Raw genomic sequence first — 70720 nt, 5'->3', positions numbered from 1 at the left:
ACGTGTTTGTGTCCCAAACAGAAGGCACAGAAACTGCTAAGAAATTACATGAGGGCTCAGAAACAGACATTTTGGGGCTCTGCAAGAGGCATTTGGACAAGTCTATTTCTGGAACCAGTTTTCTCATCTGTAATGTCAAAGTTGGGGTGGGGGGACCAGGCTATTTCTCAGTCCCTCTCCAGCCCTTACAGTGTGCAAGCCTGTGAGCGTGTTCAATTGTGTATTACCAGGGTGTTTTTAATCCGCATGCCGCCTCTCCCAAGGTGGCTGCTTCCTGGAGGTCAGGGGCCATGTCTGGGTGTACATGGCTATTTCTCTACCTCTTCTTGCCCCTGTGGGTTCAATACTCTTGAACTAAAGAGGTTAAGTGAGAGGCAGAGACGTTATTTAGAAGAATTTGAAATAAACCGCACGCCCCACACCGTGTCACAGGCACGCACCATGGAAAACGAAGGTGAAATGGGCAGTAACAGGCCATCCTACCTGGCAGGTAGAGGGCTTGCCTTTATGTATCCAAAGACGTCCAGGTCGATGGGTGACAAATAACGGCCATTATTCCCAAAAGGGAGCTCTTTTCAACCCTCTGCACACGAAAGAAGAATCACTGTCAGTGGGTGCCTTTTGAACACAACCAACAATAGCTCAGACTAAGATAAACGTGCCCCAAATCTACGCTCTTTTTGGCAAGTTGCGATTTAGCAAAACTGTGCTCATGTAGAGAAAGATGCGTGGGACAAAGTGGTACCGTGGGTGAGGATACACGTGATTTATATTTTCTTCTGCTTGTTCATTTGTATTTTCTATATTTTTAACCACAAACACAGATAAAGTATTTCAAGAAAAAAATCTCAATCCCATTTAATCAGTAATTTAAGAATGATGGGGAGGTCCTGCCCCCCCACCCCCAGAGCAATGGGCTTCCTGCCGCCCCCAGGGACAGAACCACTTCACTCTTCCTCTTTCTTGGTTGGGGTTTGGGCAAGTCTACACACTCCCCTTATATCAGCAACTCACATAGGGTCACAGGACTCCATCCTCTGTAACAGCCAGTCTTGTGGGACACCCACGGCCTGGGTGGATTCTCTCTCCTTTCATAGCATTTCACTTCTGAATCAGTCTGTGGGCCCTGAACTCTTCTTTCTCATGCCGTCCTTGCAGCATTTCAGGTCCATTTGTGAGCTCACCTCTCCAAATCTTCGAGCAGGTCCCTTGAGAGTGGTAATTGTGTCACCTCCCTCTTAAGTTTTCTTTCATCTTCCCTCCCTCCCTCTGTCCCTCCCTCCCTCCCTTCCTTCCTCTTTTTTCTCTTTCCTTCCTTCCTTTCTCTTTATTTCCTCCCTCTCTCCCTTCCTTCCTTCCTTCCTTCCTTTTCTTTCTTTCTTGTTTACTTGCTTGCTTTCTTTTGTTTTCTGGCTTTGTTGAGCTAAAATGGACGTATAACATTTTGTAAGTTTATGGTGTACAAAGTAGTGATTTTTATGCATATATAACAAAATCACTACCACAATAAGGTCAGTTACATCCAAAAACATGGAATGCCTCACAAATCTGTGTGTCATCTTTGCTCAGGGGCCATGTTAATTGCCTCTGGATTGTTCCAATTTTAACACTTACATTATTTCTAGTGACCTAGCTTGGTGCTTCATATCTATTAAGCATCGAGAAATAAATGCAAAATGCAATTGTGTTTGAACCACACTGACAGCATCCTGTCTGAATTCTGAGAATCTGTAAGTCAAGGACTTCAAGGCATCCCGATGAAGTTTGCCGAATGCAACAGAGAAAGAGGATGAGTTCTGAACATCAGGGCTTGACACCGTGAGCAGGCGAAACATGCAAGGAAAGGCCGTGAAACCTCCGTGGTCACGGGTCATTGCATTTGCCTTCTGGGTGGCTGAGGAGCAGTTGTGGCAGGTGTGGCCTGGAGGGGCTCCCAGAGCAGACCCTGATGGAAAGCACAGCCATGGTCCTGCTGCCTCTGCCGTGTGTCTTTCCCGAGGTTCACCCAGCGGAAACTTGGCCCAAAATCCTGTGACAAGCTCAGCTTCGGGCCGTGGTGACATCGGGCCTTGGAGGCTGTGAGTCCTGCACTGAGAGGATGCAGTCTGAGTCTCGGGCTCATTCCAGAGGCTACGTTTGCAGTGCTCTGTGCGTGTACAGGGCGCACAGGGGCCGAACGGCCTCCCCATCGCCACTGGCCCATCTCCGGCTCATTCATCTCCTGCAGCTGTCGGCTGAGAACAACAGGTGAAAGCAGGCCCGGCCTATTGTCCTGGGAAGACTTTAGCTACGCCTGTCACCCCCTCGCCTGGTGCAGACCTCCAGCTTAGAGTGGCTCAAGCTGGGAGGCCAGCTCTCTGCACGATTGTGACCCGGAAAGACCTCGTTCCAGACCCAGCCTCGAAAGTTCCCCACGTCTGGGCCTGGGAAGTTGTCCCGGGGCCTCTTGAGGGGTGGGGTGAAAGGCAGGGACAGGTGCAGGCCCTGATGGCTGCAGGTCCGAGAGTGCATTCCGCCTCCAGGCTGGGCCCCTGTCACCAGTGGGGTGGCCCAGGGCGCCTGGTGTTTCAGGTCCCCTCTGTCTGCCCATCTCCCCAAATCTTCAAGCGGGCCACTTGCGGGTGGTCATCGTGTGTCTTCCTTTTAAGTTCTTCCTAATGGTTTAGTTGGGTACTTTATTGTATATATTAAACCTCAAGACAGAAAAGCAAAATGCAATTGTATTTGAACCACACCGCTAGCATCCTGTCTGAATTCTGAGAGACTATAAGATGAAGACTTCAGGGCATCAGGATAACTTTGCCAAATATGACAGAGGACCAACAAGGAAGACTGAAGGTCAGGACCCTAATGAGGGAGGTGGAGGGGCGGTGACAGATGGGAGGGGCCCTCAAGCCTGGGGGCGGGGTGGGCTGGGAGGAGTTGGATCTAATCCCAGCCCCAGTTACAGTTCTGTCCTCCTGCAGCCATGGCTCCCACCCGCCTCCTTGAGAGGGAAGGCCTCCTTGCCCTGCTCTGATGGCTCAGACACGCGTCACCTCTTTGTTACCTCATTACTGTTTTTCCTTCTCTTTTTTTGTGGCGGGGAGCTGTGAGTATGAGGAGAAACAGAGTCACAGTAGGTGGGAGACTTGGGAACAACTTCTGGGGAAGGGGGGGCCCCCAGATCATGAGCACAATGATGGAAAGCACAGAAGGGTGGTAAATCTCCATATAGCGCCAGTCAAACTTGAAGTGAAACGTGTGCTTCCCAGCAAACCGGGGTTGTCTGCCTCAGAGGGTCAGCAGGCCCCTTCCATGGACGCACACGGCAGGGGGGCCCAAAAGCTGGGCATGGGAGGGTGGATTCGGGGCTGGGTTCTGCCCGCTGGGTGGGGGGCTTTCTCCTTCCATCCGGAGGGCTCCTTCTGGCTTCATCCTTGGTCTCTGCAGCCCAGCAGGCAGCGCCCCAGTCAGTCACAAATGAGGGTGGCGAGCTGGACAATTTCCCCGCAAACGCTACTCCTCCTGTGTTTGGAATTCTGGGCACCAGCCTCACTCCTCATGGAACCGCTTACAAAGATGCCACTTAATTAGGCTGCTAAGTCATGGAGAGGGCAGTTAGCAAGCGTCCCTTTATTGGATTTTCTAGTCTGGAGACTGTGGAGTCATCATTTTCCCCTCCTGCCTCTCTCTCCCACCTCCCCTGGTCCCTGCCTCTCTGCCTCATGGCCTACACCCTGCTCAGGACCCTCGAGGCTGTTTCTTCCCTGCAGTCCAGCCAGACCACACCCAGACTGATCACCTGAGAACCCCACTTGGGCCCCCACCTTTTAGACCTTTGACGGTCGCCCACCGGCCATGGGACTAGGACTAAGCCCCTTACCCTCAGCTTTCAGACAGGTTCCTTCATCTGCCCGATCCTCCAAAGACCCCTGGGAGGAGACCTCGACCCCCCACAAGGTGTGTTCCTCCTTTCCCGCCTGGCCTGCTGCCCACACCCCCGTGCCGAGACGGGGGTCTGAGTTCAGTTCAACCTCAAATCCCCCTCAAGCCTGGCCAACCTTGGGCACTGTGGTGTCCCTGTCTGGAACTCTTATTGTAGAGAGGCTTTTTTGGTTCTTACCACTGGTTGTGTTGTAATGTCATTCACCTTTTTACTCACATATTCTATCCAACTAGATGATAACCCCATTTGGTCAAGGACTGTGTCTCATACGATTGAACTTCGGGACATCTGTGTAATCGTTTCTCAATCGAGTCAGTAGACTCTGGATTATTAGCACAAAGCATCTCAGGGTGGGGGGCTGGGTGCTGGGGCAGCAGGAGTTGTCGCGGGTAGGGGGCTGCAGCACAAGACCCTCTATACCTGGACTGTTCTCTGTGGCTACTGTGTCTAGGGACCTCCATGAACCCAGAGCAGGGCTGGCGTGTGTGGTCGGCCACAGGCTTCAGCCAGTGGATGGGAACCACCCGCAGCTCTGGTGACGACCCTCCAGGACAGACTTGCGGTGGCCACTCACTTGGGACATCTGGGACTTGCCTGCAGTCTGGAGTCTCATGGATGCCCCCTTCCCTCCCAGTGCCCCTCCCCCTTCCTTCTGCTCCCATGCCAGCTGACCCAGCTTCCCTGAGCCATCATCCCCATCACTTCCCAGCACCAGTGCCGCCGGGTCAGCACGCCATCTTGGGGGAGCCCTCTCAGCAGCCCAATAAACCGGCTTCAAAATAGCTTCACTAAGCCCGCTGGGGACACCCAGTCTCCCTGGCTCCCAGTCCCCCAGTCCTCCATCACCTGGTCCCAGTTGTGCTCGTGGAGGGGCTGTCACTCAACATCCTGGAGTGCAGGTCTATTATTAGGCAGCTCCCAGTGCATGCCAGCACCCACACTCCCAGGTCCCTCAGGTCCACCATCTGGCTGCCAGTGGCTGCATGTCCCTGGGTTTTGTTTGTTTGTTTGTTTGCGGTACGCGGGCCTCTCACCGTTGTGGCCTCTCCCGTTGCGGAGCACAGGCTCCGGATGCGCAGGCTCAGCGGCCATGGCTCACGGGCCCAGCCACTCCGCGGCATGTGGGATCTTCCCGGACCGGGGCACAAATCCGTGTCGCCTGCATCGGCAGGCGGACTCCCAACCACTGCACCACCAGGGAAGCCCATCCCTGGGTTTTCTTAAGGAAAGGCGGCTCTGGCCAGGGGCGTCCTGGGGGTGACCAGGTGATGGTGTCCGGAAAGAGGAAATGCTTGCTAAGTCTGGGTGGGCTCTCCTTGGAGAGGGTAAGGGGAAAATGGGGGCTGGTGATCACTGGGTCCTGGCCGCAATGCCTGCCTTTACTTCCAGGACACAGGGTTCTTTCTGCAGGGCTGGGACTCGGGGGAGGCAGGCAGGGCATCCTGCCCCTAATTCAAGGAGGAGTTCAGTCTCAAGTCTGTGCAATCCCTCACCTCATTTCCCTCCCCCCTGCCTGGTACCATGCTCCACAGCAGAGGGGTAAAGGGAAGAGTACGAGCTGGGGGTGCCATTCCACTGATCACTTCTCTGGCCCTGAGTTTTCTCATGTGTAGAATGGATGTAATAAAGCCCCAGCCCATCTGCTTTGCGGGGTTGCTGGGATCACATATCCTCACGTGTGATGGGGTGATACTCGGAACGCCCTGCAGCCTGCTAGCCGATCGACTGGCTTGCAAATGTCCCTTCCTGCCTTGCCCTTGGGTCACACATCTGTCCTCACCTGCCACCTTGCTGGCACATGGGAAGAGACCTCGCACCCACAGTAGGAGTGGGCTCCGATCTGTGTGCTCTTCAGTGCAGACCTCGTGCTGTAAACCCCAGGCTTCCCAGAGCAAAACTCCCCATGTGCTCAGAGACTCCCAGCAGTGGGGAGGGGAGTAAACCTCACCAGGGCTGGGGAGAGGCATGCCGCCTGCCCCATGTGACACGGGTGAGAGCCATCATTCTTCTACAGACCTGCGGGCAGGTACGGGTGTGGCCTCTGCTCACACCAGGTGGGTGCCACTCGTGAGAGTTCTCCCCCAGCATGGCAGCGGCAGCCGCCCAGCCCCAGGGCTCAGGCCATGCGAGCTGCTGGGGTTGTGACTGGGAGCCAGCCTTGTCCCTCCCAGCTCAGCCTCCATCTCCAAAGAGAGAGACCGGGCCCTCCCTGAGCTGCAGCTCCGGCGGGGACTCCAGGGGCATCTGGGGGCTCTTGCCCGGTGAGGCTCCAACAAGCCTGCCCGGGGGCCTGGAAGGAAGGCTGTCTGTGCCCGCTGCAAGACTTCCTCCAAGAACAATGGAAGAGAAGATGCCGTCTTCCGCTGGGGAAGCTGGACGGAGTGTGGTGGCTACAGGTCTCCGAGGGGTCAAGTGAGTGCTGCTGGGAAGCCGCCTCCCTTGGAGGAGCGGGCATCACGAGACTGCCCTCCCCTAGCCGGACCCTCGCCCCTTAGGGCATTTGGGCAGCGGCTCCCGCAGGGAGGAGCTGCTTCTCCTGCTTCCTGGGGCCGTGGTTGCTCAACGGTGGATGGGTGGCAGGGCGGGTAAATGGCACTTCTGGGTCAACAGCTTTCAGCATTATCACAAGTCATCTCTGACCACCTTCACTATAAGATCTTTTTATGAAGACACTGTCTCCGCCTTCTAGAAGATCCCAGGCTACTTACGGACAACGCAGAAAGCATGGCAGGACGGGAGGCAGCACAAGACCAGGGACCCTGGAGCTCGCTGCCCCAGTTTGAATCCTAACTCAGCTACTCACTGTCTGTACACCTGAGGCACGTATGGAACTGCTCCAGGCCAAGGTTCCCCCCAGCCCTGCCCCCAGCACATGGGGATGAAGACAAAGCATCTACTTTACGGAGCTGTTATGAGGGTTAAAGGAGTCACTGTTTGCAAAGCCCTTAAAAGAGCACCCGCATCACACACTCACAGTGTTGGCAAAATAAATAACCTACAACTATGTAAAGGGCCATAGGTGGCCACGACGAACGGGTTTGTAGAACGGGTTTGTAGTGGGGGAGACGGTATTCCAGTTTTAAGACACAGCTTAGTTTCAGTTGCTTCGCATCTGGTTTGGGTTTGGGGAAAGGCACATAGGCAGGAAGGCGGTTCCCAAACAGAGAATTTGACAAGCAGTTAAAGACACGGCCTCCTTGCCGGGGAGCCAGTCTCCGGGCCAGAGGCCTGCACTGTTGAAAGGCACTGTGTAAATAAATCACTTACTTCTCTCACCAGTGCGGGTGACAGCTCCCGAAATCAACATCGATGAGACAGGAGGGAAGAGGGCAGGGCACGACCTTCAAAAGAATGACACAGCCGGTGAGGTTATGACATAAACTGGTCAGAACCCATTAGGCCCAAGACGGCAGAAGATTTGACTTCCAGTGGACCTTGAACCTCGATATATGATTATTGTAATGGTATCAGGGCGACCAGGAGTTTGGAAGTTGAGTTGTCCAAACACGTTGAGGCTGGCCAGCCATTCAGAGTCTAGGGCCCTCCAGGCAAAAGCAACTCATCAACCTTTTAAAAGCACACAGCTGAGTCACTAACACCAGTAGCAAACCACTTAGAAACATTTACTAGGTGCTTTATCTGGAGTGATGGGCTCAAACCACCATGAAATCCTAGGAACGTCATCTCCGTCCTATAGATGAGGCAACTGACACACAGAGAGATTGAATAACTTTTTCAAGGACACACAGCTTATAAATACTAGAGTTAAGGTCCAAACCCAGTGAGTTTAACCACACCATTTAACAGCTCCTGGGTTACACAATTACTTACATTCTAAATGCAATACTGGAACCTGCATTCAAACGGCATCGGTCACCTTAACTTGCAAGATCCACACACCTTCCCTGAGGGATTCCCAGCTTCTAGGCAGTGGAGGGGAGCAGGCGATGGGCCAGCACACAGGTGTGTTCCGGTCACATCTGCTTTCCAAGATGTCTTGTTGCTACCTGTTCACACGGGGTTTGTGAGTGACTAGAACCCTCCAGGCAATTTCTGGGCAGTCAAACTTCCCCCGTAAGGTATTGCTTAAAATGATTGGTTTGGGCCCATGATTCTAATGTAATGAAGTGTCCTTTACCAGTTCAGTCCTCTGAAGCCCATTAGCTCTGTCTTGGAGCTTGGTGTCCTCTGTGGATCTGAACAGCATTATTTCATTCTGGTCTCTGATTAAACAGCAAAGGAACGGGCTAAGGACAAGACACTTTCTTCAGCTGCTATTACTTCATCAACTACAGACCGGCCCCTGTGGACCCTCCAGCTCACTGATCCAAAGGGTGCTCTCAGAAAGGTCCTCACCCCGCCACCCCACCCCGCGGTCTTCTCCCCCAGCTGCACTGCTTTGTGGCCCTCTCTTTACCTTTCCTCCCAGATCCTGTTCCTGCACTTGGGGGGGTGTCCTCGGGGACAGGTTCTGAAACCAGAGCTGCTGCATTCCCTCCCGTATTGTCTTCAAAGCCAGGGGAGCAAACAAGCCCGCCTGAGATTCACATTACAGCTGGGGCTTTGGAAGGCCAGGGGCCAGCGGCAGCCGTTGCCAAAGCAACCAGGGGTGCAGAAAAGAGCAGAGGCTCTGGCCTGGCCTCCAGGGGTCAAGGAGGGGAGGGGAGGGCCAAGGCTCGGGCCCAGGTTCACTGTTTAGGAGCAAGTGTCCCAAATGTCAACCGAGGGTCCCTCTGCCTGCTAAGGACGGCCAGCGCCCCCCACAGCGAGCGCCCTGCTGCATCCCACCGACAGGTGTTCCTGAGTGTCTGCCACATCAGGGGTCCACCTGGCCCTGCGGAGCCCTTCCTTTTGTACACATCCTCCCTCCCACCCGCCCGTCTTCAGTCCCATCCTCTCCTTCTCTCTTCCTCTGTTGGGACTCCTTTTTCCCTCCTTTCCCAGGTATGAGAACATGAGCATCGGAAGACTGAAACAGTAAGACATAAATTTAAATTCAGATGAAAACAAGGCCTGGGGAGGGATGGATGGTGGCCACCTGGGCAGGTTCACTCTGTAGCCTTAGCACCTCGACCTCCGAAGGACCAGTCCCACCAACGTTGGAACCAGCGATCGGTGGGATCACCCCCATGAGGACCCCTCGATAGTGTCCTCCCTGGGGAATCAGAGGGGCTTTGCCCTTTGAAGACCTTGAGAGACGTGGCCGTTCCTTTGCTCCCTGGGCCCCTCCGGCCCATCCCGAGCAGCCGTATCTCGGGAGGCAGCCTTCATGCGTGTCCAGCTCCAGCTCTTTTACCTTCTGGAAGAGGAAAACCCTGTAGGTCCAGGTCTTATGGAGCCCCTTCGCCTGAGCCCTGGTTTAAACCAGGGCTCACTTCTTTAGGTGCTCTCTGCTTCATTCCCACCGCCCTGCAGGCTCGTTTCTAATCCCTCGATTTTGTAATAGTTCTTTGGGTTAACTTTGTCTTTCTCAAAATATCCTGATCAGAGGAATCACGCAGAAGTGGAAATGGAGGGTCAGAGAAGGCTTTTCAAGAGGCAGAGTCATCCCAGTGAGGCCGCCGTGGCAGGTGTCGTGCAGAAGGCAGGCGTGGGAAGGGGATGCCCGTGGTGTCTGTCTTGATGGCGGGCCGGCCTCCTGCCGCCAGGGGAGTGTGGAGGGACGCCTGGCATCAGGAGGAAGTGTCTGAGCGTCCACCTGGTTGGCTGTGTGTCTGGACGTGCCTTGAGAGTCTACAAACCATTGTTTTTATGGTCACAGGACGTTTACGACCATCCACAGAACAGCAGGTGCTGGTGAGCTAGTGGCTGGGCACACTGCCCGCACACTTTGGACCTGAGACCATGTCGGTCATTAACCAGGCGGCCCTCCTAGTGGGAGGCACAGGGGATGTGACAGCAAGAGCCTAACCAGGCCGGTGTGACCTGGGGCCAGCCTCCCGTCCCTTGCCTCCGTTTCCTCGTGTGTGACGCGGACGGCAGCAGGCCTGGCCTTGCAGGGCCACTGAGGGGAGTGGGTGAGTGAACAGCTGGGCCCGCCGGCCCCTGGTTGTTCTTAGTTCCCTGGAACATTCTAAGTGCTGGGCACTCTGATCATTACAAAGGTCAGAATCCTGGACTCCAGCTGGTTTCTGACTCTCGCCCGGCTGGATGGCACCCCCGACAACCTCTGAGCACCCCAGTCTTCTCCAAAGTCCCCGTGGTCCTTTATGCTGAGCTGGGACCGCTCCAGAGCAGCCTTCCCTGGCGGCCTCAACCGGGCATCCGCTCAAGCGGGCAGGCCCAGCCTCCTGCCCGCTGCTCCCTCCTCTGCAGCAGGCGTAGGCAGCCAGGGGTTTTGCGCGTTAGTGTCAGATCATGAAGTCCCAGTACACTTGTCAGGCCCAGGAATGCTGTGTGCGGCCTGCTCCAGGAGGAGCAGCTGCGTTTTGTCCCCAGCCTCCTGCGGGCTGGCCTCGGCCCTGGGAGTAGGAGCCGCCTGGGCTGAGTGGGGCAGGTTGGGCGTTGCAGTAAGTCTGCAGGCAGGATGTTGTTCTGGAAGAGATGGGCACGGTGTTGGGGGCCTCTGAGGCCTGGCGGAGGCTGGATGTGCTGCTGGGAGCGATGGAATGGCCCAGATGTACCACCCAAAGCCGGTCACCAGGAGCCCGTAGTCCTCAACCACCCCCGTCTCCCAGGGCTCTTGTGAGCATTTTCTGCACAGAAAACCCTTAGCACAGGTCCTGACAGGTCGAATGAACACTCATTAATTTCCCATCTTTCCAACGGAAGACCCAACCACGCTGACTTAAACATATACCAACGTAGTCCACCGGCCTCCAAGCCCTTTCCCTCCCCGGCTGGCCTCTGTAAAGTACCCATCACGTGTTGAACCGTCTCAGATGGAGTGCGTTCCTCATCAGGGAGGGGCCCAGGGCAGTGCTGTGCATCTCAGCTTATTCTTTGGCTTTTAACCTAGCCACTTGCCCGGCGCAGGGTTTCTCTCTCCCTGCGTCTCATTTCTGTTGGGGGGCGCCTGGCCTCAGGCTCTGTGCTTGTTGAAACCATGTTTGTAAGGCCTCAGACGCCAGTCATCCGCTTGCCCTCGGCGATGTGTTTAATCTCCCTGAATTTTGGGTTTCTCATGCTGTAATGCAGGCAGTGTGGTCAAGGTGACGAGGTCCGGGGTTTGTGGGTGTGAAAGCCACGTGAATAAGGGCTCCAAGAGCATGTACCCAGGGGGAGGCCCGGGGAACCTGTGAGTGCCCTGAGGAGAAGGAACCAACCCCGCAGGGAGGCCCAGAGCCACCCTCTTCAGTGTCAGGGCTGCAAAGAGCTTGTGGCTTTGGGATCCTGGTCCTTCTGAGGCCCAGCTCACCCAGGGAGGTGTGATTATTGGTTCAGAGGCCTGCAAAGTGCAAAGGTGGCCGTGACAGGGCGGGGAGAGGGCTAATAAGGCCCCTCAAGCCTGGGAGCCCCGGAGGCAACGCACACACTCGGAGCTCCCGCCAGCTCAAGGCCAAGGCCACCGGGCAGCAATTCAGCAGGTGTGAGTCCTGCATCCAGGGAGGCCACCTCGAAGCTCTGTCCTTACTAAGTCCACGGCCCGAGGCAGGAGAAAGAGGACACACAGATGGGACTGCTTTCAGCTCTGTGGTCACTCCCCTGTCCCTGTCCGCCACCCAGAATCTACTGTCCAGGCTACGTTTCTCCAACTGCAGAGTTTCCAAACCCCACTCCTGGGCCCCAGGTGTGGAAGAGGTATGAGCAGGTGTGCCCACCTCCACGGGTGTGCAGGCAGGAGCAGCCCTTCTCCTTTGCTCCTGGATCCCACAGGGCTGGTGGAAACTTGACCCCAATCATGGTCACGGCTAGATTTCCTCTTCCTCTGCTTTCAAAATCCCAGACACAGTAAGCATTCCATATGTTGTGTGAATAGATATCAAATTTATAAAAAAATAATCTTGTGTCAATAACTTTGGCTCCCTGACATTGTCCCCATCCACCTAAAGAGGATTCTAACCCCCGCGCATGGTACACATTAGGTGCTTACTAGATACTTGCTGAACAACTCCTGCTGCGAGAATTCTCCCCTCCAGCCCTGCCACTTGAGGAGTGGCAGCTACACGACCCACGTCCCCCGAGGTCCTGAGAACAGAGGCTGTGACTCAGGAGCACAGAGCCCTCACGACAAGGCCCTGGGCCACTGTACTGGAGGGACCTGGGCCTGTCAGTGTCCACGTGGGAGGGTGCACGTTCCCACCTGGCACGCACCCCACCCACAAGCACAAACACGCGTTTGCCTAAACGCGTGAGGTGTGAGCCACTTCCTTATTGGTCAACAGAACTTTATCTACAGAGTGACGGGCTCCGTGCAAGCCCTTCACTTGCTGAGCCTCTGCCCTACTGTCCAGACCACTGGTAGAACTGCGATGCCCCATGGCCCCTCCCCAGGTCAGACAGAGGCAAGAATGTCCAGGCTCTGCTCCCCTGTTCACATGGAGAGGAGGGGCTGCAGAACAGGGTTGTCCCCTAGTGATAATGGCAAATAATTCCACAGACACACGGAACCGATCTAACCCCGGACTAAAGGGGAGGGGGCTTGCAGATGCTCATTTCCACCCCAGAAGTCCAGCTCACACTGAGGACTTCCCGTCTTTTGGGAAGATTTGTGATCGTGGTAACACGTTAAAGATTGGATGTCCCTTTACAGCAGATAACCATCCTTTAAAGATGAATAAGCAAGCTCATTTGAGGGGCAGATGGCCTCACAACAGTTTTTCTAGAGCTAATTCGGAGGCTCTGCTCCAGACCTTTTCTGACTTCTTCCCTCTTTTCCATCAAAGCACACCCACCATGTGCCTGTGCTTGGTATGGGTGCCATGGATGAAAGGGAAGATGGACTGGAGAAATGAGTGCTGGGTAACCATTAGCTTAACAGGTTCTATCTTCCCTGGCAAAATTATTTGTGATCCCATTAAAATACTTATTTTGCCATCAAGCTTCTGAACTGGTGATCTTCACGTTGGAAATGTCAGGTCTTAAGGCTGCTGGAGAAGGGACTTTGGGAAGGAGGGCTTCTGAGATTACAATATTCGTTATTTCATTCAACCAACCAACTGATCAACAGCAACCCAACATTGATTGAGTACCCACTGTGTGCACAGACATCTGCAAGGCAAAGCTCAACATCACACCTGGGCAGGTGAGACCCCAGGTGGGACTGGATAGGAATCAGGGCTATTGTTAGGGTGTGGAGCTCAGGATGGGGTGTCTGTGCTCAAGCACTACTTGAAGTCGGTTCAGATTGGTTGAGATTCTTTGAAGATTCCATTTTAAGGCACCTTAAGTGGGCCCTTTCTAAAGGGGCCCCTGACGATGTAATTGTCACAGACTTGGAGTCCCACTGTCACGCCTGACTCTGGGGTCCACGTTTAGGTGCACAAGATGGCTGTTCACTTTCTGTGCCTCAGTTTCCTCACCTGTCAGTAGGATTGTTCTGTGGATTGAATGAGATAGTGAATACAAAATGCTTAGAAAAAGACCTGGTATATGATAACTGTTAGCTCTTATTACCACCAGATTGTTGCCAACTGAATGTAGAACTTACAAGGAGGTGGGCACCGTCCGTGCCAGTGGTCAGGCTACAAAGCACATCTCTGGACGACAGGGCTCCGCAGAGAAAAGCACAGCTGCTCTTGGGGTCACATGCTGGGACTTGAGGACAGTTGCCAGCTGTGTGACCTTGAGCAAATCACCTCCCCCCTTGGGGTTTTCATTTCTCGGCAGAAGGCAGAGTCAAAGGCCTTCCTTGCTTACCTCACGCTCAGTAGCAAAATGAAACGAGGGGCTACACAGCTGTGAATCGTCCTCAACACCCTGCTTTTTTTTCTTATTTATTTTTGGCTGCGTTGGGTCTTCTTTGCTGCTCACGGGCTTTCTCTAGTTGCGGTGAGCGGGGGCTACTCTTCATTGTGGTGCACAGGCGTCTCATTGCGGTGGCTTCTCTTGTCGCGGAGCACGGGCTCGAGGTGTGCGGGCTTCAGTAGTTGCGGCTCACGGGCTCTAGAGCACAGGCTCCGTAGCTGCGGTGCACGGGCTTAGTTGCTCTGCGGTACGTGAGATCTTCCCGGACCAGGGCTTGAATCCGTGTCCCCTGCACTGGTAGGCGGATTCTTAACCACTGCGCCACCAGGGAAGTCCCGCTCATCACCCTGCTTCTAGGAGCCTGGAGCGACTCACCCAGGCAGGTGGGGGCCACGTTCTCTCCTGCTCAGGCCCCGAAACTTCCGCAGTGGGTGTCCTTCCTGGGCAAGCCGAGCTCTAAGCTGCTAGCTGGCAGGTGTTGATCTGACTCAGCCAGAGAAAAGGGAAAGAGAGGAGAGAAAGGCGGGAACAGTGCAGGCAGGTGTCTCTCTCTCCCTCCTTCTCCCTCCTTTCTTCCTGGCGTTCTCTCTTCATCTCTCTTTCTTTCTTCTTTCTTTCTCACTTTTCCTCTTTCCTTTTTAATCACTTCCTTTCTGATTAAAGGAATTGTATCAGACACCACCTGGGCACATCTTCTCACTCTGGGTAACAAACACCTGACCTTCTGTTTTGGAGCTGAAAGGCGTTCTGAGCTGTTCAGAAAGGGACACAGGCAGGACTTTCGATGGGTTCCTGGGAAAGCAAGGCAGCGGCTGTGTCCCTTCTGGGGGAAACCCACGGGGCGGTGCAGCGTGCGGCACAGGGACAATGCGTGTCCCTCTCGGTGGGGATCAAGCAGGCTCGCCAGCATGAACAGACTGGGACACGTGGGCATCAGCCTGGTGCCCTGATGAGGCTTCCTGGCCTCTGACCGTCGCCTGGCGGAAACCGATGTGATTCTCCAGATATGATGCCTTATCTCAGGTCCCTCGGATGTGCCCACCCCGCTCCCCATCCTTCAGACCATGACTGTCATCCAGTCCTCCCGGGAGGTGAGTGGCCCTGGCTTTCCTCTAGAGTCTCCCCAGCCTGTCGTGAGGGGTGAGCTCTACCCACTTCCTCGTGTGCCACCCCCTCCGATCATCAAAGAGCCTCTTCTGGAGGCAAGCCTCCTCTTGGAATCCAAAGTTCTGGCTCTCCTAGCTGAAGATTCCGGGATGGGCACTGGTGGCTTATCAGGAAGTGAGAAATGGATCCGGGGCCCTTCTTCCTTTTTGCTTTCTTGTATGAAACTTGAACACGCTTTGAGGCAAAGTGGGCAACTCTGACTCGGTGGAGAATCTTGTGCAAAGGGACTCAGGGGAAACAGAAGAAAGACAGACATTTCAGGACAGTATCTCATGATGGGGAGCAAAGTCGCCATCCTGGTGATGTCATCACACACCCCCATAATCTTACTACAGCAGGAGAGAGGCGTGTATGTGTTCCCCGTCATCTACATAGGAAACGTGCTCACTTGGGCACCTGAGGGCTTTCAGGATTTGGTGGCCATGCCCCACTCTTTTGTGACTTCGTCTCGGCATTTCCCTGTGGACCCTTGGAAATTCTCAGCAGTGGAGGGGTGGGGTGGGTGGCATTTCTCACAGGCTGAGGGCCTGCCTGAGCAGACAGAGGCAGAGTAAATACATTTGGTTCTTAGTTAGGATCCTACCTGAACCCAAAGACCCATGAGGAAGGTCAAAGTTAACATGAAAAGCCAAGCTCCTGGGCACCGCCTGCAGTCCTGACCCTCCCTCACAACGGCGTTTCCCATCCCAGTAACCGACAGCTCCAACTTTCAGTTGTTCTGGTCAGAAAACTTAGAGACCCTGATCCCTTGCTCTTCCTCTCCCTACGTTCAGTCCTCCAGCACATTCGGCCAGCTCTCCCTTCCAAATATGTCATGAATATGACCACCTATTGCAATCTCCACTGTCAATCATTAGTAGCCTCCCAGAGGGCCTCTCTGCTTCCAGAACAGAAGGTCAAGTCCTTGTTACCCAGAGTGAGATGTGCCCAGGTGTTTGATACAATTACTTTAATCAGGAAAGACGTAATTAGAAAGGAAAGAGGAAGGGACTTCCCTGGTGGTCCAGTGGCTAAGACTCCTTGCTCCCAATGCAGGGGATGCAATCCCGGGTTCGATCCCTGGTCAGGGAACTAGATCCCACATGCCACAACAAGAGCTCGCATGCCGTAACTAAAGATCCTGCACGTTGCAACTGAGACCCGGCGCAGCCAAACAAATAAATAAACGGAAAGAGGAAGAGTGAGAAAGAAAAACAAAAGGGAGAGAGGAAGAGAGAATGCCAGGAAGAAAGGAGGGAGGAGGAAGGAGGGAGAAAGATACCTGCCCGCACTGTTGCCGCCTTTCTGCCCTAACGATACCCACTAAGTAAGGTGTCTTTACACAGAAACGCACAAAACAAGGTTGCGTGTTAACCAGCAGCTGTAGGAGCCTAATTCTGTCTCTCCCCAATGCCCAGGAGCGATGGTTTAGTGTCTGCTAATTCAGTGTTCGTGGCTATTTTAACGAACATCACTACTGTGAATAACAATAAGCAACCGTACTTTGTCTAATACTAAGTGAGAAATAAAGGAAATAAATGGAGAGAATCCAAAACACATAAAACAAATTAGCTAACAAAGTCCGAGAGAAGAGAAACTAGCATATCATACTGCTTCCTTAGATATGCCTCTCCCAGCCCTCACAGGTTGCAACACTTTACAGGTGTGTTGCCTGGGCCCCATTCTCCTCCCTTCCAGCCTCTCTCTTCAGTTTGGGGGGTATTTTGACGCCTCTATAGTCAAAGCCAAGAGAACTGAGATGCTCTCTGAAGTTCGCCTTCGGCACGCCCTCTGATCACTTATTCTATTTTTCTACGGGATGTGAGGTGACACAGTTCCATGTACACAGCTGCACAGGTTGATGAATTTTTACACGTGGATACACTTGTGAAATCAGCACTGGATCAAGGTTTAATGATCTCTGATCCTTCTATCATTTTCGATCTGAGCCACCTACCTCCTCTTACCTGGTGAGTGATATTATGAATGACCTCACCTGTCAGGAAGACCGCACCTACTACACCCACATCCAGGTGTGGCTTTTCTATTTAGGTTCAGTAACATGGCCGTAAATTAATAAAATACATTTGATATCATTCCTATCACAAAACAAAACAAAATGCACACAGGTATCGGAAAAGGAGAGTTATTCCCTTCAACCGCAATGAAAAATACTGGTATTATTTAATTAGCTGATTCTCTTAAAATGATTCCTTAAGGAATACAAGTTTTGAGCAAGGGAGTATTCCCCCTTCGCACTGGGCAAATATTTATAGATGGTTACTTTAACAAAATTTATTTAAATCTACACCTGAGTATTTTTGTCCCACAAATATCTTCATAATATCTTGAGAAGTCAAATGTGTGCAGTATGTTTGCTTCCCACAAGACACAGCAAGGTTTGTGAGATGACTTCCATTCATGCCCATCTTTTGTGCATTTACGGCTAGATTAATTTTTGAGCCAAATCACCTGTCAGAGTAGTTTCTGATCATGTGTGTGAGAAAAATCTTCAAGTTATTGTTATATATATAGTGTGTATGTATATGTGTATATATATATATTTATATTTAAATATATTTAAAATATATATCTATTTATGTTTAGACATATATTTAAAATATGTATTTGTTTTAAATATATATATTTTAAGATGCTTTATGATCTTGCATTGTGGGATTTGTGCGGCGCAGGGACCCAGAGCAGCCCCATTTTATCACTGGATGAGCCAACGCCAAAGGAAAATAACCTATTTCCTGCTCCCAGGGAAGGATTTTCTTGCCCTACCCAAAGCTCATCAGTGCTGGAGTCATCCTAGCTACGAGGAAACAAATGGGAGGTGCACTCAGCGCGGATCCTGGTGGAAGCTGAGCTGTGACTCACTTTGACTAACACAGGACAAGGACAAGCCCCTGCCTGTGGGCCCATTCCTAAGAGGAGGCTGGAAGGGTGGGAGGGTTGTCATGGTGATGGCCAGTCATCATGATTATGGAGAAAAGAGAAATCTGGCTTAAGATGAAATACGAGTCTTAAAAGGAGGGAGCGAGCGGATCTGGGAGACAGTGGGAAAGGAAGGCTGGGGGAGCATCTGAAGGCCTAGAGGAGGACCTATCACACGGTTATGGAAGGGACACGTAACAGCTGCTGTTGGATGCTGCTGCAACCAACAGCAACGGGATGTCCCAAACCAAGATGAGAAAGTACTGGGGCTCCTCCCGGAAGCCGGTAACCTGTGAATCTCACAGAAAGCTCCCTCAGCCTGGCAGGAAGACTCTCAGAGACAACGAACCATGGGCCACGGTGGGGATGGGCTCCCCCACAAGCTGTGTTGAGTTGCTTCTCTTCCTTTTCTGTGCAGCCGATTGTCTGCCGATACTGAGCTCCGTTTGCTCCCTGGAGGTGGTCTGAAGCCCCGTAGGCCACCCATCCTCACCAGCACCTTGTGTCTGCCCCCAAGACACCAGGTCCTTGGCCAACAGCCCCCTCCATCCCCTCCCCTACTACATCAACAAGCCTCAGGTGAGGGCAGGAAGGGATAAAGGGGAGGTGAGGGAAGAGTCTGAGCCTCTGCCTCTCGCCTCCCCTGTGTCTCGTCCCACCAGCCTCCCAGCGTCGGCAGGGAACAGCTGACTCTACCCTGAGTCACACCTTCTCAGCCAGAGACAGCTCATTCCCTGGCCCCATCCGCACAGACAGACTCCTCGAGCCTCTTTAATCTGCACTGAGGAAATTCGGAATCCAGTCACCTGAGCCTCCGTCTCCTTCCGGAGCAGGACAGATGTGTGTTTGTGGCCGACGGGGTGGATGGAGGTGTGGGAGCACATGTCATCGTGGTCCGCAGCGCACAGCTTTCCAAATGTTCCGGAAAATCAGGGTGACCCCCCCGCCCCGGACACCCCTGGGCCTCTGATGAGTGGCTAGTGCAACAAAAAGCCTCATTAGCAGGTCCTTAGAAAAAGAAAAAAGACCTAGGGCTCATCTACGCACAGGCATCATTCTAGAAACCGTCCAGCCCCAATCAACCACCAAAGGCAAAGAAAGAAGGAAATGTATTATTTTGGCATCTACCACGGGCCAGGACCCTGTTCATCGCCTCTTTGTGTTGTTCTGATAAACACAGTTCTGTCGGGTAGACGAGACAGAAGCAGTCAGTGCAGGCGTTCTCCAAATCATTTCGTTTTCCACGTTTCCTGCCCCTCCTCCCTCTACTTCCAGATGGGGGACGTGGCTGAAGCGAGGTACGCCTCTTCCAGGCTGGCCCCAGGCCCCCTCCTCTCTAGCTTGCCCTCTCCCCCAGTCAGCTGGTTAAGGCAGCAGGTCTGGTGGAGGAGCAGGTGCCGCAGGGCAGAGCAGAGCCACCTGGAGAACCGCACGATCGCTCTGCTTTGCCTGAGACAGAAGTTAGTCGCCACGGCTTGCGGATGCTTGTTACAGCAGCTGGTACTTCCTTGGACGAATACAGCAGGAATTATACACGCTTTATGTGTGACACAAATGGCACCAAAAAATACGTAGTAAAAACACAGATCTCCCCAGCTTCAAAGCTCCTTCCCTTTGGGGAACTCTGGGCTATCGCCTTTGGTGTTCATTTCATTGAGATTTCAGTTGTGTTATTTGAAATGTCCATGTCCTCTCTCCCCAGGGGTCAGCCTTGGTCTGTGGGGTCATGAAGCCTCAGTGGCTGGGGTCACGAAGGTGGCGATGACAGGCCTTTCTGCTGCTGGGGGGCTGTCCCTTCAGGGCCTCCTCATTCCTTTATGGAGACATACCAGGTGGGGAGGAAGTGTGAGGACACGACTCTGGGGACGGAGGTACAGGAAGAGCAGAGGAATCTGGCTGCTGTCACTCGAGGGTTTCAAAGAAGAAAATGTCCACATCCCTGAGAAAGGGAAACCATTTTGGGGCTGGCACACTGCACTGGCACGGGCTCTATACTAGGACTCATCAGGGCCTGTGCTGAGCCCCGCTATGTCCAGGCTACACAATATGAAGTAAACACAGCCCAGGGCCTCCGAGTTTACTCTGGGGGACCAAGGAGGTGGCAGGCGCTGCCGCTGATGGGAGCAGATGAATAGTTAAAGAGCATACAAGATGCCTCTAAGGGTTGTTCCACCTTTTGTGACAGGGGTGGGGCTGTCAGACTGCTTTCCAGCCCTGAGAGCAGCTATGGGGAAGACGGGCTGGGTGTAGAGATAAACCTGGGTGGAGGGTTAGGACCAGAGCACGGGGCAGTGGTCGCGATCGGGAGCAAGGAGGGGGCCGAGGAGGTGATGTGAACTTGGGAGGGGACTGTTAGGAGAGGCAGAGTCGGGAGCCTCGCTCTGCCACTCGGAGCTTTTGCCTCTGGGAAGCGTCATTAACCTTCCTGCACCTCGGTTTCCTCATCTGTAAAATGGAAGACTCTCCCCATAGAGTGTACTGAAGACTGAAGGATTAATTCATGCAAAATCTTCAAACAACTCCTCACGCTAAGCTTGCAGGCAGTGCTAGGTATTGCTGTTGTTATTTGCATTACTATTATCACTGATGGGATGCTGACGGTGGTAAGAAGCCAGAAGGGACATTGTCCACCGAGTAAAGTCCAGCATCCTGGGCACCTGTTCGAGCCCCCATGTGCTCTGACTCACCTTTCCCATCATCTCCTAACAGAACTGGATGACCTGTCAGCAGATGCTCAACCAGCAGGTTGCACAAAGAAGGGAATGAACCCAACGCAGACTCTCCCAGACCCTCCCCAAATGGCTGTGCACCACGACCCTCAGCCAGCCCTTCATCCAGGATTCATACGACATGCAGGGTCCACTTGGGTCCTTTCCCAGGCTGGTCAAAGGGTGGGGATGCATGGGTCAAATGGATTCTAACTGCAGGTGTGGAAGGATCTCCCCACTCTGCCCGCCCATCCTTCTGGGTCCTCCTCACGGGCGGGAAAGGAAGCTGGTGGTCATCTCACAGTAAGGCCACTGAAGACATTCTGCAGCGCCGCTCTGGGGGCAGCCTGAGGACCGCCCCCCTTCCATCTCGAGTCGCTCGCTGGGATGTGGTGTCCAGGGTGGGAGGGGAGGCCAGCAGAACAGAAGCAGACGGCCCCAAATCCCACCCTTTACAAGACAGCCATCCCGTCTGGCCAAGAGTAGAATAAACCAAGCCTAAGGAGGAGCGAGGGTCATGGTTGGGATGTTTAGTGACCAGATCTCTGAAATTGTAGTCACGGCTCAACGTTTTCTCTGTGGACACCTTCCTTCCTCTCTGTGCCACCCCGATCTCTCCACCACTGAGCTTCCATGAATTTAATGACGGTGCCACTTACTTGCTATGTCACCTGGTACCTCGGAGCATTATTTATGGGTGATAGTAATAACCCACCTTTATAGGGAACTGGTACGTGCCAGGCCCCTGGGTACCTCTGCACTTAACCTTCCCAACAAAGCTCATCCCCATTTTACAGATGAGGAACCTGACCTTCAATAACTTGTCCAGCAAGGCACAAACTCTAGTACATGGCAGGGCTGGACCTTGACCTCTCCCCAGCCTCGGACCAGTAAACTCAGCTCTTCACCTCCGGAAACTATATCACCGGCTCTTTGAGAGGCACTGTTGGGTGGTCATGTTCCTGCTAATCTCAACAACCAGCCACGGATGGATTGCTTGACTCGCAAGACTGTTTTAAATAAAATAGAACGTGTTTCTCTTAAGGTGTCCAAATCCTTAAGAAGATCATTTCCAACTTGTTTCCAAAGAATCTTTGGATGGGATCAGTCCATTACCCCCAGCCTTATGGTCAAGACCCGTCCCCCTGCACCCACGCCGCCCTTTTGCCATCAGTGCAAGCTGTCTGGAGACAAAGCCAAGAGCGAGAGGCAAAGACTCAAATCTATTTCGGGGAAGAATCTGAAGGGACTTGAATAAAGATTCTGCAAACAACACTACATTTAATTTTAGATGAGAACCCGATTGGCCCTTGCCCGTTAGTTTTGGTGATGTGACATTGTTTAAAGTTTAAATATTCTTTGCATTTTCCTCCCAACGCTGCAGTTACATTAGAGGCTGGCTCGAAGGACCCGATATTTATGGATGTGCATGTCTACTGATTAGCCCTGGCTGCCTGTGAGTTTTCCGAGCCACCGGGGAAGGTGTGCTTTGTACAGAGCGAGAGAGTTATGTGTGAAATATTCTTTGAATAATGAACGCGAGGTGCTCTGAGAAGACTTGACTTTATTTAGACATTCCGTTTCTTCGCAGTTTCCTCCCCGGAGGTCCCTTGGCTCTCTCTCCAGACAGTGTGTGTGTGGTAAGAAAAAGGCAGTGTGCGAGGGGTGGGGGCGGGTCTGCAGGGGTGGTGGGTTGTGACTGCAAATCAGGGGAACATAGATTTTTCTTACGAGGGAGATTGCACCATTCATACTTGAAAATCCCACGTGGAACAACTTGGTTAAATATTTATATGGTCCGGGTTACCCAGAGGTATTGTGGATCTTGGGGAAGAGTTTAAAAAAAAAAAAGCCCACTTGATCAAAGATCAAAGGTTCACCCGTGGCTATGGTCAGTGCAAAACTGCACCAAAGGTCTACACTCTAAAATATGTGCTGACACGGTTCTCTCAATTTATTAAGCACTTCGCTGAGGCACCCTCTGTGGAGGGGAAGACCCATAAAAAAGTTCGTGCACTTACCAAAAAAAGTGCATCTATGTAAAACTGAGTTACGGCTGTAGAATGAACCTCTCCTATAAGGACGCTTGGGAGAGAATTTCAGATTGTATCAACTGTGATTTATCTGGGCCCCAGTACACTGACGTATGTAACGATCTTGACTTGGAACTACACTTCCTTCCTCCAAAGTCTCTCCCGCCTCCAAGACAGTGATTTCAGGCAGGATGCCCTTGTCACTTGTAAAGGGTGATAGAACCAGACAGCTGGCTGATTCTGTGATGCTGAAAACACCAGAGCTGTCCCCAGACACTGGGCTCCTTGTTAAACTCAATCCAGTAAATATCTTGGAAGCACTTTCTTTGTGCCAGACATTCCAGGGCATTTGGGAATCAAAGGTGAGATCAATACCACACACAGTGAGTTTCAAGTCCCCTGGGAGGAGCCCAGGGGAAACCTTCCCTAACAGGTGGTGTCCTTGATGGATGGTTAGGATGGTGCCTCCTTCCTGCGTCCAGATGGAGACCATCACCTTGCCCCTTGTTTCTGCCCAGGACCCCGCTTCTGAAGCAGGCAGCTGGAGGGCACAGTGTCCTTCCCCACGCCAGGAGGGGGCCCGGGGCTCCTGTCAGCGTCGGGGCATGTGTGCCCAGAAGTGTAGGAGCGAGGTCCAGCCCTGTCCAGCGTTGGCCACTGCCCTCCCAGGTTCGGGCTGGAGCCTCCTGCCTCGGTTCCGGGCTCCTCGGGGTCGGGATGAAGAGGAGAGATGCAGGGGGCAGTGGTGCTGTGGTCCAGAGTGGTCTCGTCATGCCAGGCACCATTGCTGGCCTTCTCCAGGGGTGAGTCCCTAGCACAACAGCTTTCCCCGATGTGGGGGACACCCTCGCTAGCTGGGCTCCTGTCTCCTTTCCTTAGCTCTGCTCCGGCTGTGCACCCCTGCACCCCAGGAACTGCCTGCCTTCCGGGTTAGCCTGTCCCTTCTGCCGCGTCCGCTCAGCTAATGGGAAGGCTCGTGCCACCCTCCCACGCCACGATGCAGAAGTGCCATCCGAACGTGCTAGCTGGCTCCCCTTGTCCTGCGGGGAGACCCCCCCACCCCAGGCAGGCGCTGAGTTCAGTCTTCTTCCAGGCCACACCCCCCAGCGCTGTGGTGCAGCAGTGGCACCACGAGGGTCTCTGGGGTGTGATTCCTCAGCCAGAAAACTCAGTGAGTTCTCTGCGGCCCCACACTTTGCTTGTGATCAGAATGTGGGGCTGGGGAAGGAGAAATGCTCTGTCTACTCAGACTCTCTCCAGGACAAAAGACGCCTGGAAAGAGCACGTGATGAACTGTCTGATGGACGGTGCGGGCAGTAAGTTAAGCTCCGGAGGATCTTGAGGAGGGAGAGGTCAGCTGGGATTTCCTCCTGGAATGCCAGGTGGAATTTGTCGCTGGATTGTAACAGGGCAGTCGCTACTTTCAAAAGGAGCTGCCTTTGATGTATTGTTTGTTCCCAGCTCTAAGATCAGATGTACCCACGACTTCCCCTGGTGCTCAAACAGGACACGCATGGAGATGAAACATTTGGCCTGGCTGAGCTCAAGGAAGGTCTGGTTATTAGGGGAGAAAATGTCCAGCCTGAAAGATGCCGGGTGACTCATAATGCAGAGAAGTTTCTTTGATGTGAGATGGGCATTTTTTATCTTGTGAGGTGTCAGCGTACTGCGCGGGGAGCTCCTATTCGTGCGGGGCCCAGCAGATGCCCCAGGGGGTGTGCACAACCTGGGAAGAGGGTCTGGGCTCCCTGTGAGGGAGGGCTTCCTGATTATCAGGACCTTCTCCCAACGCAAGGTAGAGAGCTCCCCGTCACCAGAAGTGTTCAAGTAGAGTCTGCACAAGACAACGTGTCGTGCTGGACTCGATGCTTCTTGCCAGTCCTGATAAATTCAAAGCTCCTGGAAGCGTAGGTCTGTAGAGACCTCAGACCCCTGGTGGTTTGGAAGCGCTGATGATTATTCAGCCCCGATTGTCTGGTCTTCATGAGACTGATGCTTTTATGGTTTGGTTTTCTCCCTGCGGGGTCAGATAAAGGTTAACCCTTTATCTCAGGAAGGCAGCAGGAGCAAGTGACAGGCTCAGAGTTGCACTTGTTTAGGGAGTGAGGGCTGAAATTCATACAACCCTATGTTTTATGAGCCTCCAGGAAAGGCTGTCACGGCAGCACCTGTAAGACAGGCTGGGGTCTGGGACCCTTTCCTGCAGTGCTGCAGTGCTTGCCTCTGGACACACCTCTCCTCGTCTCCTCAAGCAACAAAATACAAAGACACTATAAGGGACTAAAAATAACTGCGTGCCTGCCTGCTCGCGAATTTGGGCAAATTCTGGACAAGATACAAAGAGACCAAAAAAACCCAACTGCCACCCCTGAAGAGCCAGGGAGCAAAACAGGGTGTCGGGAGCAAAAGCAGGGTCCTGTGCGTGCCCCCTGCACCCAACACCACCAAAGGGGTGGGCAGAACACCTAAGTCCCCCCTCCAGCCGGACCCATGGACACACCCCTACCCTCACCTATATAAGGAACAGGTTCGCGCCCCACCTTGGGAAGCAAGCAAGGGAACTTGTTTGTTCTCACTCCTCCCTGCTGCAGCAGGGGCCCCAATAAAGCCTTGCCTGAATGTCTTGTGTGGCCTCTGATCAATTTCTATTGATTAAGGGGACCAAGAACCCTGGTCAGCAGCACGTGCACAGGCCAGAGCCCCAGGAGGGTGGAGGTACCCAGCTCTCCTGGCATGAATCGCCAGGCCTGCCAAGTGCTCATCACTTAAGTACTACTTGGATTTGGAGGGAGAGGAGAGGGGGAGTTTTCACCTCTCTTGCAATGTATTTCTATGGTATAGCAGTTGCTTATAACATTAAAAAAAAATGCAAAAAATATATTTTAACATTTCTCACTTAGAGCAAAGTGATTCCCATTACTATGCAGCTCCCTTAGGGGCTGGACTGGGTCATTAACCTAATAACACCCTCTGAACCCTGAAGCATGGCTAGTTCATCAGTTCACTACAATGGAATGATCTGGAAAGAAGGAATGCATAACTAGTCAAGCGAGTGTTGGTTTTATGGGTGACTGGTCGTGGGATGGTAGGGAGGGGGGTGTTTTAGATCCAGGGTCTCTGATCATAACATTCCTGGGCTGCAGGGCACTTAGGAATCTGCTAGTCCAGCATTTTCTAACTGTGCTTCCCAGAGACCTAGGAGTCAGTGGGGGGTCTTCTCCCACCCCCCTCTTCAACCGGAGCACCTCTGCTTTACAGACCTGGTTCAAGAGGGGAAAAAGTTCACGGGCATCACTCCTTCCGTGCAGCCAGGCCTGGCAGGTCTTCATGGGGATGGGGCAGTGAGAAGCTCTGCTTTTTCTGAGAAAAGCCAGGGGTCCCAAGTGTAAAGGGTGGCTCAGGTTTGTGGGGACATGGCAATGGGAGGCTCCGGAGAGCTGAGCGCTTCCAGTCAGGGTCCTGGGGGGGCAGAAAGAGGACAAACCATTTCCCATTCAGGGACCAACCGCTCCGGCACTGGGATTCTGGACCTGCTATCAGTGGTTTGCTCTTGGCCGGCCTCAGGGTCCTGCACTTCCTGACCTTGTGCGGAAACGTGATGTGTGTGGACATTTCTCCGGGATGCAGGGGCTGTCAGGTGAGGGGAAGTGGGAGGTGACTGTGATAATTACACTCCCAGAGGGGTTCAAAACCCCTACTGATGTTGGTTACATGGAGACCTTGAACCTCATCTCTTAGTTCCTTTCTCCAAGTAACTTCTTGAGCTGCCCTCGTGCTTCCTTCAGGGGGGAAACAAAATGCCCTCAAGCCTCAGAATTTGGAATCATTATTGTGCCCTAGATTGCTTATTCATGTGTGTGTGTGTGTGTGTGTGTGTGTGTGTGTGTGTGTGTGTGTGTGTGTGAATGAGCTGGGATTTGTAAGCTGGTTGTGGCTCAGGGCTGGAGCATCCGTGCTTCCTCCCTCGCCCTTCTTTCTGCTTGGACTCAGACTCCTCTGCTCTGAAGACACGTCTTTTCTGTTGCCCCCAGAGCTCTGGCTGTCCCCTGATCTGTGCTGTTCCTCAGGGCACAGGTCCAATGGCGTGCCAGCAACTGGGGCCAACGGCGGTAGCGGAAACCGAGACTGGTCTGGAAAAATATTTGTTTCACTAGCAGAAATGATCTGTGTGAGCCTCTGAGGGACCAGCATCCACTTTTAACTGGCTGGCCTGGAGCCGAGCCTGATGAGTTTTCCTGCAGGACTGTTTTTGGTTTTGAGCTGAGCGATGGGTGTTGGGCTCCAGCCTGAATGCCGGCCCGGAGAAGGCGGAAACGTGGCCCTGTGCTTGCCCTCGACTGGTAGTGCCGAGTGCACTTGAGGAGCCTCGAGGGACATGCAAAGGGGTGCTGGGTAATGTCGGCCCCGGGGGGCAGTGCCACACAGACTCGTCCCTCCTGGGTGAGGGGTGCTGCTCTCTGGGTGTGGACTGCTAGCTGGAGAGGAAGGTGACTCCAGGAGAATGACCTGCGGGGAGCTGACCCCCATCAATTACGGGACCCGTGTTCCCTACGGCAGCTCTTGATGTGGGGGAGGGCAGGAGCCTCAGGTCCTCAGAGGGAAATCCATGGGGGTCACCGAGCCACACAGAGCGAGGTAGGTGGATGGTCCCACCGGGTCATCTCAGATTTGGCTTTAAATCAAAGCAGCCTATGGAAATCCCAACGTTCCACAGAGAATGTGCTGGAAAGAGAGGGGATAACGCCAGGGAAACCCACTCGTTCTCAAGCTCAAGGTCTGGATCGCTAGGGACCCACAGAATGGTCCACATCATTCTCAGACCCTAAAACCACCCTTGTCTCCCTAGGACTCCACTTGGGACTCTGGGCTGTCCTGTGTCCATCAGGACTTTTTGGGTGAGAGCCCTTGGGGTCACCTTGGAGCAGCAATGCCATTTTCCAAGAGGTATAGTTTACAGAAAGGTAGATTTTCTCCAGGGACCTACCCTCTAACCCTTCATAACCAGTCCCTTTATCATGCCCTCCTCAAATTATCCTAATAGGAAAACCATCCTTTCTGGACTTTCCTATAAGTGAGGTTTGACAGTGTCTTGCTCTAAGAACAAAGCTCCTCAAACACATGTGCTAGAGAGCAAACAAGTGACGAAAAGTTTAAAAAAATCCTGGGGCTCAGGGCCACAGTATTATATGGAATTATGGCCCACACTCTGGACTGGTGCTGGGTAGGACATGTGGGCACATGACTGGGTTCACAGGGGCGTGGATGAGAACAGGATTGCCAGCCTATCTCCTGGGATCCCTCACCGAGTGCAGGCGACTAACTGGAAATCATTTGTCCCAGGGACCCAGCCTGGATAATTACACTGAAAACCTCCCATGGTCCTATGTGTACCCAGCCCCCCAGCCACAGGTAGGGGGATGCCAGACCAGAGAGACCCTGCTGCATGACACAATACTATATATAGAAAACCCTAAAGTCTCCAAAAAACCCTATTAGAACTAGTAAATGAATTCAGTAAAGTTGTAGGACACAAGATTAATATACAGAAATCTGTTGCTTTTCTATACACTAATAATGAACTATAAGAAAGAAAAGCAAGAAAATAATCCCATTTACAATCGCATTAAAAGAATACCTAGGAATAAACTTAACCAAGGAGGTGAAAGACCCACACTCTGAAAACTGTAAAACAATAATGAAGGAAATTGAAGATGATGCAAAGAAATAGAAAGATATCCTGTGTTTATGGGTTGGAAGAATTTAATATTGTTAAAATGCCCGTATTACCCAAAGAAATCTACAGACTTAATGCAATCCCTATCAAAATACCCATGACATTTTTCACAGAACTAGAACCAATCATCCTAAAATTTATATGGAACCAGAAAGACCCTAAATTGCCAAAACAACCTTGATAAGAAAAACAGAGGTGGAGGCGTCACAGGCCCTGAATTCAGATTATACTACAAAGCTACAGTAAGCAAAACAGCATGGTACTGGCACAAAAACAGACACATAGATCAATGGAACAGAATAGAGAGCCCAGAAATAAACCCACACTTATATGGTCAATTAATCTATGACAAAGGAGGCAAGAATAATCAATGGAGGAAACACAGTCTCTTCAATAAGTGGTGCTGGCAAAACTGGACAGCTACATGTAAAAGAATGAAATTAGAACATTTCCTCACATCATATACAAAAATAAACTCAAAATGGATTAAAGACCTAACTGTAAGACCTGAAACCATAAACTCCTAGAAGAAAACATAGGCAGAACACTCTTTGACATAAATCAAAGCAACATTTAAAAAAAACATCCGTCATCTAAGGCAAAAGAAATGAAAGCAAAAATAAACAAAATGGGACCTAATTAAAATTAAAAGCTTTTGTACAGCAAAGGAAACCAAGCAAAACAAAAAAGACAATCTACTGAATGGGAGAAAATATTTGCAAATGATATGACCGATAAGAGGTTAATACTCAAAGTACATAGACAGTTCATACAACTCAACACACACACACACACACACACACAACCAAACAATCTGATTAAAAATGGGCAGAAGACCTGAATAGACATTTTCCCAAACAAGACATACAGATGGCCAACAGGCACATAAAAAAATGCTCAACATCATTAGTCATCAGAGAAATGCAAATCAAAACCACAATGATATACCACCTCACACCTTTCAAAATGGCTATCATCAAAAAGTCTACAAACAACAAATATTGGTGAGTATGTGGAGAAAAGGGAACCCTCTTACACTGTTGGTGGGAATGTAAATTGGTGCAGCCACTATGGAGAACAGTATGGAGGTTCCTCAAAAACCTAAAAATAGAACTACCATATGACCCAGCAATTCCACTCCTGGGCATATATCCAAAAATAAAAACCAAACCGAAACCACTAATTTGAAAAGAGACATGCACCCCAATGTTCATAGCAGCATTATTTACAATAGCCAAGAAATGGAAGCAACCCAAGTGTCCAACAGCAGATGAATGGATAAAGAAAGTGTGCTATATATACACAATGGAATACTACTCAGCCATAAAAAAGAATGAAGTGTTGCCATTTGCAACAACATGGATGGACCTAGAGGGTATTATGCTTAGTGAAATAAGTCAGAAAGACAAATACTCTGTTACCACTTATATGTGGAATGTAAAAAACAACGAATGTACATAACAAAACAGAAATAGACTCACTGATATAGAGAACACACTAGTGGTTACCATTGGGGAGAAGAAAGCAGGGAGGGGTGAGATGGGGTAGGTGGTTAAGAGATACAAACTATTAATGTCTAAAATAAATAAGCTACAAGGATATATTGCATAGCACAGGGAATATAGCCATTATTTTATGACTATAAGTGGAGTATAATCTATAAACATATTGACTCACTGTGTTGTATACCTGAAACTAATATAATATTGTAAATCAACTCTACTTCAATAAAAAATAAAATGAACGTCTTCAAGGCAAAGAGAGACACTGCTGGCGTATTAGCCAGGGTTCTCCAACAGGGTATATAGAGATATAGGAGATTCACGCTAGGAATTAACTCACGTGATTATGGAGGCTGAGAAGTCAGAAGTCCCACCATCTGAGAGGCCCAGGAGAGCTGGGGTGTGATTCAATCCAAGTCCAAAGGCCTGAAAACCACAAGCACCGACGTCTGAGGGCAGGAGAAGCTGGACGTCCCAGCTCAACAGAGAGAGTGAATCCCCCTTCCTCCACCTTTGGTTCCACGAGGGCCCTCAAAGAATTAAACGTGGTCCATCACCTTGGGGAGGGGGGTCAGCTTTCCTCACCCACCGATTCAAATGTGAATCTCTTCTAGAAACGCCCTCGTAGCCACAGGCAGAAATCATATTTTACCAGCTACCTGGGCATCATTCAGCCCCATGAGGTTGACACCTAAAATCAACCATCACACAAGCTGAAGTAGCAAGAGAGAAAAAGGGTCAGGGTTGGGTTCAACGGTCACCCTATTAGATTCCAAGACTTTTCACCCTTGGCTGAGACAGGCCGGTGGTGATGCAGGAGGAAAGAGTTCGGTAAGGATGTGATTCTCTCCGCGTGGATGTGAGTTGTGTTTTTATGAAGAAGCTGTAGAAACACTCAGCGTCTCAGAGGCAGAGGGTCGTGGTGGGGAGCTGAATCCCTTTGTGGCTTTTCCAACACTTGTAAAAACAACTTCATGGCACCTCAGACACGCCAGCATCCGCCAGACCCCCTCCCTCCGAGGTTGGGGTCCCAGGCCCATGTTTCCGCGTTTTAATAATCCCAGCTGTTCCCTTTGCTGGCTCAGCCTCGGGGGTGATACTGTCAAGTTCTCTTTACCTTTTGAGTCACCAGCATAGCAATTTTATACCTTATGTAACTATATGTATCGAATCTTCTCCATTCGCGTACCTGGCGTGGGCTGTCTTCTGTCTGAAACGCGCCCTGCACCTTTGCAGTTTGTGGGTGTGAGCGAGTCCATCCCGGCCTGGAGGAGGTGGGAGGGCAGCCCAGTGGAGGCTGGAGGATACAGGTCAGCGAGGAGGAAGTCTGGAAGGCAGTCTGCGTCACTCCTGCTGCCTGAGGCTCTGGGGCCACGTGTGGTCAGGGGCCTGGGTGGTGTCGGGAGAGGGAGGAATCAGGAGACCTCTCCTCTCTCAGTCCTGGGCTGCATTGGGGGCTGCGTGTTGCATGCTTCGCTGCCTCTTCTGGCCCTTCCGTGTCAATGTCCCTGCAAAGAGCCAAGTCACCAGAGCAGGTCTAACTCCCGACCCCGCTGCCTGCCACCCGCCACTGCCGCTTGTTCCCCGGTGCCTTCAGCGGCCCTTGTTAGGACTGGGAGAGTGGCTCTGGGGTCAGGCCTGGGAGAGACTGAGTTCCTCCATGCCCGGTGCCTGGGTCCTGTCCTGACCACCAGTCCTCAGGGAACTCCAGGTCCCTTCTGCAAACCCACCCCCCCCTGGACTGCCCCGACCTGTTCTCTTGGCAGCTCTAACTGGTTCTACAGGCTGAGGCTGCCTGGGCTCAAGCTGGGCCCTAGGGAGGTCTGGAAGCTGCCAGAAAAGTGAGGGCCTTGTGGGAATGAGGCAGGCTTGGAGGCTCCCTGTTACGTGCCCCCGAATTCCCATGTTGAAGCCCTCCCTCAGCACCTCAGAACGTGACTATTTGGAAACAGGGTCTTTACAGAGGTGATTTGTTAAAATGAGGCCCAAAATCTGGCTGGTGTCCCTATAAGAAAAGATTAGGACACAGGGAGAAGCCAGGAGTGCGTGTGCCCAGAGGGATGGCCACGTGAAGAGGGTGGCTGCCTACACAGCAAGGAGAGAGGCCTCCGAGGAGACCAGCTGTGCTGACACCTTGATCTCGGACTCCCAGACTCCAGACTGAGACAGTGACTGTCTGTTGTTTAAGCCCCCCGTGTGGTGCTCTGGTATGGCAGCCGGAGTGGACTAAACCGGTCCCCAGCATCTTCTCCAGCTGATTTGAATCCTCCTTGCGCTGGTTTCCCTCTGTATTAGTTTCCTGCGTGTGACAAATTACCACACACTCAGTGGCTTCAAACAACATAGATGCATTCTCCGACGGTCCGGGAGGTCAGAAGTCTAGAACCAAGGTTTTGAGGGGCTGGTTCTTTCTGGAGGTGTCGAGGAGAATCCGTTTCCTTGGCTTTTTCTAGAGGCTGTGCAGTCCCTGGCTCGTGGCCCCTTCCTCACCTACTCCACCATCCGTGAGCTCCTGCTGCTGACCTGACCCTCCTGCCTGCCCCTTGGAAGGAAAAGCTGGTGGTGTAGTTTCAGTCCAAACCCGAAGCAGGGGAGCTGCTGTCCAAGGGCAGGGAGGACGGAGGCCCATGTGCGATGACCCTGTGGTCACACTGGCTATAATCCAACCGCATAACCCAGGGATTCTCCCAGCTCAAGACTTTTAGTTTCGTCATATCTGCAAAGTCCCTTTTGCCTTGTGAGTCCCAGGGCCTGGGGATTAGCATGACATCTTTGGGGAGGTATGGTGTGGTTCAGCCCCACTCCCCTCTCCATTCCGGCTCCCTAACTCATGCCTCCTTACAAATCATCAGAGGCTGCTGGGGAAGCAAAAGATAGGAGGTGTCCCGGCCTCCCACCCAGCCACTGCTTCAACATCGTCTCCACCAGGCCTCCACAGTGGGGGGCCAGTGAGAAGAAAGGCCTCGTCCTGCTCTGCAAGTCCATCCACTGTGGCACAGAAATGCTGAACGGCTAAAAGCAGCGACTTAAAGTCAGGCTCTGGGCGCTGGGCATTGCCCTCTGAGTGCAGGTGCTCAGCCGGCAGGGGCTTTCACGGTGCCCGAGAGGCCCCGTAGGGGAGGGACGAGTGAGCTGGTTACCAAGTGGCTCTCTGGCCCCTTATCAGCGGTGGGAGCTTGGAGAAGTCACCAGAGCCCTAAGCCTCAGTGGCCTCATCTGGAAAATGGGGACAACGGTGCCTACCTTACTGGGTTGTCATGCGAATTAATTGGAAATTTCTTTTTTGCATGGAAAGAGCGGCAGAAAGCCAAGCACTTACTGAGGGTTCAGTGAATGCTGGTCATAATGAGGATATTCAGAAACGCTGCTCTTTCATCTGTTCAGCCCTGCAGCATTCGGGGAGCTGACCAGGCCGTGCAGCTGCTGTGTGAGTGTGCATGTGTGTGTGAGCATGTGTGTGTGTGTACAGGGATGGGCGCTATGAGGCCGCTGAATCTCCCAGTGCGGTCCTGATTTCCCGCAAGGGCCCCTCACAGACCTCTGCCCCAAATGTGGGCTCCTGACAGACCTTCCTTCCCTCCCCCTTAGTTCAGGCACTCCACTCCGATGAGAGGATACTGCGTGAAACTGACTTCATCCCTCCACCCCGAGGCCCCCGTGTATCCTCCGGGTTGACCCAGCAGTAGTCACCCTGCGTGACTGCTGAGCTGTGCACCGACCGCGACGCACCCCACGCGCAGACAGAGGCTCCGCGCTCCTGGAAGGTGCCTGGGTGTTAGCGCCCCGTGGTGCGCTGGGAGGGGTGTGTGTGTGTGTGACTGTGGGTGAGCGGCTGAGTGCGAGTGCACATAAGTGTGAATATATGAGTGTGAGTGAGCGTAAGAGTGTGAGCGTGCAATGGGCAGGCCGCGCAGGGCCGACCCCCCTCCGGCACCGAGTGGAAGCAGCCCCGGGGCGGGGGCGTGAGCAGAGTGCACCGGGCTCACAGCACCTGGAGTCTGAGCGTGAACCTGCTCTCCTCCCCGATGCTGGGGAACTGACCCCAGTCTCAAGTCACTGATACGTGATTTCAGGCTCCGCTATCCCGCTGCCTCCGTGGAGGCCACGGTTCTGGGTTTGCGAAGGATGAAGGAGGCCGGGACTTTCTGGGGAGCGGACGGCGGCCATGAAGGAGCAAAGGCCACGGGGTGAGACTCACCTGGTCCGTGTGGCCTCTGGCAAAGGCAGGCCGCCCTGCGAGCTTCGGTTCCTGATGTGGAACCAGGCCGTGGTTCCCGCCTCCCTGGGCGCAGGAGAGCATTCAGTGAGGGGATGTCGGTGGGTTCCCATCACACAAGAAAGGGCCCAGCGCCCTGCTTGCTCAGCACTCAGGTCCCTCGCCTGGCACAGCACCTACAGCCCTGCTCTCCCCCCACGCCCATCCCGTGCTCCCCTTCCCCTCCCCCTCTGCAATCTCTGCACGAGGAGGCCGGGAGAAAGTCCTGCCAAAAAGCTCCCTCACCAGGGCGGAGGCGGCCCGGCCAGGTTCCTGTTTGCCTGAACCAAAGCCGCAAGCCCTTCAAAGGAACCTAGCAAACCCGAATGGAATGGCTTGTTTTTTCCCACACAGAAGGAGAAGGAGACAGAAAAGTGTGCGAAGTCAGGCTCCACTAAGCTCACAAAAGGCTTTTTGTTCCAGCTGAGACGGGTGAAAAAAATCACAGAATTGGGAGAGGGTGTGTGCTTGTTTCTCTGCTTTTAGTGTTTAGGTAAAACCACCTGGCTTCCCTCCCCATGTCCCACCCCGAGTCCTCTACCAATTAACCCTCTTCGTCTGCCGTAGAGAACTCCAGAGCCACCCAGCCAGCAGGGATTTCTGAGGCCTTTAGTCCCGCTGAATTTTAATTTTGCAAACAACGATAAGTGATACTTATTAAATTATATAGCTCTGCAGTACTTGTGCATGTTTTGTATTGTTGAAGGCTCCTGCCTAAGGTTAACCAGCCGGTCCCTGGCTGAGCTGGGGCTGGAAGCAGGTCACTTGGGACTCAGCTCGGGCTTAGCCTGGGATCCTCCACTGTCATTTCTGAACTGATGTGGACAGTCTGCTTGTTCCCGACCCTTTTGTCTACAGTAAAGAGAGATCTATATTAAGGTTTGTTTGTTCCCATGAAATCATAAACCCCTCGAGGCGGGTCACTGTATGCCCGGCACCCCTGAAGCTGTGCAGTGCACAACCTGTGAGAGGGAACAGGGCGGGCCTGCTTCCAGGGTTAATCCAATAGTGTCAATTCATCCCTCTGGCGTGCGTGGAACAATGCCCTTGGGGGGAAATTATGCCTTTGCTCCTGAGACTGGGGCTCCTAACGCACATGATCTAGTATAACTGGGCCCAGCCGTGTGGAAAGAAACGAGGAAGTAAGGGCTTCTCAGTCCCAGACACCCTGACTGGGGAGGCCCTTGTGCTCTTAGCCAGGCTGGGCTTAGGGGGAGGTGGGTGTGTGGACAGGGGAACCAGCCTTAGGGGGCAGACAGGAGAGTGTTTCTGGGGGGCTCTGATGGGGCAGAGCTCTCAGGCCCAAGGCAGCTAGAGAAGGAAGAATTCAGTAGTTTCTGTCTTGACTCAGAGGCAACGCTGTGAGTTTATGAGCTCTCCTCCCTCTCCATTATACGCTCCATTTCTTCATCTGTTAAAATGAACAGAGCTCTCCTCGGGCTCGTGTGCAGGCCCACTGTCTACTGGGCCACGGAGGAAGGCCCTGGCCTTGTGGGAAGAGTCTCAGAAAGGCAACCTTGCCATGGCCACAGGACCGAGGGCAGAGTAAGGACTAACGGTGAGAATTTCTGGAGGGCACATTTTATCCCAATGGTGGGAAGAAGTTTCTATCAATAATAAGAAAACCCTACAATCGAGGTACGGACTCCCTGGCATCTCGGCCCTCTCTGTCCCTCCCTAACTGAGCTACTGCTGGGATGTGTGTGTGTGTGTGTGTGTATAGCTTAATGACACATCAAAAGTGTGCTGTGCAATCACATTCATGGTAAAAAAAAAGAAGCTTTTTTTGTCCTCAGGTTCTGTTAAAGTAGATATATCTTGAGCCAACCAAACACTGACCCCTGACTACCAAGTTCCACCCCAAAATCAAGGCTCAGTGGACAACCCAGTTAAGCAGCGCTTCTCAAAAAGTGATCCCTTGGCCAGACTCACTCGTGTCTGGGTATGTCCACATTGGAAAAGCATTCCTACACCGAGTTGCTATGTTGATCTGCCAACATTGAGTGGGGTAGGCAGACGAGCGTTAACTTCCTTTTGCAAAAGAGGAAATAAATACCTTGCTGGAGGTTGCATGGCCAGCAAGCAGCAGGCCTGGGAGAGGAAGGCGGGTCTTCTGGTTCCTTCTACTAAGCCTTGTCCCGGAAAGGAGTGGGCTGCCTCGGCAGTTGTTGCAGCTCCAAGCAGATAACTGTGGGACCAATCCTGGAAGAACCTCTGGAGCCCGGATTTGTACTGTCAGTGTCCGCCTGCTGTGGTCAGGGCAGAATTTTTAGGAGCATAATTTGGCACTGTGCATCGGAAACTTTAAAGATGCGCTATGATTTGACCAGTTATTTTCATGGCTAAGAATGTACCTTAAAGCAATAATCAGAAATGGATACTAGGTTAAAAAGTTAGACATAGGATTACCATATGACACAGCAATTCCCCTCCTAGGAAATAAAAACATACATCCATAAAAAAAATGTTATATGGGAATGTTTATGGCAGCACTGTTTATATTTGCCACTCAAATGAAAACAAGCCAGTGTTCGTCAGCTGTTGAGTGGATAAAATGTGACATATTCATACAAGGGAATATTATTCAGCAATAAAGGGAATGAAGCCCTGACACTTCCCACAACACGGATGACCCTTGAAAACATTAAATGAAAGAAGCCTCTCACAAAAGACCATATACTGTATGATTCCATCTATATGAAATGTCCAGAACTTGTCTCTATAGGGAAATTGATAGAGACAGAAAGTAGATTAGTGGTTGATTAGGGCTGGGGCAGGTGAGCGGGGAGGAACAGAGATTGGCTGCTATGGGTATAGGGCTTATTTTAGGGGGAACAAAAACATTCTAAAATTAGATTGTGGTGATGGTTGTACAACACTGAAAATACTAAAAAACATTAAACTGTACACTCTAAACAGGTGACTCGTATGGTATGTTATTTGTATCTCATTAGAGCTGTTTTTAAAAAAATGGACACCAGGATGCTGTTCTCAGCATTTTAAAATAATAGCAAAATATTTAAAAATAATCCAGATCCCTAGGAAAAACAAATAATTAAAAAATTATAGTATATCCATAGATGAAATATAAGCAGTCAGCAAATATAAGACTACTTTAGACCAAGAGAAAATGCTCATGATATATTATAAAAAATAAAATATAAAACATATGTAAAGCATGATCCCAGTTTTTTCTAATTTAAAAAAATTAAATGTTTTATTTTGAGATAATTGTAGGTTCACACTCAGCTTTAAGAAATAATACAGAGAGGTCCTGTGTACCCTTCACCAATTTTCCCCAATGGTAATGTTTTGCAAAACTATAAATAGTACAACACCACAACGGATACTGATATTAATACATAAGGCACAGAACGTTCCCATCACTGCTAGGATCCCTCAGGATGCCCTCTAAGGGCTATGCCCACTTTCTGTCCCCATTCCCATCTTAACTCCTGGCAATCACTAATCTGTTCTCCATATCCATAATTTTGTCATTTCAAAAATGTTATATAAATGGAATTGTACAGTATACAACCTTTAGGGATTCAATTTTTTTCACTCAGCGTAATTCTCTGGAGATTCATCTAGGTTGTTACATGTATCAATCATTCATTCCTTTTTAGTGCCACATAATAGTCCATGGTGTGGATGGACCACATTCACCCACTGAAGGACATCAGGCTGTTTACAGTTTTAGAGCATAACAAAGCTACTATAAACATTTGTGTACTTAAAATTTAAATACAAGTTTTTATTTCTCTGGGATAATGCCCAAGTGTGCAACTACTTGGGTTGTATGGTAGTTGCATGTTTAGGTTTTCAGTTTTTTTTTATTTTTTGCGGTACGTGGGCCTCTCACTGTTGTGGCTTCTCCCATTGCGGAGCACAGGCTCCGGACGCGCAGGCTCAGCGGCCATGGCTCACGGGACCAGCCGCTCCGCAGCATCCGGGATCTTCCCGGACCGGGGCACGAACCCGTGTCCCCTGCATCGGCAGGCGGACTCTCAACCACTGCGCCACCAGGGAAGCCCGGTTTTTAGTTTTTTTCTTAAGAAACTGCCAACCTGTTCTCCAGAGTGGCTGTACCATTTTACATCCCTGCCTACAATGCATATATGATCTAGTTTCTCTGCATCATTGCCAATGTGGTGTTGTCACTCTTTTTTATTTCAATCATGAAGATACATAATGATGTCTCATTGTGGTTTTAATTTGCATTTCCCTAATAAATAATATGAAGCATCTTTTCATGTGCTTATTTGCCACCTGTGCATCCTCTTTGATGAAATGTCTCCTCATGTTTTTTGCCCGTTATTTGCTGATTGGATTTTATTTACTGTTGACCTTTGAGGGTTCTTTACAGATTCTAGATACTGGTCCTTTGTCAAATATGTGGTTTGCAAATATTTTCTCCCAGTCTGGAGTGGACATTCCTGACCTTAGGGAAAAGCACTCAGTCTTTCACTGTTAGGTATAATGTTAGCTGTAGGCTTTTGCAGATGCTGTTTATCAAGTTGAAGAAGTTCTTCTCTACTCCTTTTTTTCTGATAGTTTTAAAGTTATAAATGAGTGTTGAATTTTGTCAATTTTCTTTCTGTATCAATTAATATGATCATGTGAATTTTCTTCTTTTGCCTATTAATATGGTGAATTACACCAATGAATTTTTTTAAAAAATTAATTTAATTAATTAATTTTTTTATATGCACCAATGGATTTTGAACATTGAACCAGTCTTGTATTTCTGGAATAAACCCCACTTGGTAACAGTGTATAATTCTTTTTATATATTGTTGAATTCTATTTGCTACTATTTTAAAATGGATTTTGCACATTGAACCAGTCTTGTATTTCTGGAATAAACCCCACTTGGTAACAGTGTATAATTCTTTTTATATATTGTTGAATTCTATTTGCTACTATTTTAAAATGGATTTTGCATCTGTAGTCATTGAGGATATTGGTCTATAGTTTCCTCATTTTTTGTGCACTGCTTTTGGTGTTAGGGTAATGTTGGTTCCATAAAATGAATTGGGAAATGTTCCTTCTCTTCTCTGTAAGAGATTGTATAGATCTTCTGGATCTGGAGATTTATTTTGGGGGAAGTTTCAAAATTACAAATTCAATTTCTTTGATAGTTATAGGGCTATTCAAATTATCTATTTCATTTTGGGTAAGTTGTTGTAGTTTGTGTTTTTCAAGGAATTGGTCCATTTCGTCCAGTTGTCAAATTTATGTGGGAGAATTGTTTGTAGCATTCCATCAATATCTTGTTGATGTCTCTAGGGTCTGTGGTGGTATTTTATTTTATTTTGTTCCTATTTGTAATTTGTGTCTTCTCTTTTTATCTTTGTCAGTCTTGCTAGAGGTTTGTCAATTTTATTGATCTTACCAAAAAACTAGCCCTTTGTTTTGTTGATTTTCTCTATTTTTCTGTTTTTAATTTAATTGATTTTGGCTTTTCTCTTTGTTACTTCCTTATTTCTGCTTTCCTTGGATTTATGTTGCTCTTCTCTTTCTAGGTTCTTGAGGTGGGAGCTTAGGTTATTAATTTGAGGTTTTTCCTCTTTTCTAATATATTCATTTAGTCCTATAAATTTTCCTTGCATTGCTGCTTTAGCAGTGTCCCACAAGTTTCAAAGTATTGTGTTTTCATTTTCATCCAGTTCAATGCGTTGCTTTAAAATTGACTTTGAGACTTCCTCTTTGACCCATGGATTGTTTAGATGTGTATTTAGTGATTTGAGGTTTTCCTATTATCTTTTTGTTATTGATTTCTTTTTGTTATTTGATTCCATATGGTTGGATAACATATTCTGTTAAGATTTTTCTGAATATGTTGAGATTTGTCTTCTGGCACAGAATATGATCTATCTTGGTATCTATATCTTGAAAGAAAATGCTCATGGATGTACTGTTACATAAAAAATATAAATTAGAAAATGTATGCACAGTGTGATCCCAGTTTTATTTTTTAAATATACACATATCTACATGAGAAAAATCCTGGAAAGCTATACACCAAATGTTGACTGCTCTTTATTTTCTTCCTTATCTTTTTCTGAATTAAAGTTTAAAAAAATCTCGCTTTTATGATCAGAAACTTATTATTATTTTTTTTAATAAAAAGAGCAGTGGCTTGTGTGTAGGATATAGGTTCAAAAAACTGGGCTATCATTTACTTAACACAGCAATCCAGCCATCTCAGTTATTCTTCCTGAGCTTCATTTTCAGCATCTATAAAATGGGAATAATAATATCCAAGTTGTATTAAATAAGCCAGAGCCAGCATTTGTTAAAGCCCTTGGCAAATGCTAAGAACTGTGTACATGTTACAGTGATGTTCTCCTCATGAGGGAGCTGGGCTTTTTAATCTCTTGGGTCACTACAATGATTTGCTTTTAAGCGTCCGTGATTCTCTCACTGAAGAGCAAATAGAAGGACAATGGCATTAAAAGGCGTTTGAAGTGTGCTGTGCCCGTGGGTAAGGTTCTGCAAAAACTGCTCTTCTTCAGGTATTTCTGGAAGCCTTTGCATATAATTGGGATTATTAGGTAACTAATTTGGATTTTTTTGGAAAGTTCCAATTTGTTCTTTTAGTGTAAGAGTACTTACCGCACCATGTAATTTCATTTCCGGTGAGGAAAACATGGATATTAAATCCAAAGATTCACCCGAAAGGGGAAGACAAATCCCCGGATGTCTGCCATACACCTTCTTCCGGGCTCTTCCCCTCCCTTCTGGGTCCGTAATCCCCAAAGCAGGTGGTTGTAATCAAGAAGTTCCCAAGAATCAGGATATCAGTTGGATTTTATAACCCAATTTCCTAGTGGCTGGAAGGGAGTGGAACCTGCAGGTGTGTCAGGGAGGGACCGAGAGCTCTGGGGGTGAATGGGTTCCCTCCACTATCACTTAATTTAAAGGTCCTCCTCCTCGCCTCTCTGTGACTCCCAATCCCCCCCCCAACACTAAGCTGGCTCCCAGGGGACCTGCTGCCCTGTCTCTCACTGTCTCCTTGGGAACCTCCAGTCCTGAGGCTCAGGCTGGGTTCTCCCCTCCCTGACCTGCACCCATATGGTCAACATTGTACATTTTATTACTTAGATGACTATTTATAGGTGATAGTTTCGTGTCCATAGACCCTGGACTGTACATTTCTTGAGGACAGGGACTTTGTTTTGCTCTTTATGGCTCATAGAGGGTGTTCTAGTAGAACCTGTTAGTGGAGTGATGAACATGTAGGTATAGGTTTCCGTAGAAAGTCAGACAAAAACAGAATTAGAGGGAATTAGAGAAAAAATAGAGTTAAGAGGGATTTCCAACTAACCGACATGTTCTTCTCCATTATGTCTGAGACAGAGGACATCCCAAGAAACCCCTCCCTCTAGGGCAGTGCCTGCAAACACAGGGGCGAGGGGCCCCAGACCAGCTCCTGCTGTTCCTGGCCTTGCTCCCCTCCTGCAGCCTGAAGGGAAAGGCTGCTCAGGGCTTTCAGTCCACAGGAAGGAAAAACAGACTGCAATAAGGCTGTGTCCCAAGAGCAAGTTCTTAAACAACTACTGAATAGAGGGGGAAAAATATGTCAGGATGAAGTGGAGGTTGGTTGTATTTGGAAAGAAGTGGAAGCTCCAGGGAAAGATGGGGGCGGGCGGGAGAGTCCAGAGTGGGATGTGAAGACCAGAGACATAAGTAATTGAGGGAAAGCTTAGAGTAAAAGGAAGGAGGGATGGAGGGGGCAGATCTTAAAGTAGAGAGATGCTGGTGACAGCAGGGGGGAGGAGGAGAGAGAAAGAGACGGAGGAGAGAAGACGGGGCAATACAGGTCTAAACGAGGGAAGAATGGAAAGAAAACGATGAGAAGGCTTCGAAAGAGAGTTAAACACATCGAGAATCAGAAACAGAAAACCGACAGCACGAGAGGTCTGGCAGAGAGAAGCCCACGCATCAGGGGATGGGGTGGCATGGAGGGAGAGAGGAAGTTAGATCTAAAAACAGGGCACAGGATTGGCATCACCACATCTTTTCTTGGCATTTAGGAAGAGCCTGATTTAAATGTTTGCGACTCTTGGACGCAGACCCGAGGTGACCTGCGGGGCCGAGAATCTCGACCACCGAGATGACTTCTCGGAACATGTAGACCTTCCCCCAGACCTGCACTGACCTTGGGGGAAAGTAGACTCAAGCTTCTGCTTCCGGACCCTCGTAGGGCGACTCCCTCCACAGCCCAGGAGTGTCCCCGCAAGGTGCTCCCGTGGCGTGTTTGCAGACAATTTGTAGGTGCGGTCGGTCACGGCTGCCCTCAATTTCCTCCCTGATTTAGGCAGGCTGCAGTGACTCCGTGTACAGTCACGTTATCCACACACATTCTGGTAGAGAAACGGCCTCCGGGATGCTTCTCCCACCACCGCTCTGTGGTCTCTGCCACATGAAGACATCCGATGATTCCAGGGCACAGGAGGACGGGGTGGCGAAGAGAAATGAGACTCGACATTTATGGAGCTTGAGGCTGGGCTGGGGAAAAATCTTGCAATCATCAGATGTAACACAGTAAGGGATGGACTTGGTTCCTCTCAAAGCCTAATCAACACTGAGGTTTTCATGTGTTGGGAATACACACGATGATGTAGCTTGGGCAGTTGTGATGCACCCCACATCTCTTGGGTGACTCGGGATCTCCGGTCCTGGAGATGTTTCAGTTCTGCAGCCCACCTGTTGGTGCTTTCACTGAACAGTAGCTACCTGAAGGCAGGTGTTTCTCATCTCCAGTAAACAGCCTAGTGCCTGGCAGGAAGCAGACAGTCAACAAATAATTGTAAGATTTATAAATGAATGAATGAAACTCACGTTGGAATCAGTATCTGATAGTTCCTTCTCCAAGCACCATGAATGGAGCTTTGTCTGCAAAACAGCAGAGACCAGTCCTGATGAAGATGCCATCCCAGATGAAGGAAATGTCCTTTTCCTCACCTACCACCTCCCTTCCAGCAGGTCGACGAAGGTTAGAATTGAGAATGTTGGTGGGGCCGGATTCCAGCATCCAATTTCCCATGCCTTGTTGAAGTCCCCATGTTCTAGGTTAAAGAAATCTTGTTTTAGCCAGTTCTTTGGAGTTTCCTGACGTCCCTGCATTTTTTTTAAACAGAGCGCTTGCCTATTGCAAAACCTCTTTGCCTGTTTTTGTTCCCTTTCAGTGGAAACCTCTCTTTGGCGCCAGAACTAAGTTTCCTCACAGGTTTTGGGTTACAAAGAGTCCTCCTCCAGTCCCGGAGCGTCTCCGCTGGGAACACTGTATTATTTTTTGAAATTGTGACTGTGCAGAATCTGAGACTTAGATGAGGCCACAAAGCCTCCGGATCCAAGAACTGAAAACTTACTTTCAAAATTACGTAGAGGACTTTGGACCCAGATTTTTGTTTGGAGAGCCTGGTTCTTGGAAATGCAGCTGGTATCTCTTGGGATATCTTAGAAAAGCTTTCACGCATAACTTCAGGCGTTTACTTACCAACCACCTATGCAAAGCCTGCGAGAGGGGCTTCGTGGAATACACAGACTCCCCCCTGTGCTCCTGCACAGGTCCATTTTCTCATTTGGTGCTCTCTGTAGGCCTCTCAAGATCTGTGCTGTTGTGAAACTCTTTTTCACCCCTGATCAAAATCTTCCCTGTGGATGTTTAAGACCATTTCCTGTGGCTCAGTTCTTCTTGGAAAGGAAGACTATCTCTTTTTTGGCCATGCTGCATGGCTTGTGGGATATTACTTCCCCTACCAGAGATCAAACCCAGGCCTGCAGTGGAAGTGCAGAGTCCTAACCACTGGACCGCCAGGGAATTCCCAGAAGACCATCTCTTTACCAGCTTCTGCCTAATCCCCCTCTTTCTGAGCTGAAAGACCTTAATCCAGTCCCTCTGGAGTATTTTCTTTCCCTCCTTTGGTGGTGCCGATGGTGATGGGGGAGGGGTCCGTGGGGAGAAGTTACAATCTCAGCCCGGGCTGATGACACATTCTGGGCTGTTAGCACCTGTTTTCCAACCAGGTCTGTCGCCTTGGCTGCGATGGCTCAGGGAGAAGTTCTGGGGCTTCCAGCCCGCTACGGAAGGGGTACTCAGGATGGGGCCTGAGCTGGCCCGGCTGGAGACCTCCCCTGCAGGGGCGAGGAAGTCCACGGGGATTGATATCTTTCGGGTGGTCATTTCCCCCAGTCAGGGTGTAATCAGTACCAGCAGCGCTTTCTGGAGAAAGAAGCTCCCCAAAGAAAAATCCGAAGTTGTGTCAACGGGCTGGGTGGAAACAAACATCAGCCCCTCATCAGAGACCCTGCTTTGTCTTCAGTGTGGGAGGATGGAGGGGTCTGAGTGGAAAAAGAGTGTGAGAATAGCAGCCACTCCACTCGCTGGTGGGCATCGGCCTCAACTGGCAGGACCACACGCTTGGGGGCAAATGCTCTGCCATCCTCACTGTGGTCCAGGGCAAAGAACCCAGAGACGCACCTCCCCTCTGAAACCCTCTCCTCCGCTTCCGCCACTCTGCTGGCTCCTGGCACCTCTTTCATCCGACCACATGCTTCCGTCTCCGTGGGCACCTGGTGCCCACCATGTTGCAGCCCTGCCCTAGGAGTGAAGGACAGCGTGGGGGGCAGGACTGGGCACGTGGTTCAGGGGGCCCAGTGCAAAACGAAAATGTGGCCCCTGATTCTTAATAATTGAAAAATCGGTAGGAATTTCTGAGAAGGGTGGCGACAGCATAGCATCGAACTAAGCTCGGGGCTCTTCTGAGCGTGGGCTCTGAGTGATGCCTTGAGAGCTTGGATTCTGTCTCCAGCCTGTTTCTCCCCACACTCCATCCTCTCCCAGCTGCCTCATTGATTCCTGCAGCTTCCTAGGGGCACCGATGACCCCCAGATCTTCCACCCAGCCTGGCCCCAAACTCATGCTTCTGGAATGAGTTTGGAAGGCCCATTACCTGAAAAATCAACAAGACCGAAAAAAGAAAAAAGAGTTTATTATCTTGTCCCTTCTCCCGTGTCCTCCAGCCATCAAAATAAAATGGAAATCCTTCTCTCTCTCAATTCTCACTTTCAGACAAGGATTATGCCATCAGCCCAGGTGTCCGAGTCCTTCTGGCCTCTTCCTTTCCTGAATCCCACCAAGCTCTGTCTAGTTATCTTCTTAACCCATTTCCCTCTTTCTGCCATTCACTCCCTGTGGCCACTGCCTTGTGTCACACCCTGTCCTCTCTCGCTTGGGCTGTCACCCAGGTTTCATGACTTGCTTCTGTTTACTCCACCTCTAATCTTCATCTTCGAATGGCCGCCAGCATGTTTTCTCCCCCAAATCAATCCCCTGCGTAAAAGTAACCCTTGCCTCCCCACTGCCTGCAGTGTGAAGACCAGACCTCTGAGAAGGGTGGGCAGGTCTTCATCGCCTCACCATCCTGCCTCCCCACAATGAGCTCCAGTGTCTCTGGTTGGGACACACTTGGTGTCCCCATCCATCCATCCATCCATTCATCCATCCTTCCTTCCTTCTTTCCATCCAACCTTGCATCCATCCATCCATCCTTGCATCCATCATTCCATCCATCCTCCATCCATCCATCCTTGCATCCATCCTTCCATCCATCCATCCATCCATCCATCCTTGCATCCATCATTCCATCCATCCTCCATCCATCCATCCTTGCATCCATCCTTCCATCCATCCATCCATCCATCCATCCTTGCATCCATCCATCCATCCTTCCATCCTTGCATCCATCCATCCTTCCACCCATCCATCCATCCCTCCATCCATCCTTGCATCCATCCTTCTATCCATCCATCCATCCTTCCATCCATCCATCCATCCATCCTTCCATCCTTGCATCCATCCATCCATCCATCTATCCTTCCTTCCATCCATCCATCCATCCACACACTTGCTTTGAACAATGACCCTCTGCCAGTTCTCTGTGAGGCATTCGGAGATGAAGTTGATGAACTCAAAGAGGTGACAGCCCCGTGGGGAGATCACAGATCATGACAATATCACAAGGTAAGTGCAGAGGTCACAGGTCTGCAGCAAGTGTCACAGAGGACAGAGCGAAGGGATCTGACCCAACCTGGAGAGATTGGAAAGTCAGCCTTCCTGGAGGATTGAACAGGATTAGAAGGAAGGACAGGAGGTGATCGCGCCTTTGTGCCTCTGTGCCTTCTCCCATGCTGTACACTCAGCCTGGGAAGAGCAAGTCCAGGCCTGCTTACCCCCCCACCCCATCACACTGCCTGGCTGCTATCAGGACTCAGCTGGTGAGTCACCTGTGTGTAGTCCTTCCCTGGCCTCCCCTGCCCCTCCACTGGCTGGACAGCCGAGGCATTTCCTCCTCCACACATCCACTTTCTCCTCCACCCCCCGGCACTGTCTTGTAACCACTTCTTTACTGATCTTCCCTCCATTTGGTGAGGTCCTGAGTCTTAATCATCTTTGTGTCCCTTGAAGTCCAGCATGTACACACACGCACACACACGCTCAACAATATTTGATGAGCAGCATATCACTCGCGCGCAAGTCTGGTTTGACCACGAGCTTCATTCTTGGAGGTGCCATATTCAGCATAGGGAGATGTGGCCCCACTGCCACTGGCATTGATCACACCTGGCTAGGGCCCGGTGACACATCGACAAGAGAGACTTTGAAACGCTAAAGCATGTCAAGAGGTGAGGCGGCCTGAATGTGTGTCACATAAGAAACTCTGGAGGGAATTAGAGCTACTTTGCAGAGGAGAGAGTGTAGGGCAGGACCTGATGGTCTCTATAGCTGTTTGAAGAACTGACAGAGAGAAGGCGTTCGTCATATTTTCTGGGGCTGTGGAATCTACCCAGGATGTAGGTAGAAGGAAGAAAGACACATTTCAGACCCACATAAGGAAACACTTTCTAAGGATAAGAATTATCCAACTGTTGGCCAATTGACCTTGAACTCTCTAATGGACACTTTCAAGGAGATGAAAACCAGCCGTCTCTCCGGGGCGCTGTCATATTTAGGCCTTTCATCCTGGGTGGGAAATCAGGCCAGATAACTCCTAAGGCGGTGTACAGACCCAAGATTCTTCAAGTCTAAAATTTTATCTCTACCTCAGGCTCCGTGGTAAGAATGTCACGTTGCATTCAGTCGGGGGGATGGAGAGAACGCACCCTCAGGTTTTGAAGCACTGTGCATTGTCACGCCGACTCCAGTGACTGTTTTACTTCTCAGAGGCGCTGAAGTTGGGAGAGGTGAGTCTGCAGTACCAGAGTCTGGGAAGCGGCAACAGAGTGCATCAGAAGGTGTTTTTCCATGTGGCAAGATCTCCTTTCTCCTTGGATTCTCTCAGAGTCTAGTATGTATGACTCATGAAATCAGAGCTGGACCAGGAGAAAACCAGTCTGGGGACTCAGTCTAAGACAAGAATCTGTGATACCCCTAACCCTGCCTTATACAAGGAGTATTATGCACTTGCTGGGCAGCTGTAACCAAGAGCCACAAGTTGTGGGGCTTAAACAACAGAAATTATTCTTTCCCAGTCCTGGAGGCTGGAGGTCCAACATCAAGGAGTCAGCAGGGCTGGTTCCTCCTGAGGCTGCTCTCCTGGGTACTAGACGGCCATCTTCTCCCTGTGTCCTCATGTGATCGTCCAACTGTGTCCAAATTTACCCATCTTGGGAATTCCCTGGCAGTCCAGTGGTTAGGACTCTGCACTCTTGCTGCCCTGGTTCGGGTTCAGTCCCTGGTCAGGGAACTGAGATCCCACAAGCCACGTGGCATGGTTAAAAAAATAATAACGAGGGGCTTCCCTGGTGGCGCAGTGGTTGAGAGTCTGCCTGCTAATGCAGGGGACACAGGTTCGTGTCCTGGTCTGGGAGGACCCCACATGCCGCGGAGCGACTAGGTCCGTGAGCCACAACTACTGAGCCTGCGCGTCTGGAGCCCGTGCTCCGCAACAAGAGAGGCCGCCATAGTGAGAGGCCCGCGCACTGCGATGAAGAGTGGCCCCCACTTGCCACAACTAGAGAAAGCCCTCACACAGAAATGAAGACCCAACACAGCCTTAAATAAATAAATAAATAAAATAATAATAATAACGAAATAAATAAAAACTGAAAAAACCCTCCACAAATTTCCCCTTCTTAGAAGGACGTCAGTGTTGGGACCCAACCTAATGGCCTCACTCTAACTTGACTGCCTCCATAATGACTCTATCCCCCAATAAGGTCACATCCTGAGGTTCTGGGGGTCAAGACTCCAACATGTGAATTTTGGGGGACATAATTCAACCCATAAGAACATGAGTCTCTTATGATTGCCTATCATCACCCCACGATGTGAGTCTGGGGGGAGGCAGCATTCTCCCACAACAGAAGCTTGGAGGCCCAGACATTCCCGAGCTCCTCTCTCCAGTGACAAAGGCCTGGGCCCAGCTTTGGCCAGAGGGATGCCTGCTCAGCACTGCGAACTGATTGGCATCTACTGTCACGAAGACGTGGGCCAGGGCAGAACTCTCTCCTGATGATGGCGGCCTCCTCCAGTTCCTCGGGGCAGCAGGTACCCCACACTGCATTGCCCTCCAGTGCCTGGGCAAGGGTGGGGGGCCACGCGGTGAGGACCCCATGCAGGGCCCAGGGCTGTGGGAGGCTTGACAACACTCCCTCTGCAGCCATCCAGGCGCTGGCACAGCGGCTCTCATGGCTCCCTCCACACCAGCTGATGTCTGTCTTCTCTCTGCGTCCTGGCTGCCCACACCCTGCCCAGCAGCTGTTCCCACTTGCAGGCCTTTCCCATCGATGTGCCTTTTGCAGCTCTGCTGGAGCCTCAAGACTTCTGCAAGGTCAGGCTGCCGTCAGTCTCAGGCTGCTTGCTCCGAGAAGCTTCTCTGTGATGGTGGGAAGGATGCTGGCTCTGGAGCTGGTCAGACCCAGGTTCAAACTCTGATTTACTAGACGCGTGATTTGGGGGAAGCTATTTAGACTCTCGAGGCCTCAATCTTCTCTAAAATGGGCTCATTAAAGCAGCTGCCACACTTGCTTGTTTTGAGGATTTAAGGAGCTGAAAATGCAATGCCTGGTGAGCAGTTCACACGGTCCGGTCCCGGCATGGAAGCCTGCCCTCAGTGAGACCTGAACATCTATCCTGGGCGCCCTCCAAACCAGCCTGCAGGGCACGTGATGGACGAGAGATGGGCCAGCTCGGTGTCCAGGGAGATGAGCTTTACCCATGGGCTGGCAGTGTTGCACGAGGTCCATTTCCCCGTGGTGGGTGGGGGAGGGTGGGGGAGGGTGGGGGAGGGTGGAGGAGGGTGGGGGAAGGTGGGGGAGGGTGGAGGAGGGTGGGGGAAGGTGGGGGAGGGTGGGGGAGGGTGGAGGAGGGTGGGGGAAGGTGGGGGAGGGTGGGGGAGGGTGGAGGAGGGTGGGGGAGGGCGGGGTTCCTCCACCAATGCTCAGCTATCCCAGGCCTGCAGGGCAGCACCAAGTGACAAGCCAGGACATCCTGGGCCCACCTGACGCTAGACTCCAGATGCCACCCCTCCTTCTGTACTGAGGGCCTGGCTCCTTCCCCTCCCTGGAGATTCTGAGGCCATTAGAAAGGTGGGAAGAGTGGAGGAGGTGCTTAAGGGACAGTGTGAGATTCCTTCACTGACTGTCTCCACGGGTACTGTCTCCCCGGGCATGGAAACACGCCATCCTTTCTAGGTCAATTCAAGCGCGTCTCCCAGGACTAGCCCCATGACGTTTCCGTTCCCCACACTTGGCGGAAGGTGCCCCAGCCCCCCGGACCCTGGCACCTGATCAGAGGGCCAGGGGAGGCCTTTAACTGGTTGCTTCCCCTCTGGGTGGGGGGACGGGGTGTCCAGGCACCTGTCTGAGAACCCGGTTGCTATAGAAACAACCACCCAAAAGGCAGGATGGTGGGGAGGTTGGGAGGTGAGTTGGGCCCAGACCTTTTTCAGAGACAGGTTTTTTTTGCTTTGTTTTTTGGTGGAGAAACACATCTTGTATTCCTCATTCATATTCATCGTGGGCAGTCTCCACTCCACACGTGAGTTTTAATTTTAAATTTCTCCAGGGGAACAACGGAGTCATTTTTAGCCGGCTGGTTTGGGGAGACTTTGAGCGGCCCCTGGAATCCGCAGGAGCCTGCGGGCCTGAGCTGTGTTTGATTTAAAATTGGAAACAGGAGGCAGAAGAGTGGCTTTATATAGCCTGGGAGGTCCAGGAGCCCTGCACTGATTTATGACAGGCCTGCCGAAAGCACATGGAAGCCGAGGTAATATTTATAAATTCCTTCCCCAAGGATGGATGGAATGTTCTGAGCTGCAGTCAGAAAGCACCTTTTTGGGGGATGAAGGGAGGTTAAGTCCAGTTATTCGTGGACTGAAAGGAAAAGGGAACTTGAGCATGGAGGGGCTGCTCCAAGTCTGATCCGGAAACGCGGGCTGCTCTGCAGGCCTGGACTCCTCGCTCAGGTCCTCAGGGCCCCACTCCCAACCTCCTCCCTCCGCCCCCTCCCCCGCCCCGTCCTACTCAAGGAGGCCAAGGACCTACACCTGGCAATTGCAGTGACTGCACTTTACCAACAAAACGTCTATCTAGGTGTCTGGGGACAGCACAAGTCCTGGCACTGTGGGGAGGGAGAAGGAAAAGAAGATGGAGCGGCGGAGGGGGGGCGGGGGGGGGAGAGGAGGCTGAAGACAGACGCAGGTGTGGCCCAGGAGCCCGAGTCCCTGGCCGAGGCCCAGGTGTGACAACGGGACACCCGGAGTGGGAGTGGCTGGTGCCCGGCATGGAGGTGGGCACTGTGAAGGGTTCGCCTGGCTGTCAGCAACCGTGAAGGACGTGCACCCACTGCAGTTTGGACACACCGACCAAGGCAGGGGACCCTCAGATTCAGAGAGCGCCACCCACTGTGTGCCCCTTGGGCTGGCATCCCTGTCCCTAACCTAGCAGTTTGGGAGAGCGGTCAGCCATGTGGCCGAGCTGGCTGATGGCCTTGCTTGAATGAGAAAGGACAACAGAAAACATTTTAAAAAATTGTGTCAGGAAAGTAAAACCCAGGGGGGCACATTCAGCTCTGTGGTCCCCTCAGCCTTGATGCCTGATTCCCATCTGCACGCAGAAGAGAGGCCCGTGTATCACTAACCTGTGTGTGCCGGTCCCCCATGGGATGCACTCCCCCCAGTGCTCCGGGTCACGAGAGCCAAGCTGGAAACTGGAAACAGCAGGCGGTGGTCTGAGGGGCTCTGCTGTCTCTGGGGACGGGGGAGAAACTGTCATCTTGGTTCCAGTCTGCCCAGACCCCTCATCCGCAGCCTGGTTTCTGGGTGTCACCGGCACACCCACGGGAGGGACAGGAGGTCTTTCCAACACCAGCTGCGTTCCTGCCCTGGCCCCAGGGGTTCTCACGATAGGTTCTAAAGCCGGTTAAATGCAGGCAGGGTGTGATGCCAGGAGGCCGGACAGAGACGCAGAAAGACACCTCACCCCTTCCAGCTTAAGTGCTGGCAGGCACACAGGTCCCCATACTTCAAGGCACCCACCAGGACAGAGGGGATTGAATGCCAGCTCCCCAGCCAGGCCCACACTGGCAACTGTAGACCCGTGGACACTGTGCAGGGAGACCTGGAACCTCCCCTTCCTTACCTCTGCTTCTTTCCCTCCCGCAGCACTGAGCACACGGTCCATGAAAGGTCCCTGGGGATGACGTCAATGCTTCTTTTGGCAGATGGGACCATGATGCACATCTGAGCCTCTGAGGTGACAACGGGCTTGGCTCTCTGCTCATGGCACCGGGGCAGCCACGTCCATGGCACCTAGACGTTCCGTCCACTACGGGCTCGCTCCCAAGCCTGCACCTTCAGGAGTTCAGCCATCCCTGACTGTTGAGGCTGCGAGAGGATGAGCCCAAAGAGGCGGAGCCTGCAAGGCCCCGCGGTCAGAGCACTGGTTTCTTTTCCTGCACGAAGGGGGCTCTGCAGCTGCCCCGCCGGGGCCAGTTCCCAAACCAGACCCCGGCTTTTCCCTTGGACTGTTCCGATGGGTGGAAATACAGAGTGTTGGTGCTGGAAGGATGATAGCAATGGTAGCTGTCATTTATTAAGCACCTACTGCATACCAGGCATGTTAAGATGATTTCTGATCCTCACAAGTGCTGGAGGAGGCGCGATTCTCATCATCAGGTCACGGTGGAGGCCATGGAGCTCTAGGGAGGCTGTGAGTGAGATCAGGGGCACAGACCTGCATCCAACCCCAGCTCTGCCCCTTACCAGCTGTGGGACAGGCTGCTTTCTTAAGCTCTCGGTGTCTCGGCTTCCTCATCTGTAGACGGGGAAGCTGCAAAGGGTGGCCCCCCGTAGGGTGGTAGTGAGTTACTGCACAGGCAGTGTGCTCACAGCAGGGCCCGGCGCCCAGGAAGGGCTGCCAGAGTGTCAGCTGTCACCATGGGGAGGACGAGTGATTTGGGCCCAGTCGGCAGGGCAGCAATAACTACATTCCCAGTCTGTCTGGCCCCAGAGCCCATGCTCTTCCCTTTACATATGAGGAAACGTGCATGGTGGGGAGGGTGTCAGGAAAGAGGACTTGTCAAGATGGGCCAGCTGCTCTGTGACTGTCCCAGGGCTGGTAGCCCTCTCTGATGATCCCAGGTGTAGTGTCCACCCCACGAAAACACTGAAATAATCTCTGACAAGCCCCTTCGGCCTTGGGGTCATCTGATGCCACCTCTGGGAGCCAGGGTTTAACGCGGGAAGCACTGTCTCTTGCTTTTGCACCACATGGGCCCTCTCCAGCCCTGACTTTCTTCAAACCGCACTTCCCAACAACTGGATCATGAATGTAAGAAATCCATGAACACAGACCACTGTTCCTTCCCCACCATAATCGACTCAGATCTTAGAAGCTCTACATGGATTTTTAACCACCCTTTGCTGCCAACTTCTCCATTTTATTTGAAATAAATATTCAAGATTTACCTTGCCTATACTCCTCTCTGTTCGCTACGCCCATCAATACAAGATTTCACCGCACTTCCAAAAAGCACAAAAAGAGAGATTCCTGCCTCTTTTAAACCCTGGACTTAACAAGGATCATTTCCATTGGAACCAGAGAAAAACAGACGTTTTCTTTATTCCCCGGTGGCCTCTTTCTCCCTTTCAAATTTCCCTCCAAGAAGGTGAATACAAACGTGTTACAACCGACTCCCAGCTTTAAGAGACGAATCACCTCACCGCGGTTTGGCACAGAGACAGAAGGGAACAAGAGAGCGCAGCAGAGTTGGGGGGCCGGGGAAAGGAGGTGGTGTTTCTCAGGAGGCCAGACCCTGGTTGTCAGCCTCCAAGAGTGCCCCTCGTCCCAGGGCCCTGGTTCACAGCGGATGGAGGTGCCGGGTGCGCTTTAGGGATCCCACGTGGAGGGCTCCCAGAGGGCACACCGCGCCCTCCCTGGGGCATGAGCGGCCAGTGAGGCTGTGACCATCCTCCTGCCCTGGTCGGTGCACAGGGACGTCCCTGAGCTTCTGCTCCCGAGGGATGGAACATTTGGGGTTTGCTGGGCTTGGGAGCGGCCTGTGTCATCCTTCAAGGAGAAGGTGGAGAGGTAGGCAGGAACGAGGAGAGGAGATGAAAGGGGGACAGACAGCTGGATCAGGTCAACCAGCAGAGGAGCAGTGCCCGGAGGGGCCGGGGGAACGGAGGTAGGTCCTCCGGCGCCACGTGCGGAGCCCGGACACCCGGGGTGGGGGTGGGGGTGGGTCTGCGGCCGCCCTTGGAAACCAGCAAGCGCACGAACACCTCGTAGCGCACCAGCTCGTCCCCGTCCACGTCCGCCGCCCGGATCATCTCGTCCACTTCCTGGTCGCTCGGCTTCTCGCCCAGCCGGGTCATCACGTGCCTCAGCTCGGCCGTGCCCATCAGGCCGTTGCCGTCCTTGTCGAAGACGCAGAAGGCCTCCCGGATCTGGTCCTTGGCGTCCCTGCCCTTCACCTTCCGGGCCATTAGGCCCAGGAGCTCGGGGAAGCCCACGGTGCTGCTGCCGTCGCGCTCCAGCTCGCCCACCAGGTTCCGGAGTTCAGCCTCAGTGGGGTTCTGGCCCGGCGACCAAAGGACGGTGCCCAGCTCCCGCGTGCTGATGGCGCCGTCTCCGTCCTCATCGAATGGGGAGAGGGCCTCCTTGAACTCGGCCACCTGCACCTCGGTCAGCTGCTCGGCCCTGACCATTGCGGGGAGGCAGTCCAGCACACGGACGTGGCCGGGCACCGGGAGGTGGCCGGCGGCTGGCGTTCTGGCCCCGGCTTGACTTGCTGGCGCTGAAGGAGGAGCCGGGGTGTCCCTCACCGTGCACACTCCCCGCCCTGGGGTTGCCTGAAGTCTGGGTCCTGTTGAAACAGGAGTCCAGGCCCAGGCAGTGGGCCGGCCGGCTAGTTGCACTGACGCCAGCAGCTCTGGGAAAGGCCGGGCTCTCCTCCCCACCGCCCAGAGCCCCCGGGACTAGTGGGGACACCTCCAGAGAGGCTGGTAGACAGCCTCTAGAGAGATGAGTTCTGGGTTTGCCTACCGGAATCCCACCCCTCCAGTCTTCACACCCTCCACTCAGTAAAACCACTGGCTCTGAGCTCTTTCCTGCCTGCAGCTGAGGGTTTTGGCAGATGGAAGAACAGACCTTGTCTTTGCCTGAAAAGAACTCTCTTTCCTTTTCTTTGGTTTCCAAAGTCTGAAAACCTTAGGGTTCCCAAGAGGGTTTTCAGAGGAGGAGAAAAGAAAAATATTTTTTTTTCAGATAGAAGCAGGCTGTCCCCAGATCCTCCAGAGGCTCATATGTATTCCAAGCACAACACAGCTAGTTAGCGAGGAAACTAACAGAAACAAGCAAGATAATGAGATACTTTCAATAAATGCTATCAAGGAAATAAAGGGTGGTGATGGACAGCAGGTGGGGAGGTTACTTCTGCAGCGATGGTTGTGGAAGTCTTCTCTGCAGAGGTGGCACACAAGGGTGACCTGAGGGGGAGAAGGGGCCTTCCAGGCGGAGGCCAACAGGTTCCAGGTCCAAAGGTGGGAGAGGCTCAGTGTGGCCAAGGGACAGAAAAGAGGCTGGTGCAGCTGCAGCCCAGGGTGAAGGGGAGAAAGCAGGAGATGAAGAAAGGAAGACAAGCGAGATTTGTCAGAGGCGAGAGGAATTCACGTTTATCCTCCAATGCACGGGAACCCCTGCACATTTTAGCAAGGCCATGTCTGAAAGTCTGAGCTTCTGGTTTCAGGAATGGGAATGGACAGAGCTGAAGAAAGGGGTGTTTTTAAGAGGAGGTTCTCGAGAAGGTGAAGTGGGATGCCCACCAGGCACACACGCTCCGAGCTCGACTCCCAGGAAGCCCGGGGAAGGACCAGCCACGGAGTGAGAAGAGGTAGCTTTGCCTGTGGGAATCCATGCAGATCCAAAGTGGTGAGACCCAGAGGAGCCAACGAAGGACTGAAGGAGAGGAACGAGGCCGGATGCTGCCCGACTTCGAAACTTACTGTCAAGTGGCAGTGATCCAGACAGTGTGGTGCTGGCTGGAGAGCAGACAAGTAGATCAGTGTAACAGAATAGGGAACCTAGAGAGGGACCCCTATCAAAAGAGTCACCTGAGCTTTGACAATGGTGCAAAGACGGTCTCTTCAACAAATGGTGCTGGAACAACTGGACGTCCACCTGCAAAAAAAAAAAAAAAAAAGAATCTGGGCACAGACCTTATACCCATCACAAGTAACTAAATGGACCATAGACCTAAATGTAAACACAAAACTAGAAAACTCCTAAAAGATAACGTAGGGGAAAATCTGGATGACCTTGGGTTTGGTGATGATACAAACCCAAGGTCTGTAGTTTGAGTTTGGGTTGGATTTAGATGATGATCTGTGAAAGAAAGAAATGAGAAACTGAATGCTTTAGTCCGAACGTGTCTCCCCTCAAATTCATATGCTGGGGGGACATATTCATGAAATGCTGCAAGGGCAGGAGCACCACTGGACAACGGCGTGTAGCTGACAGCACCCTGGGGAACCAAGGGCCAGCATCACGATGAAACTTGTGCCTGACACTGTCCTGCTGATGGACTGCATCCTGCCTCACCTACGAAGGGTAAGTGGACAACAGGTATCTGCAGGTTTCTGGGTCATGGCCTGTATTCTTCAAAAAGACACGTTGAAAGGGAGCTCAGTAAGAATTTTAAACAGAGTTGCTCATGACTCACAAGACACAGGGCTGTGACAACTAAATTGTTGCAACTCGCTGGTTCGGAAACTACGACAGAGGGAATGTTTTTAATTTGCTAGGCTTCTATATTCTCCCCCTGCGGCCTCTCAGCGCACTGATTCCTTTCCCTCCAGCATATACTTGTGGTCTTAGGACCCATTTAAACATTTCAAAATTACCGGGGACTCTAAAGAGCTTTTTAAAATGTCTGTCGATATTTACTAGGTTTGAAATTAAAACTAATAAAATTTTAAAATATTTAAATATATTTTTATGTATTTATAACTTTTAAAAAACAAATAAAAAAACCCATTACATGTCAACACAAATAACGTAGTTTCATAAAAAAATTATACTGTATAAAAAATAAGTGGTACCTGAAAACATAATTTTGCAAATCTCTTTAATGCCTGGATTTATGAAAGCATGTCTGCTTCTGCACTTGATCTGTGGGAAGATGTTCTGATGTGAAGTGCATGATAACCCAGCTTCACACAGCTATGCACAGCTGGCAAAGGAGAGAGCATTTAATGACCCTTTCAGGTAACTGTGGTTATTTCTTCTTTGGTACCATATCAAAATTTGACAGGCAGTAGCTTCTTAAAGGTTGGTTGTAGCGTGAACTCTGAAACCATGCCAATGAACTTTCCGTCCTGTTACATTAAAATCCATTGCTCACTCCTGTGCTTTGAATGGATCTTTTACTCATGCATGATTCTGTGATGCTATGCATTGGTCATTTGGAAAATCCTGATTTACTGAGTTCTGCAGATCTTCTGAATGTTGAATCATTGTATGTATAATTTTAAAAAATCACATTCGTTAATATTACCACCAATCCCATTAGAAAAGTCTTTAAGTATTGGGAAGTCTCAAGCTCACAGTGGCAAATACAAAATCTAGAAAGTTCTAATTTTCATTTGGATGCTGAAATTTTATTATTGCAACAAATACTGTCAGTTATTTTCCTTGAAGTGCCAGGCTCACTTCATCGCTTTTTGAGAAAATGCCAAATACCAAGCCTGAGTAACCACAGTTTGTCTATCAGCTGTTTTTTCCCAAAAACTGGTGTTCCATGAAAAAAGCTTACCTTGTGACTTATGTATGCACACAAGTGCTTTTCTTACAACAAATCACTAGACTACTCAGCAGAGTATTAAGAGAATTAAGGATGTGCATGCAAGGGTTGAAATAATAATTTTACTACTTCTGCAAGAACGTTCTTAAAGGAAGCTGGCTTTTTAAAAACTTGAGACCATGTGGTGGTAAAGGCTATAAGGACTGCTGGTACAGGAGCCTTGATTCTTGCTAAGGGGCTGGTGATTTCACCCACCAGTGCTCTGAGCTCAGTGCAAAAAGCTGACACGGTGAAAGTGGCAAACCGTGTCTGGCATTACGAGAATAGTTGTGACCACCCAGGCTTCCTGAAAGGGTACTGGGGACACCCTCCCCTCAAATGGATCCATGGAACACACTTGGAGGACCACAGTGGTAGAGTTGAGAATCAGGAGTGAACCCGGTGTAGAATTGCCTGGGCTGGAGGTGAGAGGCACCGAGGATGCTGGGATCCTGCTGGGAACAGCGGGGGTTGGCCTTACAGAGTATAGTGTTAATAAGGACCTCAACAGACCCACAACAGGGGAGGGCCTGCTGCAGCTACTTCCTTAGAAGAGCAGATGACCCAAGGTGTTGCCTTCCCCGCTGAAATGGTGCTACTATAGCTTTTGTTAAACAGAATTTGTGCCTCTCCTGCTGGGCGCTATAGAGAAAGATATAGATTGGGATGCTTAGTGTTTTCAACCAGCTCCATTCCTGTGCCCTCCTAGAATGGGTGTGGCCACGGGCCTCTCTCTCTCCCTCTTTTTCTCCCACCCCCCCATTTCCATACAGCCACTCACCAGCCCTAACATTTACTTATCTACTTCCTTTCCCCCCAGCAAAATGCAAACACCTTGTCTTAGTGTTATCATGTTGCTATAACAACATGCCACCCCCTGGGGGGCTTGTTAACAGCAGAAACTTATTGCTCACAGTCCTGGAGTCAGGAAGTCTGAGGCCTGGGGAGGCCTGGCGGGGGGAGGGCCCTCTTCCAGGTTGCAGACTTCTTGTGTCCTCCATCACTGGATGGAAAGGACCTGGGCTCTCTCTGGACTCTCTTTAATGTCACTAATCCCATTGATGGAGGATCCTCCCTCCGGAACTCATCACCTCCCAAAAGCCCTGACAACTAATACCATCACCTGGGGGTTAGGATTTCCACATATGAATTTGGCGGGGGCACAAACACTCAGAGCATAGTACACCTTTCCAGTGGAATATTTATGGGTCAACTGCCTGTTCATTGGGCAGTTACTCTGTAGCAAGCGTGTATCAGGCACTTTCATTCCTATTGTCTCGTGTCTCCACGTTACAGATGAAGGATGTGAGAACTAGCAAACGCATGAAGGTCAGATGACCAGCAGGCTGAAAACTCAGGACCTAGACCTTCCAATTCCTACAGCTCCCCGCCTGTGGCTGTTTTCTTTGCGGTTCTCCCCAACTCAGTCTTAGACCTTCTTACTCGGCACCTGGAAAACCCACTCGGGAGGCGGGGGACTCACACGCAGTAGGTATCCTCCATTGTGGGAAATGTTGGGACATACCTGCTGGTGCAGAGCCCTCCTGCCAAGCTCCTTGGGGATCCACCTGCCAACTGAGCCCCTGCATTTGATGTTTGAAAAGACCCTCAAAGTTAACATGACAAAGTGGAGCCGTTGGTCCTCATCTGAACCTGCTTCCCCTCAATCTCCCCATCTCTTAAAAAAAACCCATCTGGTTGTTCAGAACCAAACCCAGAGCCACATCTAATTCCTCCCTTTCTCTCACACCTCATACCCCATCTTTCAGCTTCACCTCGACACATCCTCTGCGCCAGGCCGTGTCATCTCCAGGCAGGACCACAGCCCCAGCCTCGTAATGGGTCTCCCCTTTTGTGGTATTCTTCAGTGATGTCATTTTCTGCTGAAACGCTATAATGGGCTTTCTTTGGGTTTCAGTAGAATCCGAACGCCCTACGGTGGCCCTCTTGGCCACATCACCACAACACTCTGCTCCAAGCACACTGGCCTACTTTCTGCTCCTTGAACGCTCCCATCCTGATTTCCACCTTGGTATCTTTGCACGAGCTGCTCCAGCTGCCTGGACACTCTGTCCCTGACCTTCAAGCAGCCGCTCTCTCTTGTCACTTTAGTCAAAAGTCAAATATCGCTTCATTGCCAAGCCTTCCCCAACCACCCACTTCTAATTAACCACCCTCCTCCACCTCATCCCTCTCCTGTCTTATTCTTCTCCTTTATTTTCTTCATAACTTTTACTTCTACATTGATCTTGCCTGTGGACCTGCTTCCTTTCTGTTTCTTCCCACGTAATTTTCACAAGAGGCAAGGCTGCTTCTGATTTCTTCCCCTGCCAGGCCCTCTGGGGTAGGATGGCCCCCGCGCCCAGGAGGTATTTGCTGAATGAACAGAGTACAGGAGGGTCCGCCTTGCCTCCACCTGCAGGAGGATTGGACCCGTGTCTCTCTTCAAGCCCTTCCCTGTGGTTCAAACCCCACGGGGTGCCTCAGATGCTCTTGCCCAGGTGCCCACTTTATCCGCTGTGTGGTCTGTCATCTCCCCTTACTGTTCGCAGGTTTGCCGAGTGGCTCTGTGGGGATGGGTGACCTCTGTGTTGACCCCCGGTAGCAGCTGCTGATGCTTTACCCTCTGTGCCTCCACCTGTGGCTTCTCCCCAGTTTCACAGCCCTGCACTGATGCTAGAAAGGTGCACCCCACCCCCATGCACGCAGTCGTGCTGTCCGGGCCTCAGGAGGATGGACTTACCTCCCAACTCCCTGCAAGCCGTCTGCTACCTGGCACTTTTGTCCGACTTGCTCTTTATTATGGGATGCTGGCCCGGCTCCTTAGAGAGGCCCGAGCACAGTCAGGGTGATGAGGCCTGGCAGACCCAGCGGAGAGCGGACTTCTCCCCTCAAAGCCGAATGTCCGACTGGAGTGAATCTAGAGGGACCAGGCGGAGGAAGGGCTCAGGACGGAGGTGGGAGAGGGTCCTGGGAAGTGGAGCATGGCCCAAGGACCTGGGGTAGGGCCTCCATCTTCTCCTCTGTGGCTTTAGGGACAATCTGGAAACTCCCAATAGCTCCTTGGGGTCTCCCCGATTCCAACCCACTCTTCCCAGGGTGAGTGCAGGGCTATCCCTCGTCTCAGGCTGTCTTTGGAGTGTTTGGTCTCAGCAGCTAAAGTTCCTACCTCTGACTTTCCATCCCTAAATCTCCCAGAAATGATGAGACACGCCTGGGTTTGCGGGGGGCATGCAGCTTGCATTGCTGTTCTGGGATCTTTGCAGTTCACAGTCTAAGAAGCAACAAGACTGACAAAGACAAACACGGGACGTGGTGATGAGACACCGACAGTGGAGTTCAGGCTCACCTGGGGACAGCGGTGGCCTCTGTACCGCGCACGTATTCTTGACCAGCTCCTCTACTGCTTCTCACTTTTCAAGGCCGGGAGGGGATGGTGACGCTATGCTCTACTTTCCGACTTACACTGACCACGGGAAAAGCAAGAATTTCTTAGTCACACTCGTTGCCAGGAGAGGGTCTTCTCAGCTGGGGGGATGGGGAGGCTCCTTGTGTGGGAACCAGGGGTTCTGGCCCGTTCTCACCTCCCACCGAAGGCCGTTCCAGCCTCAGAGCCTGAGCCAGCTCTGAGAATGACGTTTGCTCAGTCTTGGTCTTGTGTGAATCATCAAGATTCCTCCAGGCCTGTCCCGGGCTGGGCTGCAGTTTCAGTTCAGGGAGGAGACCATTGATCTGGGATCGGAGCTGTGCATCGTTGAACTGACGTCTGACAAGTAACCAGATACGTCATCTTCCCGGACACAGGCACTGCCTTGTGCCTCCTACTCAGGGATCATACGCTGCTGGGTGGTTTGCGTTTATGATTCGAGGCCTCACCTGCGGAATGAAGTCCACCAAGTGCGGAGGCAGCCAAGGGCCTGGATGGTTCTGAGTGTTTCCTGGGTCTTCCTGGGTTGGCGGGTCCTCCTGGCAGGTCCTGCTGCTTTCTCCAGGCGTCTGGTCTTCAAGTCATTCTCCAGGGTACACCCCGGGGCCCCACCTGCCTTTAATCCTTCCACCTGCACCCTCAGTCTCTGGGGGTCTCATCGTGCTTTCATGCCCAAGGCGACACCGGGACATAAAGTGGCCTGTGTTTAACTGCTGAGAGCCACTTTGATTAATTCAGGATTAAACCATCACCCAAAACCAAAGCACATCGGTGCTAAATCTCACAATAAAAGTAGCTGAACAAGTCAAAGTCTGCTTTCCTGGGAAAAGGACGATGTTTTGTGATTCCTGAGGGCTCAGTAATTTTTCCCAAGTAGCTCGTCCTGCAGTCACTCACTGCCTGCCCTGTCCGTGGGCAGGGGAAGGGGTTCCGGGCTGACCTTGGGGCAGAGGCCAGAGGAGAGCAGGCTGGAGGGGCCAGGGCTCACGTGTATGACCCGCCCGCCTTTCAAACTTGTATCTGATGTTTTGAAAAAAACCGACAAACCGAAACTATTACAGGGACTGATATTGCGGAGAAGCTAGAACTCCGTGCTACAAATCTTTTGATATCAAGACGCACTTGGTAAGTGGTTAAGGAGGCCCGTCAGTTCCTCTCAGTCCCCATCGCCAGGGGGTGGGGGGCTGGGTGGTGGTGGTGCTAATTACATTGAGGAGAACAAGCTGCTCTTCCCTGAGGGGTCTGGGACTCACTAAGAGGCTGGAAAGGTGTTGGTTCCAAGTTCCAAGCCTTTGAAGTTTACGGTGGTGACGAAAACCTTTGTGTTTAATACAGGAAGATGCGTGTGCATGCGTGCGTGTGCGCGAGGACACGCACGAGGCTCAAGCCTTCATGTGTGAATGCGTGTACCTAACGGTGAGCCCGTGAGGTGTGGAGGAAGCAGGAGGCTTGGGGCGTGAGCTGGGCACCTGGACAAGCCATCAGAAGAGCAAAGTGGCTTGGAAAATCACAGTGCCAGCTCCCTTTGAGGTCATTCATCCAGTGGACTTGAACTTGGTCTCGGAGACCCTTGGACTCTGCAGATGTCCTTCCAGAGATGCCAAGGAAGCAGGAGAAGGTGAAGCGGAGCAACTCGATTTCCTTCCTTTCCCCACCACCAAGCAGGAAAGTCTGCTTTTAACCGCTTCATCTGTGTTGGGCAAATTGCAGCTCTCTGGTTCATGGTTCTCACCTGTAAACTGGGCGCAGCGTGGCCCAGGGCACTGTGCGTCAATGCATGGAAGGTTCAGGAGGGTAGCTGGAACAGTAAGAGCCCAATGAATATTAACAATTATCTGTCATACGAATAAGATTTCATTTGCAACGTGGCTCAACCGCTAATGAAATTCTGAAAGCTACCATCCAGTGCAACACCCTCATTTTCCAGACACTGTAACCCATCAAGTGTGAGCAGTTACCCAGGTCTGTACTACTGCTTAGAGAGGGACAAAAATGGGCCTCACAGTAGGATCTCCTGGCTCCAAGGCAGGTCGTCTTGGTGCTGCCCAGGATGGCTGTCCTTGGGGAATGGACCCGAGGGCATTTGCAGCTGCAGAGGGAATCTCTCTCCAGCCCCGGTCTCCCTGGAGGAAGGGAGAGTGTCTGGTCACTGCAGGCTCTCGAGGTCCAGCTTGGCTCCGGCACATCTGTTGAATGGATGACAAAGGCTCTGACCAAGGTCACACGGCTGTGCTGGGATAGAACTCAGGTCTCCCGGGACGAGTGACCGACCGGAATTGGGTAAAGGCGGGGGTGGGGGGGTGGGCTTGGTGCCACACGTAGCCTGTGTGATGGGGAGGATGGGGCAAGAGGGCTTATGATGCTGTGTCGTCAACTGTGTGGTCCCAGCATCCCAGGGAGAACCAAGGTCCAGTCCTGGCTCTGAGAGCCACCAACAGAAAGCCCTCCGTGTGCCCGCCTGGGGACACTGAGACAGGAGGGGTGAGCTCAGTGCAGGGTCTGTGTGGGGACCTGGCATCCCACCTCCAATACCCCTTCCATCCTCCATTTCCTCACCCAGACCACAGGCTTCGTGTCTGATCTGAGTTCTTGGGAGAGAAGGGACTAAAAGCTGGAATCGCTATTTTCGCTAGTGGGGCGCTAGCAGAACCAACATTTGTGCGGTCTCTGTGACAAATTGGATGGAGGAGAGACGGGCCTCCTGGCACCTGGGAAAGCTGGCTGCTCTGTGGTCAGCTCTGGAGAGCATCCCCGGGCCTGGGCAGCCCCTGACCCCTAGACCTGATGGCGTGAAGGCCAAGGCAACCTTTCGGAGGGAAGCCTCGGGAGAGAAGACCCTGGGCGGGCACTGTTTTCATTCCAGAAAGGACATGGGTGATGCACGACACGTGAAGTGCTGGGGAAGGGGAGGGTGCTCTGGGTTGGGGGCAAGCTCTTCATGGTGGCCAGTAAGAGAAAGGGCCCCCCAGGCTGTGCCCCAATCCACCCAACACCTTACTAAAAATGAAACAGGGTATTCCAAAACTGTGGCTTCTAGATACAAATAAAGTCCACTTGGAGGAAGGAATTGCAAATTGCAAGTGGTGTAGCTTGAGGAAACAAACAAAAAACCGTGAACCCAATATTTAGAACTGGTTTGGAGCACTTTTCACTGTAAATGATAACAGCTTGGAATATACTCCAAGGGAAATGGGCCAGTATAAATGACAGGCTCTACGAACAAGAAAAAAAGAGAGAATCACATAACAGCAAACATCTGCCTTTTCTGATCCTGCCCGCTGTGGAATCAAGCAGAAGAGTCAAGCCAGGATCTGGGGGAGGGCGTGGAGAGCAGGACAAGGAGAACTCCTGCCAGAACAGAAGGATGTTAAAATTATAATAAAACGGAGGACCAAGGAAGGAGAAAAAGCTCCACTCTCTTTTCAAGATGCCAGAAAGCGGTCAGGCATGCTTTTAAAAAGTGAAGAAAGCTATGAAAGGAGAGTTAAAGGCTAGAGATCTTCAAAACACCTGCATTGCTTCCACATGTTCAGCAAGCACAGCCATTACTAACACGGGTGAAGAAATTGGAATAAAATTAGGGGAAAAACCTCAAGTTCAAAGGAATCTGCAGAGCCAGAGACGAGGGTCTCAAGATAGAGAGGAGGTCAAGCTAGAATCAGAGGGCAGCTTGTCACACAATGTTCCGGAAGATAGGAGAACGATGGTAGACTTAATGAATACTGACGGCTGCAGGTGATGCTGAAAGGATACTGCAAAATGATGGCGTTCTCGGTAAAATTCTTTCTAAGGGCTTCATAGAGAAGTCCTGAGAACCGCCTGTGTACCAAATCCACTGACCCAGTTAGCTAATTTAAAATGTAAAACTGACTCGAATCGGGTAACCAGGATCATCTGGGCTGTGCCGCCCAGCCAGGTACTTGGTGAGAGGCAGAGAGCGGGGATTGAAACACGTCTCCTTCAGGCTCGTCTGTGGTCTTACCATCAATCCACAGACCCCGCCCTTCTGCCACAGCAAAGCCAGGTCCCCGAGCAGAGCTGTGCCCGTGCTTTGCCACAGTTCATGCAGCCAGGTGTTGATGGAGTGGTCGAGCCTGGCTGTCAGCTCTCACCAGGGCTCCAAAGGCTGCAGGGGCAGGGCCTGGCTGTCCTCAGCGGCTGGCATGTGAAGGTCGGTTATCAGAAGCTGAGCTGTGCCGTGATGCGTGATGCGGGACAGAAGGGGTTGGGCTCTGCAGTCAGGCAAACCCAGATGCAAATTCCCGGCTCTTCCATGAACCTGTTTTGTGACTTCTCTGAGCCTCAGTTGCTTCATCTGGAACATAAGAATAAACAGTGAGGACAAGATGAGATCACCCTTTAGAGCCCTTTGCATGGCACCTGGCACACAGGAGCTCAGGTGTGAATATGAACGTCACCCTCTCCCCCAGATAAATGGGGCAGAGGCATAGGCGTGGCTCTACCAGGTTAGGCAATGAGGTGTTGACAGGCGGGGATGCATGTCCAAGGAAAGGGTAAAGCTGGTGACAACTGACATCACTGGACACAGATGCAAAAGGTCCTCATCAACCCATCACCGAGGGGGGCAGGAGTACCAGGGGCCGTGTTGTATCGTGTACAGAGCTCTTCCTCACTGTCGACCAGTTAAAGCTGATACGAGGCTCCAGAGCAGGAAAGAGCAATTTCCCTAAAGAAAGAAGCAGTACGAGAAACACATTCTGTTTCTAGGAAACTTGGTTGGCTGGACAGGATTGTGGCAGAGAGACCACAGCTATGGTGGCATAGAAAGGGCTCCTAGGGTCTTATGAGGGAGAACAGAAAGGAGACACACCAGCTGTGTAGATAAGACAAAAGCCTCAGGGCCACTTCTTAGAATGTAAAAGAGTTCCGAGAGGAGGTGGGTGTAGGAGTGAATCCCATCAGAGGAAAGAGAAGGCTCAGATTCGAGTTAGGGGAGAGAGGTAAAGGGCGTCTGGATTGGTGAGACCGTGAACCACGGCAGTTGGGAAAATTGCAGTGATGGATAATCATTGCAAATATGTAGATGGTTTTAATAATTAAACGTCTGTCCAAGAAGAGACCTGGAAACGTATCTGTGGCTTATGTACAGGCTTTGGAAGATGCTCAAGGGACCCAGGGCGGTGGTACTCAGACGCAGGCTAACAATAAGGGTGGGTGAGCTCGGGAACCATGAGGTGGCTGGTGGGAAACAGGACCCGACATCTACCACAGGGGAAGCGAAGTCACCTGCCCCAAGCTTGTGGGGAGCCCCGTACCCACAGCTTCCTGGGTCCAAAGGCAGTGATCAGCCACCTGCTTTGTGGCCCCGGTGGGAGCCCTGTGTTCAGGGTGCGGGCCCAGCAGGGCTCCTGGGAGGGCAGCCCGATCACCCCCCATCTCTACTGCCCCTGAAGAAGGGCACAGAGCCAGGGTTAGTCTCCCGGGATGACAGCGACTCCCACACAGTGTCCTCTCTCGCTTCCCGGGGTGGATCTCCCTGGGCAAGGGCAGGGCAGGGCCGTCCCCGGGGAGACTGGCACAGGGGGAGGGACGGGCAGGTCCCTGCAAGTCGGGGGAGCCAGAGGAGCCTCCAAGACCTGTCCTGCAGGTTCCTCGGTGTTTCACCCACAAAACCCAAACAGCAGTGGACGCGCTGGCGTGTATTCCTGGGTCAGGGCCCTGGAAAGCTGAAGCCACCTGCCCTCACGCTGGCTCTGGAGGCCTGCACACCTCCCACCAACACACACTCTTGCACACACGTCACTCTCACACAGACACACGGCTACTGCACGTGAAGGCTCTTCCGCCCCAAGGGCTCACCCAGCCGCCCTGGAGGGGGTCACCCGTCCTGTCACAGCTGCAGGGGACTCAACATCCTCCAGGAAGGGGATGCCCCTCCTCCTGCAGGGTCCCCACGGCCCGAGCTCTTGATCTAAACTCTGCTACGCAGAGCAGTGAGCAGAGATGAAACAGGTAAGACCGGGGGTCCAGGGAGTTTCCTAAATGGGTTTCTGTGCTTGGGGCTGACTTAGTAAACCCACGAGCCAGGCCAAGTTCACAGCTTCAGCCACCCGATTCTACATCCTCCTACCCCCTCGCATCTTCAGGGGCTGCCTACTCCAGCCCAGTGCTTTCCAGTCGTCCCGCAGCTCCCAGGCAGGACCCCTCTGAGATCGTAAATGAAGGGTCCCCTCCTTCCTGGTGTCTCTGTAGAGAACCCTGGTCTTAATAGAACGGAATAAGAGAAACTGGGGAGCTAGAGGAGGAGTATTCTACAGGGACAGGAAGCCTTCTCCTCAGCTCTGAAATCACACTTTGAACATTCAGTTAATAAACAAGTCTCAGCACCACCTGTGCACCAGGCTCTGAGTGCAACTGGCTCCCCGCTTTCCCGAAGCAAAAAGGCAGGCAGCCGCATCCCCGCCTAAGGATCTGCCAGCCACGCTGGGCTGGAGAGTGATGACGCCCGCAGTGCCATTCTGGGAGAATCCCACTCAATTCTACCACCATCTGCCCTCCACCAGCCCCGCCCCATGGGATGAGAGCTGGCCAGCAGCCCTGAGAGAGCACAGGAACGCTGGACACAGCCCTTCCACTCCTCCAGTGTCTGCCATGTCCACTGAGGGAGGCTCCTCTCCCCTTCCCACCCGTCTCTAAAATTGGGAAAGCCCTCTTGAGCCCCCCTCCCCAGCTTGGCCAGGGTCCCTGTGAGAGTCACATGGGCAAAAGCCTCTGGGGTGCCGTGGTTGGCCATCGGGAGTAGGTGAGGCCCGGGGTGCCTGCCACCTCTCCTGGGCAGACCGGCCGCTCCAGTTCCTGCATTTCTCTGCTGTCCCTCCCTAGGAGGAGGATTTCACCCTAGGACGTGGGGTGGGGAGGGAGTCTTCTTACTCCCTTTGCTCGGATTTTCAGAAAAGGAGGGGTTCCCATCCTGTGGCAAGGCTGCCGCTGGAGCTCTGCCCTCACGCCGACACAGCCTCGGTCCCGCCGCTTGTCCCAGCTCTGACGTGAGCCCCTTGGGCGGGTTGGCAGCAAGCTCCATAGAAGGTGCGAGAGACATGGCTGAGCAGCTGTCCAAAGAGCAGGTGGCCGAGTTCATGGAGGCCTTCCACAGATTCGACAAGGACAAAGACAGTGCCATCAACACCCAGGAGCTGGGCGCCGTGATGCAGGAGCTGGGCCTGAACCCGTCAGAGGCCGCACTGAAAGGGTTCATCGCCAGGGACGATGCGGATGGGGATGGTGTCATCAGCTCCCAGGAGTTCCTGGCAGTGATAGCCAAGGGGGTTCAGGCTCGGGCCAGAGCGGATGACCTGAGGACAGCCTTCCACGCCTTCGACCTGGATGGCGACGGCCACATCAGCATGGATGAGCTCAAGCAGGCCATGGCCCAGCTGGAGGTGTCCCAGGAGGAGTTGGACATCATGATCCGGGAAGCTGACGTGGACCGGGACGGGCAGGTGAGCTACGAGGAGTTCGTGCACGTCCTCATGCTGAAGTGAAGCCTCCCGACCGCCGCCCCCTCCTGCCTGACGCCGAGCCTGCTGCGGGGTCCGCCCCGGCTTCTGAGCTGGGGACGCCAAGGGACAGTCTAGGTGGTGGGTGGGTGGGTGGGTGGGAGGGGCCTCCCCGTGGGGACCCCTGGCCTCTCCTGGGCCCGGGGTCTGCTCTCTGTCCGGCGAGACCTCGTGTGCTCGTGCGATGGGGGTGCTCCTTACCTCACAGGGCTGTTGTGAGGACCCCAAAGTGACGTGGTGATCAGAATAAAAGGGGTCTGAGCTTCGAGGTGGTGACACTGCGCTTGAATGGGGGGTGTCCAAGGGCCCCAGACGATGGGGTTCTGTTGAGCCTCTCCCTCTTTCACTTGGCCCTAGTAGGGGACACAGCCAGTAGACCCCCGTCTGATGCCCGTGGACGAGGAGGCTGGTGAGCGCCATGGGCTGGGAGGGGGATGGAGGGGGATGGAGGGGGATGGAGGGGGATGGAGGGGGATGGAGGGGGATGGAGGGGACCCGAGGGTCTGCCTGAGCTTCTGGTCAGGACCTGAGGCCGGAGGAGCCTGGACCAAGGGCTGGGACATACCTGCACCACAAACGAAGTTTATCATCCTTTGCATGTAGCCAGCTGTTCTTCAGGCTTGAGCTGAAAGAAAAAGATGCATGTGTACATGCGTGCATATGTGAGCATGTGCATGCATGCGTATGCTTGTCCTGCCTTTGAGACATGGGATCTTCTACAGTGAAGGTGGTGGCCCCGGAGGACCGGCCCTGCCCCACCTGAAGGAGGGCAGGACAGGTGGGAATGGGAAGGACGAGAGGTGCTGTGATGGGTAAAGGGCAGGGGGCTGCACTTGGGGGGGCGTTTCCCAGTCAGATCTGAGGAGGACACGGCTCAGGGAGGAAGGGGCCCCCTCAGACCCCTTGGCTGCAGCCTCTCAGGGCCTTTCTGTGGTGGGGGGCGCTGAAGTGGCTTCCAGGCTGGGGAGCGCCCATGGAGGAGTGGGGGGAGTCCAGAACATGGAGATGGGAGACGAGGGTCTGCCTGCAGCACTGCCCCCCATGTCAAGCTGAGGTGCCATTTGAACTTGGGTTTCTGTGCTGTTGCTGTGTGTTTTTAAAAAACTATCTTAGCCGGGGAATTCCCTGGCAGGCCAGTGGTTAGGACTCTGCGCTTTCATTGCCCAGGGTGTGGGTTTGATACTTGGTCGGGGAACTAAGATCCTTCAAGCCGTGTAGCACGGCTAAAAGAAAAAAACAAAACACAAACCAAAAAAAAAACAGCAACGAAAATTATCCTAGCCAGAGCCAAGGCAAAGGTTCTCAGCGCAGGGTGGGGAGAGGCAGAGCCCGCTTACCTGAGGAGTTATTGCAAAATACCTGCCCGGCCCTTTACCATCCCCCTCATTCCGGCACGTGGGCGGGTGAGTGACAGCTCTGTCCCAGTGCAGTGGGAGCGGTACCACGCTACCCAGGTACAGCTATGGTATCGATGAAGTTGTTCCATTTGGGGACATTTTCAGTGGGTCACTCAGCCTCCCGTGCCCTCACAGAGGGCTGCCCCGTCCATCCTAGCCCTGACTCAGGGTCTGGCCGAAGTCCTTTCCTTGGGCCTGGGTTGGAGGGTGGGGAGACAGAGAAGAAAGGCAGGAGGCTCCTGTCCCTGAGGGTTCCGGGGGAGAGGGGCTGGAGCATCTGGAGGAGATAAGACGGGAGACAAGAAGTGGGGCACAATCAGAGGAGGGGACGGTGGCAGCAGCAGGCACCCATTCTGGATGGGGGTGGTTCCCCCGGGTGGTTTCCGCCCCCCCCCCAAGAAAGTCCCCATCCTCTTAGGGACGCAGGTCATAGAAGTTAGTCTCTAAATGAGAGGTTCCTAAATGCCAGGCCGGTCCAGGAGGAAGTGTTCCAGGCTGTGTGTGGAAACAAGAAAAATAAAGACGTTTTGACGAACCTAATGTATTCAGTTTCTTAAATTCTGAGAATATGCTCTTTCTATAGTTTGTGTTAAATGTCCTTTCTTTCATGAAGTGACTATGATGGTAAGTGATAGTTTTGTGAGTTTTTTTTTCTTTCACGTACTTCCTCTGAAGTGTGGGGAATTCCACAAGTGCCCAACATTAATTTTGACATCTTACTGTCCCGTGAGGCCCAAAGCGCTGAGGACAGTGGCTCAAGTCTGTGGAGTATAAAACTGGTTTTCTTTCCTTAAAAACACTATTCAGTAAACTCCAAGTTCAGGACTGGTGCTTCCTCTGGAGGAGGAGGAGGAGGAGGAGGGATCCGGGAGGCTCTTGATCAATGCCTCCAGGTTTTGCTTCCTAGGCTGCCTGGTTCTAGGATGCTAATACAGGG

The 70720-nt window shown here is 51.9% G+C and overlaps 2 protein-coding genes and 1 non-coding gene across 3 annotated transcripts; 1 reads left to right on the top strand and 2 right to left on the bottom strand.

Moving 5' to 3' along the window:
• Nucleotides 1-1524: 1524 nt before the first annotated feature.
• LOC136119506 (U6 spliceosomal RNA) lies at nt 1525-1628 on the bottom strand. The gene has a single exon (XR_010655500.1). It is a non-coding gene; the product is annotated as a U6 spliceosomal RNA (small nuclear RNA).
• Nucleotides 1629-53738: 52110 nt separating this feature from the next.
• LOC136118552 (calmodulin-like protein 3) lies at nt 53739-54311 on the bottom strand. Its single transcript, XM_065871785.1, has one exon. It carries the CDS (start codon nt 54309-54311, stop codon nt 53739-53741), a length of 573 nt encoding a protein of 190 aa, XP_065727857.1.
• Nucleotides 54312-67927: 13616 nt separating this feature from the next.
• On the top strand, nt 67928-68371 carry LOC136119304 (calmodulin-like). Its single transcript, XM_065872756.1, has one exon. The coding sequence runs from the start codon at nt 67928-67930 to the stop codon at nt 68369-68371; it is 444 nt and encodes a 147-aa protein (XP_065728828.1).
• Nucleotides 68372-70720: the final 2349 nt, after the last annotated feature.

The sequence above is a fragment of the Phocoena phocoena genome, chromosome 2 (assembly GCF_963924675.1).
Source record: "Phocoena phocoena chromosome 2, mPhoPho1.1, whole genome shotgun sequence".
NCBI lineage: Eukaryota > Metazoa > Chordata > Mammalia > Artiodactyla > Phocoenidae > Phocoena > Phocoena phocoena.
This window is presented reverse-complemented; position numbering and strand designations above follow the sequence as displayed.

Coding starts and splice junctions, on each gene's coding strand:
- LOC136118552 (XM_065871785.1), bottom strand. CDS start 54,311: ATGGTCAGGGCCGAGCAGCTGACCGAGGTGCAGGTGGCCGAGTTCAAG.
- LOC136119304 (XM_065872756.1), top strand. CDS start 67,928: ATGGCTGAGCAGCTGTCCAAAGAGCAGGTGGCCGAGTTCATGGAGGCC.